The following is a 72,089-nucleotide window of genomic DNA, read 5'->3' as shown; positions in this document are numbered from 1 at the left end:
GAAAATGAAAAATCTAAATAGTGTTCTGAAAATGCTGAAAAGAAATATTTTGTGATTATTGAAATGCTTCATTGATTTTATTTTTGAAACAAAATTGTATTGACATTGACATTCCTGCAGAAAGTTTTGACTTTTGACAAAATGGTGTTTGCTGACAAGGGGAAAAATGTTTTGTCTGAAAACTTTTGACCAGCTCTCGGGGATTTTCTTTTTTTATTATTATTTGTTTGTCTTTTGCTTTTGTCTTTTGCTTTTGGTGGTGCGCACACAACAGAATGAACCTCCATAATTAAGGTGTATTTGAAGTATATATGTTCATACCATTATCCAAAGCAAGAACCTACCTGATCATTTCCCCAAAATGAAAGCCAACTGTTTTAAACCACAAAGATTTTGGGGGATGGGTTTGTTACTGCTTCACTCCATAGTTCCTGCTGCAACCACATCCAGAGATATGACAATTGTACTGGGAGCAGTTATCCTCACAATATTGGCTACCTGTCCAGAAATGGGAAGTGCTAGTTATCTCATACAAAGACCTGTGCTTGTGTGACTTCCAGCCCAGCTTTGCAGACTCAAGTAGTTTGTTTAACCAGCCATCCTCTTGAATGCTCTCTATACTGAGCCAACTTTTTGAGGTTCACCCTCAATATCTTCATTTTATTCATCTTCACTTTAGATTATTCACTTGATTCCTGATGAGTTACTAAATGCAGAGGTTACTCTTGCACTGTAGAAAGGAGAGAAATGGTCACTTCTGGACAGCTGTTTTGGTCACAAAGAAATGGCCACATAAGCAAAAAATTGGCCTTTTCATTCCATAATGTTACTGCTTTGGTTCTTCTGTTGGAGGTGGTTTGCCCCAGGGTAAGTGGGAGATGACTGACAAAAAGCGCCATACTAACCGCTGAATGTGATTCAGCTACATGTGCTAGAAATGGGCCTGAGCCACAAAGTTCTGATCCAGATCCCAGTTTCCCCATAATTCAGAGGTTCTGGTGTTCCAGTTTAATCTCAGTATTTTTAATAGAATATAGCCATATCAAATTTGCTATATGAAGAAGTATCATTTCTAATTTCTTGACTTGCTTGTGGCTGAAACATAATTATTAACGTTCATTAACATTGTGGGTTTTTTGACTTCCAATAATGGCTTGATTTTTGTTTTAAATCAGTAATGTCTCAGATTAATTAATCACACTTTCATAGCAAACATAATTGAAATTGCCCTTCAATTGAAAGAGTAATAGAAGTTACTGTCACTTTTAAAAGTTGAATAAAGAGTTGGCTGCTTTTTTTTTTTTTTAAAGTACCAATCTCTTAAAATATAAAAAGCTCCCCTAAGTGTACATTTATTTTAAATGTAATCCCAGTCAAGCGTGTATTTTACATAACTAGTCCAAGATTCGGAATTCTGAAAGTTACTGGGTTAAAGTTTGCTCTCGCTTAAAATTTAAACCTGAACTAATTCTATTGAAATTGATGGAGTTACCCCACTATAAATTTAGAGTAATTGAAAGTAGAAATTGGCCCACTAAAGATATAAATTTAAAGAAGGATGTGCTGAGTATGTTCATGATACCTGTGTTGCTGTTCTCCTTCCAGCAGGTAGCAAGACTTCAAGAGAATTATAACCATCCACGGACAGATACCCTCTTATTTCAGCACGGTGGCCCTGGTGGAAGATAAAGTGTAGGTTTTCTGGAATGTTTTATGTTTTCATGTATCCTTTGGTGAACATTGGTTCTAATGGTTGCATGGCTGGCTTGAGCAGGACTGCATTACTCACATTCTTTAATACAGGACTGCTTTCTAACCAGAGGGCCTGCTGGCCAAATAGTCAGTGAGAGTCCAGGACCATTGTGCCAAATAAAGCAAGATGTATTTTTTTTGAAATGATACCAGTGTAACCCAGACTGTTTAGTCTTAGGCTTTGTCTACCCTGGCACTTTAATCGTTAAAACGTTTGTTGCTCAGCGGTGTGAAAAAACACCCCCGAATGACAAAAGTTTTAAGGACGAAAAGCGCCGGTGTGGACAGCGCTTTGTTGGTTGAAGCCATGCTCCTGGCAATGAAGCTACCTCCCCTCGTTGGAGGTGGTTTTATTTTGTTGCTGGGAGAGCTCTCTCCTGATGATAAAGAGCGGCTACATAACACACCTTACAATAGTGCAGCTGCAGTGGCATAGCCGTGCCATTGTAAGGTGTGCAGTGTAGACATAGCCTCATATCTCAAAACCCTATGTGCTATATGTATTGGTACACTTGTGCGCATACTAGGAGTTCCACTCTGCTTTTCTGAATCCTACAGATAACACAAAATAGGAATCAATAACTCCAGATAAAACTGCACACATATCAGCAGTACGGTATTGTTCAAACAAGGCCCCAGTTGGCTAGATGGCTAAATTATGTAAGTAAAATAAGAACATATATTTACATAGTGTCTGTCTAGCACTGTTAATTATATCTCACTGGATATAAGCATTAGAAAAATCTGCTGTGTACATATGTTAAATCTTTAAATGTTACATGAGAATGAATGTCTCCCTCACACTCTAAGCTAGAACCCACCTTCTACTGCATGGATGCGTTAGAGGGAGAAGAGGGAATAGGAAACTTCTAATACTTGCATGCATCACAAAAGTGGGCTCTCTCGCTCTCTCATGTTGAGCATTGGATTGGCTCTTCTGCTGCTCTGTACACTATGGCCCAGATCCATAAAAGTTGGACTTAGGCACTTAAGTCCTTTTAGACACCACTAAGATCCTCAAAAGCCCTGCTCAGCTGCCAGCTAACCCTGGAGGCACCCTAGGTGCCTGAGTTACTGTCCGTGAACATGCACACAGCCTTGTGAGATAGACACATATCTCACACCTAACCCCAATGGGATCTTCAAACTAGGCATTGTCCTGCCTCTTGCCTGCAGGGTTCAAGGTGGAAGATGTTCTCAGAGCATGTCTAATTCCACACCCAATGGCCAGAGTGGGGAGGAGGAAGGGGTGGCTTCCCTTATGACCTTTAGACCAGTGGTTAGGAGATATTCAGCCTGGCTGGGGGAAACCTGGGTTCAATTCCCCCTTCTGCTTGATGTAGAGAAGGAATTTGACCTTGGGTCTCTTACCTCTTAAGTGAGTGCCCTAACCACTGGACTATAGAGACATTCTCTCTAGCCCACTGTAAGTTTAATTATAATTATTTATACCGAGTGGAACAACTTCAACAGGAAAGACTGAGAGAGACCTATAAGAGAACATCCCATAGTCCAGTGATGAGGGCACTCTCCTAAGAGGTGAGAAACTCAAATTCAAATCCCTTCTCTACATCAGGCAGCGGCAGTCAAAAAAACAAACAGAATGTCAGGAACCATTAGGAAAAGGATAGATAATAAGACAGTAAATATCATAATGCTACTATATAAATTCATGGTACACCCACACCTTGAATACTGTGTGCAGTTCTGGTTACCGCATCTCAAAAAAGATATTTTAGAATTGGAAACGGTACAGAGAAGGGCAACAAAAATGATTAAGGGTATGGAACAGCTTCTGTATGAGAAGAGATTACAAAGACTGGGACTGTTCAGCTTGGAAAAGAGATGACTAAGGGGGGATATGATAGAGGTCTATAAAATCATGAATGGTGTGGAGAAAGTGAATAAGGAAGTGTTATTTACTCCTTTACATAACACAAGACCCAGGAGTCAACCAATGAAATTAATAGCAGCAGGTTTAAAACAAGCAAAAGGAAGTACTTCTGCACATAATGCACAGCCAACATGTGGAACTCATTGCCAGAGGATGTTGTGAAGGCCAAGACTATAACTGCGTTCAAAAAAGAATTAGATAAGTTCATGGAGGTTAGGTCCATCAAAAGCTGTTAGCCAAGATCGTCAGGCTTCCTATGCTCTGACTGTCCCCAGCCTCTGACTGCCAGAAGCTGGGAGTGAATGAGAGGGGATGGATCACTCAATGATTAGCCTGTTCTGTTCATTCCCTCTGAAGCATCGGGCCTTGGCTGCTGCCATAAGACAGGATACTGGGCTAGATGGACCATTGGTCTGACCCAGTAGAGCTATTCTTAGGTTCTTGGGAGGGAATTGAACCCCAGTCTCAGTACCCTAACCACTAGGCTACAGGGTATAAGGTAGGTCACTGTTGCCTCCATGGCATTTCTTGCCAAAAAAAACCCCAAGAACTTAAGTGCCTAACTCCTGGACAGGGTTCACAACTGAGAATATCAAGCAGAGACAGATTCTTCCCCCAGGACTGGACTATTGGCTAGTTTAGGTGGCTCCCCACCAGTGTGCTGACTTCTGTGTATCCCATTCTTAGATACCTAAGTCTTCCATGCGTTGTATACAGGAGCCTAGGCGCCAAACCTGGGGCTGCAGAGTCCACTGGGTGCCTAAAAGTTAGGCATTGCAACGCGTGGAGTTGCGACGCCTAAGTCCCTTTGTGGAGCCTCATGTTGCCATTATCTGCCAGTTAGGGCATATGTCCACTAACTGACTAATGCTATATGCACCATGTTGTGTGCTGGTTTACAAAGGAGTAATTTGTACTGCCCCACATAGTGCCCTTGCCCAACATGTGGAATTGTATCTTGGTGAGCGGGGTTCCTGGAGCTGGAGGGCACACTGAGCAGCTTCTTTGTTCCTATAGCAGCTCTGGCCAGGGAGGAATTTAACCCACTGCAACGGATCCTCACAGTTTTCTTCCCTACCTGAGCCCACTCCTTCAGGTTTTACAATGGGAAGGGGTGATATGTTTCATTGTTATACTGAATATCTGTATTTTCTGCAGGAAAGACAATTACACTAAGCTACTGTAACTGATACTACAAAAAATATTGGACTGAAAGAATAAAAACAAAACAAAATAAAAAAAAACATCATTTTCAGAGACTCTGCATGCAGTAGCCATCATAGGGCTTAGTCTTTGCTATTTAATGTGCTCTGTTGCAGTGATTATTTTTTTCCCAATGAGTGTAGGAAAGACTATTCAGGTCAACATGACTTGAGTACAGACAACCATCAGACCAATCTACAACCATGAGCGTATTTTCAAAACAATGAGCATTTTTAAAATTGAGAAATGGTCTTTTATTGCATGGTGTTTTGGATGTTTTTCTTTTTCTTTTTAATACAAGAGGAACATGAATGTATATTTTAGCAATAGCAGAGTTTACCTTCAATTCTTCCTCAGTTTAATCTACCTCTGTAATATTTATAGCAACAGTTGACTTGTTCCATTAGTAAAATATGAAGACCAAATCCTGTAGTCCCTCCTCAATTATTAATCAAATAAAATTCCCATTAAATTCAAGTAAAGATTGAGGAGAGACTGCTGGATTTGGCACCAGATCTGGCACAAGTCTGCACAGCCCTGCAATAAATAAACCTGCCATTAATTGTCCAGTTTTATATAGTAATACTCCAAGAGGGTCTGATCCTGCATTTACAGGGGAAAATTCCCTTTTGAGTCACCAGAAGTTTTACCATATGTAAAGAGGCCACGGTTTGGCTTATAACTAGGATTTTGTATGTTCCTACTAATAGTATTTCAGAAGAATGCAATGGTGAGGAATGCACTGTTCATTCATCTTTTAGAACTTAAGTTGCCAAGGGCTATATCTGTGCAGTTGTACATAAAGCAGTGTTTAAGGGGCTACATGGTTGCACAGCGACATGAGGGAGCATCCAGACAGATTGTTTCAAGACAGACACCATCTCCCAGAGCTGCACAGTAAGCATAGACTGTGCACACTCTGCACCATTCATGAGGAAGGAGCAGATTGCTCTTTTGGTGCCCGAGGCCCATTCTGGCTGGTGTGGTGGGGCCTTGGGCCTGCCTCTTCCCCGTGCCCTCTTGGACCATTTGCTGACTGTGGCGGGAGGAGGAGCTTCCTGGGATTGCTACTGGACTTTTGCTGGTGCTGCACAGGAGCAGAGCATTCTTGCACTTCCTTCATTCATACAAGGACATGTCTCAGTCTGGCCCAAGGAATTTATTGCATCACAGAAGATCCTCCTTAGTAAGTGTTAATTATTAAGACCAAATAAATGATGGGACCAGCCTTTCGGAATGCTGTTCTCCATTTTCGGGGATGTTGGTTTTTCTTTTTCATAATGGCAATATAACTGTTCATTTCCATCCAGTTTAAAGTACAGGGCCGTTGATAATTTTGCAGCTCATGTTTTATTCAATCAGCAGTTTCTATACACTACAAAGGAAAGGTGTCATACTAACAGCTCTCACAGCAGAGAAGCTCAAGGACATCACTGTTCATTTTATGATTGCTAATAACTTGACCCATCTTTACATGTGTCTCTATTTTAGTAGCAGACTGCTCAGCTTTGAAAACTTGGAGAGCCCAAAGGCTTTAATATTCACAGTTATCATCTCTAATATATAAGGTACTGTGACTTTGTGGTAAATTTCAGGAGATACAAGCAGAAAATCTTCTAGCCTTCTCCCACTACATAGAGTAGCTACAGATTGTCCTGGACATTCCAAATTTTTTGTCAATGAAGATTAGGCACGGTGAAGGCGTGTACTACCCCTTTAATGGTCAGCCAGGAGTTCACAACCTGAATATAATCAAGGAGATTGCCTGCTTTGATAAGAAGAGGAAGCTGACTGGGGTGGAGATTGGAAGTTGTGTAATTGGCAATGAGACCATGACCACCATCACCACCACTACCAACAACCATCTTCTCAGGCCAGCTCCTGATGACTGGCCTGATCGGATAGAGACTTAAGTTTTGGAGTTCTGAATGTGGTCCATGTGGTAAGGGCTTTTGAACTGCCATTCCAGTGCTCCTTTCATGGGGCTTCATTAAAGGGAGACATGTACATGTTAATTGGTGTGTTTGGCTTCTCCTTGCCCTGATCTGAACAAGCATACTTGTTGACACCCCGCTGGGGTAAAGCAAGGTGAGGTTTCAGAGTAGCAGCCGTGTTAGTATGTATCCGCAAAAAGAACAGGAGTACTTGTGGCACCTTAGAGACTAACACATTTATTTGAACATAAGTTTTCGTGAGGTGTAACCCCAGTGCCACCCCTGGCCTTGAGAGGGTCATAGAGGTGGCCCATCTCCTTTAGTCACCATCTCCTTTAGTCACCCATCTCCTTTAGTCACTGGCTGGATAACCGTACTCAGAGAGTTGTTATTAATGGTTCCCAATCCTGCTGGAAAGGCATAACGAGTGGGGTTCCGCAGGGGTCTGTTTTGGGACCGGCTCTGTTCAATATCTTCATTAACGACTTAGATATTGGCATAGAAAGTACGCTTATTAAGTTTGTGGATGATACCAAACTGGGAGGGATTGCAACTGCTTTGGAGGACAGGGTCATAATTCAAAATGATCTGGACAAATTGGAGAAATGGTCTGAGTTAAACAGGATGAAGTTTAACAAAGACAAATGCAAAGTGCTCCACTTAGGAAGAAAAAATCAGTTTCACACATACAGAATGGGAAGAGACTGTCTAGGAAGGAGTACGGCAGAAAGGGATCTAGGGGTTATAGTGGACCACAAGCTAAATATGAGTCAACAGTGTGATGCTGTTGCAAAAAAAGCAAACATGATTCTGGGATGTATTAACAGGCGTGTTGTGAGCAAGACACGAGAAGTCATTCTTCCGCTCTACTCTGCTCTGGTTAGGCCTCAGCTGGAGTATTGTGTCCAGTTCTGGGCACCGCATTTCAAGAAAGATGTGGAGAAATTGGAAAGGGTCCAGAGAAGAGCAACAAGAATGATTAAAGGTCTTGAGAACATGACCTATGAAGGAAGGCTGAAAGAATTGGGTTTGTTTAGTTTGGAAAAGAGAAGACTGAGAGGGGACATGATAGCAGTTTTCAGGTATCTAAAAGGGTGTCATAAGGAGGAGGGAGAAAACTTGTTCACCTTAGCCTCTGAGGATAGAACAAGAAGCAATGGGCTTAAACTGCAGCAAGGGAGGTCTAGGTTGGACATTAGGAAAAAGTTCCTAACTGTCAGGGTGGTTAAACGCTGGAATAAATTGCCTAGGGAGGTTGTGGAATCTCCATCTCTGGAGATATTTAAGAGTAGGTTAGATAAATGTCTATCAGGGATGGTCTAGACAGTATTTGGTCCTGCCATGCGGGCAGGGGACTGGACTCGATGACCTCTCGAGGTCCCTTCCAGTCCTAGAATCTATGAATCTATAAATATCTTTGAGGATCTGGGTCAAAATGACTTGCTGAAGATCATCAACAGGCCAATACCACATCTGGGAAGAGAACTCAGCTTTCCTGAGTGCCAGGCAGATGCACTATCAACTAGACCATTTTGCCTCCCTTAGTGTAACATTGACTGTGAACTATTTTAACATGTAATAATGCCAAATTCAATAATCCTCACTTAGCTCTTAGGCAGAATTCCCATTGATATCGAAGGAGTGTTTTGCCTGAGTCAGGCTTGCAGGATTTATCCTACTCTTTATTATTATTATTAAAATTTTGTCAGTTAGCCCATATCTGTTCTTGAAATATACAAATCCCAGCACTTAAGAAAATGAGACACTGGTTCTGGAGAGTGGCATGAACAACTTGAAAGGTTTATATTATGTCACCATGCATATTCCTAAAAGGCAATAATGCCAGTTTTAAATCTGCTTGCAGTGTTGTATCCATGTAGGTCCCAGGATATGAGAGAGACAAGGTAGGTAAGGAAAGATTTTTTTATTGGATCAACTTCTACCTTTACCTACCTTTTCTCTCTATGTTTTAAATCTTGCATGTACATACCTTCTACCCCAAGTAAAAGTTTGTGCAGAAAGCTGTAATGGGACAAAACCTAGATACCATGGTGACTAGCACTTGAGCTAAGTTAGATCTAATGATATTCCACAGTAAAATATATTAGAAGCGCTTGTGCTATCACAACCCTATGAGGACAGGTTTCAGAGGGGTAGCCGTGTTAGTCTGTATCAGCAAAAACAACGAGGAGTCCTTGTAGCACCTTAGAGACTAACACATTTATTTGGGCATAAGCTTTCGTGGGCTAGAACCCACTTGATCAGATGCATGGAGTGAAAAATACAGAGGCAGGTATAAATATACAGCACATGAAAAGATGGGAGTTGCCTTACCAAGTGGGGGGTCAGTGCTAATGAGGCCAATTCAATCAGGGTGGATGTGACCCATTCCCAACAGTTGACAAGAAGGGGTGAATATCAACAGAGGGAAAATTACTTTTTGTAGTGACCCAGCCACTCCCAACAAATCTTGCTCAAAATCATTTCAAACACATGTCAAACATCACTAAATGTGGAAAAAATAGTATGTGATCATGTAATTAAAGACACTCGTCATGCATACGCACAAGGGGGCTGAATTAAACTTGCACAAGCTACCTTCATGCTAATATTTTCTAATTTTTGAGCACTTGACTTTGCAACCTTTAATGCAACTTTATATATTTATAACCTCCCCCCACAAAAATTAGTATAGTCTTGAGAGTTCTAATAACGCTTCATGCTAGAGGTTCATTCATAGAACTATCGTAATAGAAGAACTTTCCCTGGTTTTTTTTTTATAGTGCTCATAACGTTCTCCCTGTCTGAATCCCTGGCCACGGTTCCATGGCTTATTTTTACAGTTGAGCCCCAATCATGGTAGACACCTGGATCTCTCAGGTGCAATCAATGAGAGGGGCAACAATCAGCTTCCTTAGGGAACTGATAGTTACTTCACATAAGTCTGGTAAAAATAATTGAACAAGCAATCTAAAGCTAACAATCTTTGTATCTTATCAATCCCCTAAACCATTTATTTTCTCTTCTAACTTTCCCCCACCTTCAGCCCTTTTGTATTAAGTAATTTCTCCTATGCTGCTTTTTCCAAACTGCAGCTGCTGTGATGTATATATGTATAGCTAGATCATAGCTAGCTATGTGTGTATAACATAAAAATAAAGTAAATGAATGCTAGAAGCAGAAGTTGTATGAGTACTTGGTTTAAGAGTAGCTTGCTGCTTTTCATATGTAAATTTGGTGTTTTAGCACCCTCTGTTGGAAGAAGATGGTACTGTATATATTTTAATTTTAGATACTGCAACAAATGCATGATAAGTGATGGAGCAATACAGGTCTGTCTCAGCTTACGCGGGGGTTCCATTCCGCAGTTAGCGCGTAAAGCGAAAACCGCGTATAGCCAAAACCCCATTGAGTTCAATGGCGGGCGAAATCGGCCGCACTACAGGTATAGTATTAAAACTGTTGTTTTTCTCCCTTTTTTTGGTTTTTTGTTTGTTTGTTTGTTTGTTTTTGCCGACCACGTAAAGTTGAAATTGCGCATGTTAAATGTGCGTAAGATGCGACAGACCTGTATCTAGGAAAAGTCCGTGGCTCAGATTGCAGATAACTGAACCGTTTGATACTAGGTATATTAAAACAAATGATGTTTTTCTTCTCACTTTTGTCTTTTTACTGTAGGTTTTTTTACCTTGTTGGTCTAAGCCAGCCAAGAACTTGTTCTGTTTCCAAAAAACTAAAGCTGATCTCATATAAAAGATTGCATTTTCTACTCGTTAGGCTTTGCACACTTTTTGTGATGTGTTGAGCATTGTCAACCCACCTTGGCTTGCGGGTGGAGACAGATAATGTCTTACACATCTTAGTGACATAAATCTGGGTGCAAAATGGAACCCTCAGGTTTCAAAAACTGGCTGTGGGTTGAAGGTGGATTTTTTTACCTGCCCAACTCATCAACACTTCACTTGTATAAGAAGTCAGTTACTCTGGCTCTGTGCAGATAAAGTTAATGTCATCAGCTCTTTGCAGCAGTGGTATTACAGTAAAAGCTTTGTTATCCGGCATGATGGCGGAATGGGGGGTGCCGGTGAGTCAAAAATTCCGGTTAACTAAGAGGGAAGGAGTATGGGTGTGGGAGGGGGCTCGGGGCAGGGGGTTGGGGTGCAGGAGGGGTTTTGGGATGCCGGATCCGAGTGGCACTTACCTCAGGCAGCTTCCCAAAAGCAGCGAGATGTCCCTGCTGCTCCTAGGCGGAGGCGCAGCCAGGCGTCTCTTCACGCTGCCTCCGCCCACCGGCACCGCCCCCACAGCTTCCATTGGCCACGGTTCCTGGCCAATGGGAGTTGTGGAGTCAGTGCTCGGGACGGGGCAAGGTGGGGTGGGGGCAGCGCACGGAGCCCCCATGACCGTTCCTCTGCCTAGGAGCAGCAGGGACATGTCACTGCTTCTGGGGAGCCATGCGCAACCAGGTAGGGAGCCTGCCGGCCCCACGCCAACTGGACTTTTAATGGATATCAGAAATGCCATTTTCTAGAGCTTTCTGGTTGGTAAAGTGCCAGATAACACAGCTTTTACTGTATTAATTATTATGGTAGCACACAGAGGCCCCAGTTAGGATCAGGGTCTTCTGTGTTAAGTTCTGTACAAAACATACAGTGAAGGACAGTCCCAAAGAGCTTACAGGCTAAAAGATAATATTTAAAAGATAAGTGTAGCACACAATGAAAGGGGAATGGAATGGAAGTATGGGAGGGAAAGTGTCTAAAGTCTATTTCTTAGGTAAAAGGTGATATAGTAGTATCAATCAAAGACGGGGAAGGAAACAAAAGAATAGACAAAAGGAAATATAAGTACTGCCATACTGAATTAGACCAATGGCCCATCTCCTTGTATCCTGTCTCTGACAGTGGCCAGTACAAAGGTGTGTGTACAGAACAGGGCAGTTGGAGTGATCCACCCCATCTTCCCCTCCCGGGTTTTGCAGTGAGATGTTTAGGGTTGCTCAGAGCATGGGATTGCATCCCTGACCTTCTTGGCAAATAGCCATTGATGGACCTATTCTCCATAAATTTATCTAGTTCTTTTTTTAACCTGATTATACTTTTGGCCATCACAACATCCCATGGCAGTAAGTTCCACAGGTTAATTATGTGTTGTGTGAAAAAGTACTTCCTCTTGTTTGTATTAATCCTGTTGCCTATTAATTTCATTGGGTGACCCCTGGTTTGTGTTGAAGGGTATGCTTGTGTTCATTTTGGATAAAATGTGGTTTGCAGGGTGCTTATGCATAGGGAAGCATGCTGTGGCTCACCACCCTAGGAACATTCTAGAGAAGGCCAAGGGGAGGGGGGGTGAGCTCAGCATGTGGAGTGGAGATCTATGAGCATGTGATGAACAAATCCATATATGGAAAGGTTAAATTTGATTGGTTAGAGGTTTGTGTTATGTAACTTGTTATGTAATTTGTTATGCAAGTGCCATGTGCTATAAAATAACAATGGGAGGGGCTCCTTGCTGGAGGGACTCTGCCTGATTTTTGTACCGGGGCTCTCCCTTTGTGCACATTGAATAAAGCCTTGTTGAATTGTATTGAATCGAATCGCATGGCATTGAATTGAATCGCATCGCATCGCATCAAATCGAAGTCCCTTGATTCTGCCCAGCATCTGACTCATTGGGAACCACAAAATCCCAACAGTTTCTTGGCGCAGCGAGCAGGGTGAGAAATATCCTTCAGGATCAGGACCTACAATCAAATTAGAGGGTGAGTTTGTTCATTTTTTATTTGGTTGTGTGTCTCTGACCTGGCTGGTGACTCTCATACCTTTTGTAGTAAGCAAGTCTTGGTGTTGGGGAATTCAGGGGGTTTGTTGCAGTCTTAAGACATTGTACTTAGTGTGGGGGCTGGTTAAGCTGTAAGTTCCTCTGACTAAGTGTTGTTGAAGTGGGAAATCAAAGAGGCTATAAGGACCAACAGTTAGTGTAGGAGCAGGTATAGCCATAAGTACCTCTAGCTAATGTGTTGGCTGGCCCAGATCTCCTAATTGGAAATTGTAATTGTGCAGATCAAATAAATTGGAAAAAGGATTAATCTGCTGATTGGGCATTTCAGTCTGGGGTGTTTGATTTGAATAAATTGTTATTAGTCTGTAAACAGAATTGTATTTAAAAATTTGAAGATTGGAGGATATTTAGGTTAAAGAAAAAAAAGGGGAAAGATGAAGGGATATAGTGATCCACAATATGAAGCGTGTATAATTAGTGCTTTTATAACTATTGTAGCAGTAAGTTTATTAGTTTTCTTGTGGAGATATTTTGGCTGTATGACTGGAATAAAGAAGGAGAAAATGACTGGTATGTGTTTAATTGTTGATTATGAACAGCTGGTTAGCAAGTGTGATATGCTAAAAGCAAGCATGGGAGAGTTAGAAGTAGAGGTAGAAAAACTGCAAGCAGAAGCAAAAGAGTATAAAGAAGCAGACTTGCAGGGAAAGAAATCTTGTCCCTCAGCACCTTTGGACCCTACATGTGGAACATGGGGATATCAGTCTAGTTTCATGGCTCCAGTGAGAGTGCACACTGTCCCTAATCCTAATCAAGGGGAAGGGGACCCTGCTACTGTTAGTCGCCTAGAGCACACTCCTATGAGTCCATCTGACTTGTGGAGCATGTTAAAAGAATTGCCATCTTTGCAGCTTAATAACCCAAACCTACCCTTCTGGGAAAAGGTACAGGAGTGGATGGTAGTGGGAGGCTTACATGCTTTTGATGATCATGTAGTGTTTTCAGCTTTGGACATTAGCAATGGCTTTAGGTCTGTTCCTGTGCACCCTGAGAGTCAATTTTGGTTTGCATTTACTGTTAAAGGGAAGCAATATACCTTTACTCGCCTAAGCCAGGGTTTTTATAACTCACCTACTTTGTTTCATAGAGTGTTAGCTGATGTGCTGGCAAAGCTGCCAGACATGGCTTCTTGTGTTGTACAGTATGTTGATGATCTTCTTATCTCCTCACCAGATTGCCAAACGCACATGAAAGACTTAGAAGTGATCCTGCAGCACTTGGCAGACAGTGGGGTAAAATGTAATGCTAGAAAGGCTCAGATCGCAAAGGAGGAAGTATCATATCTGGGGTATCTAATATCCAAGGGGTACAAGTGTTTAACTGTTGACCGCACTGAGGCTATTAATGCATGCCCATGACCAATTACGGTCAGGGGAGTTAGGAAAGTGTTGGGGCTATTTAATTTCTGCCAAACTCAAACCCCAAATTATTCAAGGATTGTCCAGTCCCTTAATAATCTCCTGAAGGGTGCTGGTGGACCACATGATGCAATTGAATGGACACTTGAATGTGAACAGGCATTTACCACATTGAAGCAGAGGCTAAGTACTGCCCCAGGGTTGGGACTTCCTAATCCATTAATGCCTTTTACATTGTACACGCATGTCAGTGAGGGACATATGACAGCAGTGTTAATGCAAAAACATGGGGACAAACAGCGCCCAGTAGCATACTACTCTTCTAAACTAGATGCTGTCACTCAAGCAATGCCACCATGCCTCCAGGCGGTGGAAGGAGCTTCTATGGCCCTAAGTCAGGCCTCACCACTTATTGGTGCGCAGGATGTAAATATTGTCGTGCCTCACGCTGTCCTTGCTATTTTATCAGGAAAAAAATCTTCAGCAGTCCATGTGGCAAGATGGACTCGATGGGAAACGAGCTTGCTAATGTCTTCGGTACATCTGCAACGAGTGTCATCGCTAAACCCTGCCACCCTCATGCCTACCCCAGATGAGGGACACCCGCATCATTGTGGCCTTAAGGAAGAGCCCATGGACTTTCCATTGGTAAAAGAAACTGAAATACCTGGTGCCCCTTGCCTATATGTGGATGGTTCTTCCTTCTATGTGGACGACAAGCGACACACAAAATGGGCCGTTTGTACTGAAGATGGGCAGCTGGTGGCGCATGGCAGTTTACCTGGAGTATTGGCACAAGTAGCAGAACTACAGGCGTTAGTTGCAGCATGTGAAGCTGCAGAAGGTCATGCTGTAAACATATATACTGATTCTAGAGATGCGTTTGGGGTTGTACATGATTATATTAACTTGTGGGTAAATCGGGGATTCCTGACAAGTACAGGATCCCCAATACAAAATGGGGGGATAGTGGAGAAACTTCATGCAGCCATGCAGAAACCTACCAAAGTAGCAGTGATAAAAGTGAAGGCCCACACAAAAGGGACAGACCCTCATAGCAAGGGGAACCGAAGGGCAGACGAGCTAGCTAAACAAGCAGCAGTGGAAGGTAAAGAGACGCAATTGATTGCTGCAACACAGCCTCTCATAAAAACCCCAAACTTTTTTGAATTACAGGACATTCAACATGTTGCACCAAGCGCAGAGAAATGGTTATGGATGGATAATGGGGACAAACTGTGTGATGATAACACTTGGAGAGGTCCAGGGAACACATTAGTGTTACCAAATGTACTAATGGGAACTATGATACAAGTGTATCACAAGTTGGGACATGATGGAGCATGGAGGGTGATCCACCAGATGTTGGACACCTGGTAGCATCCTAAGCTTAATGCAAATATGCATAATTATGTGAGAAGGTGTGTAACGTGTGCTCAATATAATTCTGCTCCCACAGTAAAAGTGAGAATGCGACATCAGCCAAGACCAACACAGCCCTTCACGCAGTTACAAATAGATTTCATTGGGCCCCTGCCAAGGTGCAGAGGAAAAGAATATGTTCTGGTGATCATGGATCACTTTACTAAGTGGGAAGAAGCTTTCCCAGTGGCCAGGCCACTGCATCTGATGTAGCTGAAATACTGATTACTGAAATAATTCCCTGATGGGGACTTCCATGCTTCATTGATAGTGACCAAGGTACCCATTTTAAAGGGAAAGATTGGGTCACCAACCTACAAGTGGTTCTCATGTCTATGAGAGCCAGTCCAACTAATCCACATCCCTTAACTCCTTTTGAAATGCTGACAGGGCGGGCAATGAGGACGCCAGGAAATCTGTGCATTGGATTGCGGGGATTGTATGTCATGGGTGACCAGCTTGTTGAATATTGCAAATTGTTATCTCAGTGGGTCTCACAGGACCCCCGAACTGAACAAGACCCAAAGGCCGGTGAAGAGGACATGTGTGAGGTGCAGCCCGGTGATCTGGTGGTGGTGAAAGCCTATAGAAAACGAATCTTTGAACCAGCCTGGACTGGGCCTCACACGGTTCTCTTGGTAACTCCTTCAGCAGCCCGGGTCACTAGAATTCCAGTTTGGGTGCACCTCTCATGTGTAAAAGTATACAAGGGTGAGACTCAACATGGGACATAATAATCCCTGTTTACTCTATGGACTTCTGGAAAGCCATTCTTAATATTGTTAAGTGTTTTCATTTGATATCCCCAGTTTAAAACTGATGTAGGAATTTTTGTGGTCTATTAATTGTTTTAAGTGGTTTCTGAGACTTAAGAGTTTTTTAAAGGTCTCACCTTAATGTTGCAGTGGCTTTCAGTGTTGTATTGATGTAATCACCTGGGGAGGAGCCACTGGATCAGTTGTAAATGCTATTACTCAAGCTATCAAATCTAATAATAGGGACTGGGTTGAAAATTTGTTAGTAGCAGGGATGACAGTTTATTATGCTGAGGTAGGGGCGGGATCATGTCTAATCAAGTTAGATATTACCTTAACTCAGCAACACAGTTGGTCAGGTCCTCACTGTTGTACTCAGCCATCTATTAAAAACTACTCAAATGTATGAGTAAACATTGGTCTAGGCATGTGGAAAAATTGTGTTATCATCCTGGCATGGTATCATCCTGGTGTTCAACATGAAAGTTGCAGCCCTGATAGGAGACTCACTCGTGTCACCGGTGCCCTGTTGGGTGAGAGCTGCAGTTCTCAAAGACTGAATGTCTTCACCTTGGATGATGGCAGGGGAGTGGTCCCTATTGATAATAGGGGTATGTTGGGATGGTCATTCCATCCTTGGAGGGGTGTTAATTCCTGTGGGTTGGGCTCCTGAATTGGAGGCTCAGCCTGTCCACCCACTCCCATTCTCATGTCACAGACACCTGTGAAGAATAAGGGCCGGAGATAACTATATAGCTTTCCCATGGGTCCACCCTGGAAGGATGGGTTTTGTGTATGGGAAACCTGAAGTCAGGACAAACCTTACCTTAAATGTTGGGACCTGACTTAATGGTACATGTAATGTTTGATTTAATGGGTGATATAGCAGTGAGGAAGGACTCCACTACCTGGTGTGAATTTGGGTGATTAACTTTGGCAGGCAAGCCTTGCTTAAACATCTCATTCTTCCTATTGTGTTAAGCCTTTTAAAAAATATTGAAAGAAGTGGTAGGGCAATTACAGTGATTCAGTGGATAGAAGGGTTTGCTATTGTGGAAACAAAGATTCCATGGGGATGGATTTGGGTTGTGTTCTCGCAATGGGTATGGGGACTTTTTATTATTATTTTTATTGTAGATATCATTATGCATTATTTAATTTTGATACTAAAATTGTAATTAAGTGTTGATAAAGTTAATTATTGCTCCTAATAAATATAAGAAAGTGGTGTTAGTGGGGTCTAAGAATTGTTCTTAGCCCCAAAACCAAATGGGGGAGCTGAGGGGTATGCTTGTGTTCATTTTGGATAAAATGTGGTTTGCAGGGTGCTTATGCATAGGGAAGCATGCTGTGGCTCACCACCCTAGGAACATTCTAGAGAAGGCCAAGGGGAGGGGGGGTGAGCTAAGCATGTGGAGTGGAGAACTATGAGCATGTGATGAACAAATCCATATATGGAAAGGTTAAATTTGATTGGTTAGAGGTTTGTGTTATGTAACTTGTTATGTAATTTGTTATGTAAGTGCCATGTGCTATAAAATAACAATGGGAGGGGCTCCTTGCTGGAGGGACTCTGCCTGATTTTTGTACCAGGGGCTCTCCCTTTGTGCACATTGAATAAAGCCTTGTTGAATTGTATTGAATCGCATCGCATCGCATCGAATCGAAGTCCCTTGATTCTGCCCAGCATCTGACTCATTGGGAACCACAAAATCCCAACAGTGTATTGTGGGAAAGGGTAAATAACACTTCTCTATTCACTTTTTCCATACCATTCATGATTTTATAGACCTCTATCATAAGTCCTTAGCTGTCTCTTTTCTAAGATGAACGGCCCTAAGCCTTTTAGCCTCTCCTTGTGTGTAAGCCATTCCATCCCCTTGATAAATGGTCCCCAACCTTTTTGTGGCCAGTAGCACATTCATGTTTTCAGAAGAGTGTGGCAGGCACCAACAATTTTTCAAGGCTTATTTTGTATTTGTACATTAAATAATACGAAAAACATCATATTTAATATTACATAATATATGAATCCATAAGATAAAAAGGGTAATTTTACAAGTAAAAGGTATTAATTAAATTATTCGGCAATTACTCTTTCACCTTACCATGTGAATTTGCTCTTTTTTATCTACCTGTAAGAAAAACTAAGTTTTTACAAAATAAATATCATAAACAGTTTTCATCTTATTTATTTAAAAAAAGTAAAACATTGTTGAACTGCTGGTCCAAATATATTTATTATTCTTACTTTAACATAGATAGCCAGTTATGGTTAATTAAAAATATTCTTTGTATTGTTACTTGTATCTGGATTTCAATAAACAAACAAACAAATATGAAAAAAGGTTAAACACAAGTTAGTCATACGCACTCATCAGCACTTAATGGAAAATAGGTATCATTAATTCACGTGGTTTTTCTAATAAAGTCAGTGTGATTTTTGGCACTGCATTTCTTCAGCCAATTTTTCGTAGTTGGGAGAGTAGGATGATATTCCCATTCATAAGCAATCGTCAGGATGGGTATCTGTAAGCCGAGATCTGTATTTTGATTTTATGATGTTCATTGTTGAAAACAGAACTTTGCATAGATAAGTGGAACCGAAATAAGATTTTATTTTGTATGCTACATTTTTTTAGGCAGGAAACTTTTTTCGGTCAACCAGATTCCAAAAGTTTTCATCTGTTGCGCAGGATTTTAGAACAATATCATTTTGAAGGTCCAAAATCTACAGTTCCACGTCTTCTGTTCTTACTTGAATGAGACTCGCAATTGATGTAGCCATTTCTGTTACCTCTATTTGGCAAGTAAAAGGATTCACAAGAAAGGCAACTACAGGCTCAATGATGGTGAACTGTTGAAATCTCTTTTCAAATTGTTCCAGAAGTGTTTGAATGTGGATAACAAATGGTGATGGGTTAAAATCACAGTCACATACCATTTTCTTCATCCTTGGGAAATGTACGAGAGACTTCGTCTTCATATGTGACATCCACAAGATCAGTTTTGCTTTGAATGATTTTACAGAACCTATCATTTGAGCCACATGTTTGTCTTTTCCCTGGAGCTCAAGATTTAAAATGTTCAATTTGTCAGTGATGTCGGCAAGAAAAGCCAAGTCCATTAACCAGCTGGAGTCTTCTAGTTGCTCGAAGTTCTGATTTGTGGACTTCAGAAATTCTTTGATCTCTTCAATTAGGCTTAAAAAACGTGCAAGAACTTTACCTTTGCTCAGCCATCGTACTTCTGTGTGCAAGATAAGATCAGATTGTTTATCATCAACATCTTCCAACAGGGCCTTAAAAAGTCGATGTTGCAAAGGTTTAGCTCAAATAGAGTTAATTATTTTAATAACGACATTCATAACGTGTTGAAAAGAAAGAACTTAGCTGCACAAAGCTTCTTGGTGGATAATGCAATGATAAGACATAAAGTTCGGAAAGGATTCATTCTTCTTACAGAGTGCAATGAATCCATTGGCGCTGCCCATCATTGCTGGTGCCCCATCAGTGGTGATCGCAGACAGCTTGTGTAGTGGCATTACTAATTGACATTGCGTATGATCTGAATAAATTATAGATGTCCTCACCCTTTGTTTGCCCTTTCATAGGCAATACTTTTAGTAACTCTTCTTTTAATGGTGAAGTCACTAAATACCATCCTCACCATAACTGCCAACTGCGCTGTATCCGATATATCTGTCGACTCATCGAATCGCAGTGAAAACCAGTCACATATTTCCAAGTCATCCTTTAGCTGAGTTTGCATGTCGCTTGAAATTGCATGTATCCTCCTCGTAACTGTGTTGTCTGATAACTGCAAGTCTTGTATTGCCGACAAAAACTCACTCTTGTTAGGAAATCCTTGAAACAGGCAATCGGCACCAGTCAAAAATGCTTCCTTCAACAATTCACCGTCTTGAAAGGGTTTTTTCTTCTTTGCGAGCAGATGAGCAATTTTAAAGGAAGCAATAGTAGCACTTTTAGGCTTTACCACTTGTCTAGTGAAAACAGATTGCTGGGCAGATAGGTTTGATTTGAGTTGATTAATTTTCTTCTTTCTCAGCTCAGATTTAAGTGGCTGGCTAATGTCAAAAGAGCCGTGATTAGTTTGGAAATGGCATTCGACATTATGTTTTTTTGGCACTGCAACAGCACCCCCGCACAATAAGCAAACACATTTCCCTTTATTTTCAATAAAACAATAGGATTCTTCCCACTCTGCGTTGAAATAACATGTACGTTGTCTTTTATTTGAACCACTCATTTTGGGGCAAAATGTTAAAAAATTAATAAATTGCAAAGCACAAGAAAACAGCAGTATCAGTGCAGGAAGAATACTCACATACAGGGCCGGCTCCAGGCACCAGTGGAGAAAGCACATGCCTGGGGCGGCACATGCAACAGGGCAGCATTCCGTCCATTCTGCAGAGTCGGAGCGTTGTTTTTTTTTTTTTTTTGGCGGCCGTGCAGAGAGAAGCCGGAGAGAAGCCGCGAGGACCGAGAACACCGGCGCCCGCAGCCTGCAGCCCCGGACAGGGCCGGCTTTAGCAGGTGCGGGGCCCCACGCCGGGATGCGAATTGTCTCGCGCCCCCCCCGCCCCAACTCCGCCCCGGCCCCGCCCTGACTCCGCCCCTGCCCTGCCCCATTGGATCCCTCCCCAAATCCCTGCCCTGGCCCCGTCCCAGCCCCGCCCCCTCCCTGCCCCATTGGATCCCTCCCCAAATCCCTGCTCTGGCCCCGTCCCAGCCCCGCCCCCTCCCTGCCCCATTGGATCCCTCCCCAAATCCCCGCCCTGGCCCCGCCTCTTCCCCAAGCACACAACATTCCTCTTCCCTCCCAGGCTTGCGCTGATCAGCTGTATGGCGGCGCAAGCGCTGGAGGGAGGAGGGAGAAGCAGGACGCAGCCTTTTTTTTTTTTTTTTTTCGCTCCGCCTGCAGCCCTGGACATTGCGGGGCCCTCTTAGGCGCGGGGCCCCATTCCAGGGAATCAGCAGAATCGGTTTAAAGCCGGCCCTGGCCCCAGAGTACTCTGTCCCCAGCAAGCAAGGGGCCCTGGATTCTCTCCCCTGCTGGGCACTAGGCGGGCCCCGCGCCTGCTGGGGACAGAGAACACTGGTGCCCGCAGCCTGCAGCCCCGGAGTTCTCTGTCCCCGGCAGGCACAGGGCTGCGGCTTCTCCCCCCTGCTGGGCACTAGGCGGGCGCACATAAATGCCCCGGCAGGCGCCATGGTGCCCGCGGGCACCGCGTTGGGGACCACTGCCCTTGATCATCTTTGTGGACCTTCCCTGAACCTTTTCCAGTTCCACTATATCATCTTTGAGATGGAGAGATCAGAACTAGACATAATATTCAAGGTGTGGGCTCACCATGGATTTTATATAGTGGCATTATGACATTTTCTGTCTTATTTTCTATCCCTTTCCTAATGATTACCATTTTTGACTGCTGCTGCACATTGAACTGAAGTTCAGAGAACTATCCACCGTGACTGCAAGATCTTTCTTGAGAGGTAACAGCTAATTTAGCATCCATCATTGCATATATGTAGTTGGGATTATGTTTTCCAATTTGCACTATTTTGCACTTATCAATGTTGAATTTCATTTGCTATTTTGTTGCCCAGTTACCCAGTTTTGTCAGATCTCCTTAGAACTCTTCACATAATTTTGTATCATCTGCAAACTTTGCCTCTTCACTATTCACTCCCTTCCCCAGATCATTTATGACTATGCTGAACAGCACTTGTCCCAGTACAGATCCTTGGGGGGACCCCACTGTTTACTATTCTCTACTGTGGAAACTGATAATTTATTCCTATCTTTTGTTTCCTATCTTTTAACCAGTTACTGATCCATGAGAGGACCTTCCCTCACGGGGGCCTTATTAGGGGGCTTACAAAGGCAGCAAAGCAGTGAGGCCACAACACAGGAACAGTAGCACACGGGTATGGGCTGTTTCCTTTGTGTTTATTTTCATGTTTACTATGTTTATTAATGTTGTTGATGCTGTTGTGCTTATGGAACATTTAAAGGACTTGGAACTTACCAGAAGGGACTGGCTCTGACTGACACTGTGGAACTTTCGTGACACAGAGCCTTTATAAGGGCTGCGCGCCTGTCAGCAATTGCTGTCTGTTAGACAGCCGGTAACAGTCTGTTTGCGCGGGCTTCCTTCACCACAGATCATCGTCATCACCGATCCTCACCATCGATCTGAGTCATCTTACGCCTGAGACTTACCTGTCATGTGTGACTCAGGGAACTTACCATTTGTTCCTGTGCTCCTGATCTGCTGAAGGTCCTATGCTCCACCTGGCCCTGGCAACCGCTGGAGGCAGTGGTAGGTCCAGGATCCACCTAGCCCAGCTACAGATGACTGCTTTCGTCCATCAGCTGCTGTGTGTGTCCATCATTATCCAGTGGGTCCGTTGGGACCTTGGTTCATTGGGGACCTGCAAGTACAAACTTTTGGTTATTGCCAAGGGTCGTTTGGAGACCAGGCTTCAGGCCCACTGTTGGGGCAAACCACTGAGTTATTTACTGTTTTTGTTTTCCTTTCCCCCTTGCATTCCCTGGTATTGTTGAGTTCCCTAAATAAACCCTGTTTGTTTTGAAAGATATTTCCTTGTTAAGTCTTGTGTTTACCTACTTACCTGGTGGGCTGAGGGAGGCTATTCCCCAGACGATAGATGCTGGTAGCCAGTTAAAGAACCTGACCCTGTTACAAAACATCGGGGTAACACAGGAGCCAGCAAACAGAGCTGAACACAGGGGACTTTGAGTTGGAGTTTTGTTGGAGGAGAAGGGAGGAGGGCATGTGTGGTGTCCTGTTTTTGTTTTGGTGCAGTTTTTGTTTGTTTTGGAGAGTTGTTTTTTGTTTCCTTGACAGGAGCTTAGGCGGAAAGGCTATGACAGATACAGAGACAGCAGTGTAGTGACCCAAGGAATGGAAGAGTCAATGAAGATGACTGGATGTGGAAGCTGCAGGATGTACACTATCCTGGAGTGGGTACCTGAAAAGAGCTTCATTTGTATGAAGTGCCACCTGATAGATCTGATGGAAGAGAAGATCTGAGGTTTGGTGATGCAGATGGAAATTATGGTTGGGTTTCAACGGGAATTCAAGCAGATGATCGAGGGAAGATAACAGGAGGCTAACGGGAAAACTCAAGAGTTGCAGATACAAGCTGTACTGCAGAACTGTGAGGGTAGACTGCTGGATGAAGAAGGTGGCCAGTGGAAGCATGTGATTACAAGAACTAGGCAGAGGAAAAGACTGGTTAGTGAAGGAAAAATAGAGCTCAGGATCAGGTTTACATAAGAACAGCCATACTGGGTCAGACCAAAGGTCCACCAAGCCCAGTATCCTGTCCTCTGACAGTGGCCAATGGCAGGTGCCCCAAAGGGAATGAACAGACAGGCTTTCATCAAGTGATCCATGCCCTGTTACCCAGGTTTGCTGCATTGGAAAATGAAGAATGGACACAGCAGGCTGTAACAGAAGATGGGAGCAAGGAAGAAGGGAAGAGCGGCTAGTCCTACAAGAAGAAGGGAAGAGTCAATGGAGACAGCCAGAGTTCAGAGCCCCAGGAGGATAAAGGATGACACTCAGAACACTGCAAGGGAAAACAAAAAACAAAATGACTTGCAGCCAGAAAGAACAGTTGGAAGGCCAGAGAATCACAGCAACACCAGGAAGAAGCAGGTCTATGTGACTCCCTACTAAGAAAAACAGACAGGCCTGTCACCAGAGCTGATCTGCAGAACAGAAGGTTGAACTGTGCTGGGAACTAAGATATGGGATGTGGACCTGAGGCTGAAGAGGATCCTAATGGAAGCAGGAAATAATCCTCTGATTGTTGTTCACATGGGAATGATCCTGCTAGATTCTCACTGGAACACATCAAGGGAGACTACGCCAGGCTGGAGAAGACAGGTGACCTTCAGTGGCAAGGCAAGATTATGATGATTAACTGATGGCTCAGGCAACGGTGCTATATAAGGAGGGCTTTGGGATGTTCAATCACTGGGAGGCATTCAAGGGCAGAGGACAGTTCTCATGGGAGGGACTCCCCCTGAGTAGGGAGGGAAATAGACTTCTAGCATGGAGGTTGGCACAACTGATTAATAGAGCTTTAAACTTGAAACTCAGGGGAGACAGCTGGGAGATGCTAATGTATTCTCCATGCCTGATTCTAATATTGACCTAGAGGAAAATCAAGAAAAGAACAGCAGTGGGTAGGAGAATGGACATTAAGAGGAAAGGTAATGCCAATACCAATTACACTAAAAGTCAGGCGATACTGACAGTAAAATGGCTGTACCCAATTGGGTGAGGAATCTGGGCGAAGCCAAGCAGAAACAACTAAGATGTTTGTACACCAATGCAAGGAGCCTGGGTAATAAACTGGAGAAACTAGAACTACTGGTGCAGGAAGTGAAAGCAGATATTATAGGGATAACAGAAACATGGTGGAATAGTAGTCATGACTGGAGTACAGGTATTGAAGGGCATGTACCATTCAGGAAAGCCAGAAATAAAGGTAAAGATGATGGAGTAGCATTGTATATTAATGATGAGATAAACTGTAAAGAAATTAGAAGTGGTGGAATGGATAAAACAGTCTGTTTGGGTCAAAATCACTTTGGGGAAGAAAGCTTCCCCTGGGATAGTGTTTGGGGTATGCAGAATCCAATTTGGATATGAATAGAGACCCCTTAAATGTTTTAATGAAATAAATACTACTGGCAATTGTGTGATTATGAGAGACTTTAATTTCCCAGATATAGAATGGAGGACAAGTGCTACTAATAATGGTAGGGCACAGGTTTTCCTGGATGTGATAGTTGACAGACTTCTTCACCAAATGGTTACCGAACCAACAAGAGGCGATGCCTGTGATGAGGTGACTATCCCACACTCATCCTGCAGGATTTAATGCAGGCCACATGGGCCAATTAACCAATAGGCAGCTGATTAAGGAGGCTCAGCTGGGCAGGAATAGGCGGGGCCTTTAAAGCCCAGGAGCTGAAAGCAGAAGAGGTGGCTGGGAAAAGGCAGAAAATCCCAGGAGAAAGGGATGAGTGAGTGGGGACTGCAGGCTGCAGTCAGTCTCTGGGAAGAGGGAGGAGGCTTTGGGAACTGGTAGGCCTAGGGTGACCAGACGTCCCGATAAAATTGGGACTGTCCCGATATTTCGGGGTGTGTCCCGCGTCCCGACCAATATCTGATATCCACCGGCAGCGCTTTTTTGTTGTTGTTGTTGCTCCGCCGGCAGGGACTGACTCGGCTTTTGGGGTTTTTTTGCTTCCCCCGCCCCCCATGTGTCTCGATTTTTTTATTTCTCTCATCTAGTCACCCTAGGTAGACCCAGGAAGACAAGGGGAACCAGTAGTAGGAAACAGCCATGTGATAGAGCAGTGAGGCCAGAAAGAGAAGGCCCAGACTGCTAAGCTAAGGGTCCCTGAGCCAGAACCTGAAAAAGAGGGCAGGTCTGGGCTCCCCTACCAGCCACTGGGCATGTGGTACCGAGGCAGTGAGCGGGAAGACTGCCTAGGACCGTTGAGGAGCTAACTCTCCCCCACAGGTGGGGAACATGGACAGTGACATGGCCGGAGGGCCGAGCCACAAAGAGGATGCTGCGGTTCTTGAGGCTGTGACAGGAGCTGCTGGCAGACAGCAGAGACAAAGTGATTGGGAGGGGGGGGGCGTCAGCCTCGAGCTAATCCCCAGAGTACCAGGAGGAGGTGTCAGTCTGGCAGTGAGTGGTGCGCCCCATGACAATACCATTTTAAATTTGGTATTGGTGAGTAGTGAGGACCTCATAGAAGAGTTGGTTCTGGACAACCTTGGTTTGAGTGATCATGAGCTAGTTCCATTTAAACTAAATGGAAGGATAAACAAAAATATGTCTGCAGCTGGGGTCCTTGATTTCAAAAGGGCAACTTTAAAAAAAAAAGGGGGGGGGGGATTAGTTAGGGAAGTGGACTGGGCTGAAGAACTGAAGTATCTGAATGTGGAGGGGGCTTGGAATTATTTTAAGTCAAAGTTGCAGAACCTATCTGAAGCCTTCATCCCAAGCAAGGGGGGGAGAAGTTATAGGGAAGGTTTGCAGATCAATCTGGATGAGCAAGCATCTCAAACAGGTTCTTAAGCGATAGCAGAAAGCCTACAAGGAATGGAAGATGGGATGGATCAGCAAGGAAAGCTACCTCTTGGAGGTCAGAAAGTGTAGGGGAAAAGTGAGAACTGCCAAAAGCCCAGAAGAGTTGGACCTTGCAAAGGGAATTAAAACCAATAGTAAAAGGTTCTACACCCATATAAATAAAAAGAAAACAAGGAAAGAAGAAGTGGGACCACTAAACACTGAGAATGGGGAGGAGATTAAAGATAATTTAGGTCTAGCCCAATACCTAAACAAATACTTTTGCCTCTGATTTTAATGAGGGTATTGAGGATCTTAGGGGTAGTGGCAGGGTGGCTAATGGAAATGAGGATATGGAAGTAGAAATTACCACATCTGAGGTGGAAGTCAAACTCAAACAGATTAATGGGACCAAATCAGGGGGCTTGGATAATCGCCATCCAAGATTATTAAAGAAACTGTCACATGAAATTGCAAGCCCAATAGCAAGGATTTTTAATGAATCTATTAACTCGGGAGTTGTACCCTATGACTGGAGAATTGCTAATATAGAATCTGTTTTTAAGTAAGGAAGAAAAAGTGATCTGGCAAACCAAAGGCCCATTAGTTTGACCTCAATTGTATGCAAGGTCTTGGAACAAATTCTGAAAAAGAAAGTAAAGGACACAGAGGTTACATGGTAATTGGGATATACTACAACATGTTTTTTCTAAAGGTAGATTGTACCAGATCAACCTGATCTCTTTCTTTGAGATGATAACTGATTTTGTTAGACAAAGGAAATGCAGTAGATCTAATCTATCTGGATTTCAGTAAGGCATTTGATACTGTTCCACATGGGAAATTATTAGTTAAATTGGAGAAGATGGGGATTAATATGAGAATTGAAAGGTGAATAGAGAACTGGTTAAAGGGGAGACTACACTGGGTCATACTGAATGGTGAACTGTCAGGCTGGAGGGAGGTTACTAGTGGAGTTCGTCAGGGATCAGTCTTGGCACCAATCTTATTTAACATTTTTATTTATGACCTTGGCACAAAAAGTAGGCATATGCTAATAAAATTTGCAGATGGCACAAAGTTGGGAGGAATTGCCAATACAGACACTCCCCAGGTTACGCAAGACCCAACTTACGCAAATCCTCACTTACGGAAAAAGTTCCATAAGCTAGAAATAGGAGGTGTGGTTTGTTTGTTTTTTGCATAATGGTCGGAGATACGTTTCTGACTTATGCAAAATTTGAGTTATGCAAGGCATTCCAGAATGGAACGCTTGTGTAAGTCGGGGAGCGTCTGTACAGAGAAGGACCGGCATATCATACAAAAAGATCTGGATGACCTTGAAAACTGGAGTAATAGAAATGGGATGAAATTTAATAGTGCAAAGTCATGCACTTAGGGACTAACAACAAGAATTTTTGCTATAAGCTGGGGACTTATCACTTGGAAGAGACAGAGGAGGCAAAAGACTTGGGTGTATTGGTTGATCACAGGGTGACTATAAACCGCCAATGTGATGCGGCCATGAAAAAAGGCTAATGCAGTCCTAGGATGCATCAGATGATGTGTTTCCAGTAGAGATAGGGAAGTGTTAATACATTATACAAGGCACTGGTGAGATTTCATCTGGAATACTGTGTGCAATTCTGGTCTCACAAATTTAAGAAAGATTAATTCAGACTGGAACAGGTGCAGAGAAGGGCTACTAGGATGATTAGAGGAATGGAAAACCTACCTTATGAGAATAGACTCAAAGAGTTTGCCTTGTTTAGCCTAACCAAATGAAGGCTGAGGGGAGATATGATTGCTCTCTATAAATATATCAGAGGGATAAATACCAGAGAGGGAGAAGAGTTATTTAAATTAAGCACCAATGTTGACACAAGAACAAATGGATATAAACTGACCATCAACAAGTTAGGCTTGAAATTGGACAAAGATTTCTAACCATAAAAGGAGTGAAGTTCTGGAACAGTCTTCCAAGGGAAGCAGTGGGGGCAAAAAACCTAACTAGGTTCAAGACTGAGGTTGATAAGTTTATGAAGGATATGGTATGATGAGACTGCCTACAATGGCATGTGGCTGATCTGTGACTCCTAGTAGCAAATATCCACAACAGCTGGTGATGGGGCACTAGATGGGGAAGGCTCTGAGTTACTACAGAAAATTCTTTCCCAGGTGTCCAGCTGGTGGGTCTTGCCAAAATGCTCAGGGTCCAACTGACCGCCGTATTTGGGGTCAGGAATTAATTTTCTCCCAGGTCAGATTGGCAGAGACCCTGGGAGTTTTTTTGCCTTTCTCTGCAGCATGGGGCACGGGTCACTTGCTGGTTTAAACTAGTGTAAATGGTGGATTCTCTATAATATGAAGCAGGGGTGGCAGAAGCTTCCTAACAGTGTGGGGACCACTGGTGCCCCACGGGCGCAGTCCTTTCCCCACCACCCCAGACCCTTCTCCCCAAACCCCCAATCACGTACCACCCCTTCCCCTGAGGCCTCGCTCCCACACTGCCTCTTCCCCCCAATACCCCGCCCCCTCTCCCCCGTCGCTCATCCTTATGGACGGTAAAAAGTGGGAGGGCATAGTAAATATGAGGGTTAGTGTGACCAGGTGTCCAGTTTTCGACCGGAACACCCACTCAAAAAGGGATCCTGGCAGCTCTGGTCAGCACTGCTGACCGGGCTGTTGACTGTCTGGTTGGCGACGCCGCGCAGTGGGGCTGGCAGGCTCCCTGCTAGCCTCCGCACCGTGCGGCTCCTGGGAAGCAACCGGCAGGTCCCCCCTCCACCTGGCTGCCCCTCCGCATAGGAGCTGGAGAGGGGGATATGCCCCTGCTTCCGGGAGCTGCTTGAGGTAAGTGCTGCCCGGAGCCTGCATCCTTCACCCCCTCCCAGGCCCCAGCCCTGATCCCCCCTCCAGTCCTCCAAACCCATTGATCCCAGCACGGAGCACCCTCCTGCACCCCAAATCCCTCATCCCCAGCCCCACCCCAGAGCCCGCAGCCGTAGCCCTCGCCTCCCCATGCCCCAACCCCCTGCCCCAGCCCTGATCCCCCTCCGAACTCCTCAGTCCCAGCCCAGAGCACCCTCCTGCACCCTAAATCCCTCAGCCCCACCCCAGAGCCCACACCCTCAGCTGGAGCCTTCGCTCCCCCCCCGTGCCCCAACCTCCTGCCCCAGCCTTGATCCCCCTCCTGCCCTCCGAACCCCTCTGTCCCAGCCTGGAGCCCCCTCCTGCATCCCAAATCCGTCATCCCAGCCCCACATCAGAGCCCGCAACCCGAGCCAGAGCCCTCCCCCTCCCCACACACTCCAACCCCCTGCTCTAGCCCAGAGCCCCCTCCCACACCCCAGCCCCCTGAGCCAGGCCAGTGAAAATGAGTGAGTGAGGGTGGGGAGAGCAAGCTACAGAGGGAGGGGGGATGGAGTGAGTGGAGTGGGGCCTTGGTGAAGGGGTGGGGCAGGGCCAGGGCCAGGGTGTTCAGTTTTGTGCAAGTAGAAAGTTGGCAACCCTAGTAGGGGGGTCTTGGCTCCCTCCCCACCCCCAATTCCGGCACTCCTGATTTGAAGTCTTTAAATCATAATTTGAGGATTTCAGTAACTCAACCAGAGGTGATGGGTCTATTACAGGAGTGGGTGGGTGAGGTTCTGCAACCTGTGATGTGCAGGAGATCAGACAAGAATGATGATCATAATGGTCCCTTCTGGCCTTAAAGTCTATGAGTCTATGAATCCCATGACTACTTAGTATCCTTAAAAGTCTGGTGAGGGACTTTACAATTAATAGACTGCTATAGGGAAGCCTTTCCCCCTGATATTCAGGCTAAATTTTCTTTTCAGTTCAGTTCCTGTAGCAGTGTTACTCTCATGTTGCTTGCATTGTAGCCTGGCAGAGATGTTAACTACCAAAAGGCTTAGACCATCCGTGTTTGAGAACTGTTGATTGTTGGTAGACATTCCTGCTGCAATGGCTCACAAGCTAAGCTAGTCTTTCCCGACTTTCTTTTAAGAGCAATTACCTTTGCAGTTGCTATAGATTCCAGTTTGATGTCTGTGCACTTTATATTCTTATCTCTAGCATGGAGGGTGCTTTAAGGAAATGCAGTTCATTTTTCAAGTTGAACAGATGTTAATTACAAACTTATCCATCTGTGTGGTGCAACCTGAGGAGGCATGCTATGAACTGCTTTGGTCTTTCATTTTATTTCCTGGAACTGCGTTCTTGCTGCCACAGTTACTGAGTATATATATCACTCCAAAATGTAGAACATTGTTCCAAACAAATTGGCCCTTAAATAACACCTCCGCAGGAGGGTGTATGGATTAATTAAACTCATGTTAGTAAAGCACTTTGAGATTGTTTGAAAAATACTATTCAAGTGCAAAATATTTTAATAGCCCCAGGAGTGTGCCAGGTACTCTACAGTACAAACAGAAAGACAGTATGATGGTGGAAGGACAAAGTTTATATCAGTAAGGTCATGTGGCATGTATGCATCTTAAAGGTTCAGGTGGATTTTTGATATATAAATGGTAGCTGTTATTGCCTTTTTTTTTTTTAGCATTGGGGAAGAAGAGATGCTTAAGGAAGAATCATGAATGAAGTGTGAGGAGTGGCTAGGTGGGCTAGAATTGGGAATTTGAGGACTAGGAGTTGGCATGGGGCAAGTACAAAGGACACAAAGAAGCTTTAGCTGTTGTGAAAGAGAGGAAAGGATGGTTTTCACCCTGAGATTGTAAAGGTGGCATCTTCCTGGATAATAATTCTATCATAGTGTATTTCAGACATGCAAATGTTCAGTCATTTAATAATACTTTAAGTATATGCATTCATAGATTTCAACTTGATCTACACAGGAGGGCCTTGGCGTATTCTATGGTTGAAGAAAATGAGGCAAAGATGGTCCAAGGTCACGTAGCAGGTCAGAGGCAGAGCCAGTACTATAATCCAGGTTTCCTAACTCCTAGTTCAGTGCTTCAGTTAATGGAACACATCACCTCCTCCCTTACCCTTGTTTATAACTACAGTTTTCTTCTAGAGTTTCTCTGCAGGGAAAGAGCTGCCTGATATTTCACTATAGTGGCAACAGTGGAAGGAGCCAAAAACCCTGGTTCTGTGGAATTTGAATTCACCTATATCCTGCTGGCACAGAAATAAAAGTGCTGCCACAGCTGAACCAAACTGACTTTGCTGTCACATTATAGAGAAGATACGGGAGGCCAGAGGGAGAGAGACAAGTGGAAGAACATTAATCAGAGATCAGATAACCTCTGTCCTTAACTAACCCTGGTCGAAATTACTGCAGAAGCAAAACAGTAATGAGGCAACTGAAGGAAGCGACCCAACCTGTGTTCAGAGGTGGGCACCAACAATGGCTTTGCTGTCCGTTTGTGAAGTGCTTCTGGGGCTATATTTGAACACCCTCAGCTGTCCCTTGTGTTCTGCAAAACACTAACCATTCACCCCTCTGTCCCTCAGCTCACTCCACATTCCATTCTATGGCTATGGTGTGCTTAATGCAACCCCCTCCCCACCCATTTTTTCCTCCTTCCTCCAGTGAATAACTTTCCAGCCCTCAGCCTTAGTGTTACACAGGGACAGTGTGTATGTGAGTTAGGGATGCTTATGGATTGCAATGTGTGTGAGGGGTGTGTGTACGTGAGTGAGAAGTGTGTGTACATTGGTGTGTGTGGATTGCAGTGTGTGTGTGTGCGGGGGGTATGTGGAGTGGAGTGTGTGTATCTGAGGGGTGAGAGTGGTTTGCCTCGTGTATGTCAGGAGTGGGGGTGGATTGCAGTGGGAGTGAGGGGGTGGATTGTAGTGTGAGCAGGAGTGTGGGGTGCATTGCCGTGTGACTCACTGAGGGGTGAGGAGTGGATTCAGTGTGAGTGAGAGTGGGGGTAAGGTTGCCAATTTTCTAATTCCAGAAAACCGAACACCCTTACCCCCCGCTGCCTGAGCCCCTCCCATCTCCACTCACTCCATCCCCCCTCCCTCCATTGCTTGCTCTCCCCCACCCTCTCTCACATGCTCATTTTCACTGCAAGGCCCAAACAGGCACATTTATTGTTTTGATAGATGTATTAGCTAAGTTCAGGTTTTATTTGTTATAGGATGCTAGAGCTGGCAGCAAAATAGTCAAAAAGGGTAATTTTAAAAAAAATGAAATTTCACAAAGATTTTCATGATTCTTTCCCTCCCCTCTTCCCATTTTTCATAACCAGCTCCATGTTTTTTGTTCACTAAAGTTATTGTAATTTTATGTGTGGAATTAGGACCACACATTATCACAGCTGTAATAGGTCCATTAAAGGCCCACTCCCGAAGCCCAAATACAAATCCATAGAGCACAAGCACAGAAATGCACACCTGTCCAGATACCTATATAAATAAATCTGTAGAAACTGACTCCCACACCTACATGCAATACCACGTGTATTCATGTGTACACAGCTAGCATGCACTAACACACATACTTCCACATTATTTATTATTACAATTGTTGTTTAGTGCCTGGAGACCCCAACTAAGATCAGGGCTCCAGGGTGGTAGGTGCTGGACATACACATAAAAAGAGAGAGTCTGCAACAAAGAGTTGATAATGTAGTTACACAAAGGTGGGGAGAAATGTCTGATACATTGGCTCTTCTGCAATTACTAGTCAACAACATTCACTTTTAAGAAATAATACATTTCCTTTAGAGTTCCCTTCTCTTTTAAAAACTTGTTATGAAATGAATATACACATTTTATGTCATCAGTTTTTTGTGTGTGCAAGCTAGCAAAAGGAATAAAAGTCAAAGAGTTAGGCTGCAAATTTTATTCACACAGGTATACACACATGCGGCAATGCACGCACCCCTCTGCACAAAGACACACAGTTTCTTACACACATACAATGCATGCATGCACATACTTGCCTACACAGAGACACTTTTTCATACACTTTTCCAGGGGCTGCCTAAATTACCCACCCAGGAAGGCAGGAGGGCGGGCTGGAGGGGAAAAGATGGTGTGGTGGAGGAAAGAGGATGGGGAGGGAAAGAGGCCAAGGATGAGAGCAGGGTGGGGGTGAGAAGGGGCAGTGAAGGAGAGAGGAGGTGGTGTTGGGGGGTATGTGGAGTGGATGAGGATGCAGCGGGAGGCAGAAGGCTACATGAGGATGTAGGGGGCACAGGGGTGTGTAAGGACATAATGGGAGTGTAGCAGTGTATGGAGGTGAATGAGGTGTAGGGGTGAGAGACATGGGGGTGGCGGCTCTGGGAGGTGGAGAGGATGGGTGGGAGAGTGCTGTAAAGGGTACAGAGCTGGGATGGGTAGGTGTGGGGGGCAGGATGGATGCGACAGGGGAGGGATGCAATGACAAGAGGGTGGGGGTGCAGGGGGTTGGGATGGGGAGGGATGTAGTGAGGGGGAGGGGGGTGCAGCCCCATTCCCAGCACTTGGAGACGGGGATACGCATACCTCCAACTCCTGGGTGACGGGATGACAGACCGCGGTTCGCAGCAGGGCACATGCAGCAGCTCGAGCCCAGCCACATGAGAAGCGTGAGGAGAAGAGGGCCGGGAACCAGTGGGAGAGGTGCATGCCACGCGACCCCTCAACAGCCACCTGTTGAGCACTCGCGAGTGGCACTAGTTCCTCCCTGCTCTGCCCCAGCCAATGGGAGCTGCGCCTGCGGGTGGGGCAGCACAAGGACCCTGGCAGTTCACATGGACATGCTGGCTGTTTCCTGACCCAGGAGCCTGCCCAGGGGCTGCAGGTTTGTATAATTTTTGATGGTGCCCAGAACGGATCCAAGTCCCGCCCTCCCCCACACCTGCCTAAGGCTATGGGAGGGATTTTGGGTATGGGAGGGGTGCAGGCTCCGGGAGGGAGTTTGGGTGCAGGGTGCGGGCTCTGGGCTGGGGCAGGAGTGTGGGAGAGGGTGAGGGGTTCAGCGCTTACCTCAGGCAACTCCCCGAAAGCAACCTGCACACCCCTCTGGCAGCGGCTCTTAGGCGGGGGGATCAGGGGGTCTTAGGGTGACCAGATGTCCCGATTTTATAGGGACAGTCCCGATTTTTGGGTCTTTTTCTTATATAGGCTCCTAGTACCCCCCCACCCCCTGTCCCGATTTTTCACACTTGCTGTCTGGATGACCTAGGGGGTCTCCATGCGCCGCTGCCCGCATGCACCATCCCCGCAGCTATTGGCCGTAGTTCTTGGCCAATGGGAGCTGCGGAGTCGGCGCTGAGGGCGGGATTAGCGTGTGGAGACACACACCCCTCTCTCCAGGGCAGTAGGGCCGTTCCAGATGCTTCCAGGAGCAGCACGGCGCAAGGCCAGCCACGAAGCCGCCTTAGGCCCGCTGCACTGCCGGTGGTGGTGGTGGCAGCTGGGGGCCCCCGGGCTCTTTTAAATTGCTCAGGGGCGGCAGGCGGGGCCAGGAAATGCTCCGGGGGAGGCGCGTGGGGGTGGCAGGTGGGGCCGGGGGAGAGACCCAGCCCTGAACATTGGTGGAGCCGGGCCCCCAGGCCCTCAATATTCCTGGAGCACAGGCACCACGGGCCCATATAACTCGCCACCTCTGAGCCTGCCAGCCCTGCTGCGGCACCGCAAACCAAACATTCAATGGCCCAGTCAGCGGTGCTGACCGGACCGGAGCTGTCAGGATTCCTTTTTGACTGGGTGTTCCGCTCCAAAACCGGACACCTGGTTACCCTAGGTGGGGGTGCATTGCAGTGTGAGGGATGGGGTGGGGTGGGGTGCATTTCAGTGTGGGTGTGAGGGGTGGGTGGGGATGCATTGCAGTGTGAGTGTGAGGGGTGAGGTGCATTGCAGTGTAAGTGTGAGGGATGGGGTGGGCTGCATTGCAGTGTAAGTGTGAGGGGTGGGGTGAGATGCATTGTAGTGTGAGTGTGAGGGATGGGGTGGGGGTTCATTGCAGTGTGACTGCGAGGGGTGGGGTGCATTGCAGTGTGAGGGGTGGGGCGGGCTGCATTGCAATGTGAGTGTGAATGAGGGTAGGGGTGCATTGCATTACCAGGAGAGCGAAGGTGGGGTCGCTGTGGGGTATGACTGTGCAGGGCTGGAGCAGCGCTTGGTGCAGCATTGATGCTTGGCACACTGCAAGGGGAAGGCTGAGCCAGAGCGAGTTGCCAGCACTAGGACACCAGAGACACAACAAGAAGGAACAAGAAGAAGGTCAGGGAAAGTGTGGGACCCTTACTGAATGGGGGAGGCAACATAGTGACAGATGATGTGGAAAAAGCTGAAGTACTCAACGCTTTTTTTGCCTCGGTCTTCACAGACAAGGTCAACTCCCAGACTGCTGCACTGGGCAACACAGTATGGGGAGGAGGTGAGCAGCCCTCAGTGGTGAAAGAACAGGTTAAGGACTATTTAGAAAAGCTGGACATGCACAAGTCCATGGGGCCGGATGCAATGCATCCAAGGCTGCTGAGGGAGCTGGCTGATGTGATTGCAAAGCCATTGGCCATTATCTTTGAAAATTCGTGGTGATCTGGGGAGGTCCCAGACGATTGGAAAAAGGCAAATATAGTGCCCATAATTTAAAAAGGCAAGAAAGAGAACCCGGGGAACTACAGACCGGTCAGCCTCACTTCAGTCCCCGGCAAAATCATGGAGCAGGTCCTTAAGGAATCCATTTTGAAGCACTTGGAGGAGAGAAAGGTGATCAGGAACAGTCAACATGGATTCACCAAGGGCAAGTCATGCCTGACCAACCTGATTGCCTTCTATGATGAGATAACTGGCTCTGTGGATATGGGGAAAGTGGTAGATGTGATATATCTTGACTTTAGCATAGCTTTTTATATGGTCTCTAACAGTATTCTTGCCAGCAAGTTAAAGAAGTATGGATTATAAAGTGGATAGAAAGCTGGCTAGATTATCGGGCTCAACAGGTAGTGATCAACGGCTAGATGTTTAGTTGGCAGCTGGTATCAAGCGGAGTGCACCAGGGGTCAGTCCTGGGGCTGGTTTTGTTCAACATCTTTATTAATTAACTGGATGATTGGATTAATTGCACCCTCAGCAAGTTCGCAGATGACACTATGCTGGGGGGAGAGGTAGATAGGCTGGAGGGTAGGGATAGGGTCCAGAGTGACATAGACAAATTGGAGGATTGGGCCAAGAGAAATCTGATGAGGTTCAACAAGGAGAAGTGCAGAGTCCTGCACTTAGGAAGGAACAATCCCATGCAGCGCTACAGGCTGTGGACCGACTGGCTAGGCAGCAGTTCTGCAGAAAAGGACCTGGGGATTACAGTGGACGAGAAGCTGGATATGAGTCAGCAGTGTGCCCTCGTTGGCAAGGCCAATGGCATATTGGGCTGCATTAGTAGGAGTGTTGCCAGCAGATCGAGGGAAGTGATTATTCCCCTTTATTCGGCACTGGTGAGGCCTCATCTGGAGTATTGTGTCCAGTTTTGGTCCCCCCACTACCGAAGGGATGTGGACAAGTTGGAGAGAGTCCAGTGAAGGGCAACAAAAATGATTTGGGGGCTGGGGCACATGACTTATGAGGAGAGGCTGAGGGAACTGAGGTTATTTAGTCTGCAGAAGAGAAGAGTGGGGGGGGATTTGATAGCAGCCTTCAACTACCCGAAAGGGGATTCCAAAAAGGATGGAGCTAGGCTGTTCTCAGTGGTACCAGATGACAGAACAAGGAGCAATGGTCTCAAGTTGCAGTGGGGGAGGTTTAGGTTGGATATTAAGGAACACTATTTCACTAGGAGGGTGGTGAAGCACTGGAATGGGTTACCTAGGGAGATGGTGGAATCTCCTTCCTTAGAGGTGTTTAAGGTAGGGTGACCAGCCAGCAAGTGTGAAAAATCGGGACGGGGGTGGGGGGTAATAGGAGCCTATATAAGAAAAAGCCCCAAATATTGGGACTGTCCCTATAAAATCGGGACATCTGGTCTCCCTAGTTTAAGATCAGGCTTGACAAAGCCCTGGCTGGGATGAGTTAGTTGGGGACTGGTCCTGCATTGAGCAGGGGGTTGGACTAGAACCTCCTGAGGTCCCTTGCAGCTAGGGTGACCAGCCAGCAAGTGTGAAACACTGGGGCAGGGGGTGGGGGGTAACAGGAGCCTATATAAGAAAAAGACCCCCAAACCGGGGCTGTCCCTATACAATTGGGACATCTGGTCTCCCTACGCCCGGCCAGGGGGTAAAGATAACCGCAACCGCGGTGGGCCATGCTGGGAACCGTAGTTTGCAACAACGGCAACCGCGGCAGCCGTTACACTCCAACTCCCAGCGTGCCCTGCGCTGCTGGTTGGCTGGCGTCACCGTGATGCGTTTCGACGCAGCCTCCCGCGCGCCGCCCATGAACTGGGGGCCTCTCGCGCCGGGTTGTCAGGGAGAAAAGCTGCCGCCGCTGGGCCTCTGCCATTGGGGGTTCGCAGCCCCTCCTCCGGCGCGGCGGCCGGCAGCGGAGCCACGCGGGGCGCCACCTCCTCCTAGCCGGCGGGTCTCAGGCGGCGGCCGGGCGCGTCCCCCCCGCTGTGCCCCCTGGGGTCCCAGTGCCGCCATCCCTCCCTCCCCGCTGGCCCCAAATCTGTGCCTGCCCCTCCCGCACCGCCGGCCTGGCCCCGCCGCCCAGGAGCCCTGGGGTGGCTCATAACCAGACTCAGCCCCCGCACCCCCCACCGAGCCCTTCTCCGGTGCAGCGAGTGCGGCCAGCCTCGTCCCTCCATGCGCCGTGGTGATGCTGCTGCGCCCTCCCTGCGGGTAACAGCGCCCAGCGCCTTCCGCTCCGGCCGGCCAAGATGTGGCAGAGCGTCGGGCTGACGCTGCTGGTGATCGTGGCCACCCTGGCCTGTGTGCTCTTGTTCATGCTGTGCGGTGAGTACGCACCCTAGCTCTGTTTGTGTGTGTGTCCCCCTGCTAGGGTGACCAGATAGCAAGTGTGAAAAATCGGGATGGGGTGGGGGGTAATAGGAGCCTATATAAGAAAAAGACCCCAAAATCAGGACTGTCCCTATAAAATCAGGACATCTGGTCACCCTACCCCCTGCTGCCCTGTCCCTCTCCGCGGAGTCCTCTTCGGCGTTGCCGGGGAAGGGAGGGGGGAGGAACATGGTGCCCGGTCAAGGGTCTCGCTCACAGCGCCCTCTTTGCTTGTTTTCAAATATTTGAGCCTTGAAATGTTTCCCGAGCTGAATTCACTACACCGATCGGAAGTTGACATCTTTTTGGGAAATGTGCTGCTGAACAGTTATTATCTGCTGATAGGACAGTATTGAGGGCAATAGAAATACTAATGAATGACTAAAATTTGAGACTAAAGGAAGGACCTTTATGGAGTCCCATAAAGATAGGCACTTAAGGACACTCTATAGGTGTCTCTTGTATTTTAAAAAAATCAAAGAGAGAAAGAGCAGAATTTTGGATGTTCTGTAAGATGCAATCTGATCAGCTTCCTCATTTTCTTTACACTGCCATGGTAAACGTTGATTGGAATGCAGACCTTACGAAAAAAGCATGTAACAGGAGTGATGTTGAAAGACTAGGATTGTTCTGTAATATTCAGGCAGGAGGCTACACCAGCATCCTCCTCTCTCTCCCCCCATATATAACAGGTAGTAAGAACTTAACTGAAGAGTCTTATTAAATTCTTTGCATAAATGCTTTTTACCTTAGTCAGAAAATAAAATGATGATGTATTAAATTGATTAAAAATGCTTAAAGGACAGGAGCTTCCTCATCCTAAGTAAAATTTTGACTGAATTTAATGGACGTTTTAATAATTTGGAAACAGGTTATAGACAGAGAATTAGAGCCGCCAATGACTTTGTTGTTGTTTATCTACATTGAAAGTGTACCCAGAGCAGGAAGCTGTTGTTTTCATTGACTTAGGAATCAGGCATATCTTTATCCTATCTCTCACTATATGTACAGTCAATGCAGGTTACACAGGCTATTTACATATTTAGATGACAATTTTCCATCAGGACAGACCATTTGTTAGTAAGGATAATAAAATAACTTCTCTGAGTTGTTTGTTTTATTAGTCTTGAACTTGACAGGTGTTGAAAATCCCACAATCAACTTAACTGTGTTGAACTTATAGTACAGTAAGTTTTAGAGCAGTGGTTTTCAAACTTTTTTTTCTGGTGACCCAGTTGAAGAAAATTGTTGATGTCTGTGACCCAGCAGAGCTAGGGATGAGGGGTTTGTGGTGTGGGAGGAGGCTCAGGGTTGGGGAAGAGGGTTAGAGTGCTGGGGTGAGGGCTGCAGGATGGGGCCGGGAATGAGGGGTTCAGGGTGTGGGAGGGGGTTCTGGGCTGGGGCAGGGGGTTGGGTTGCAGGAGGGGGGTCAGGGCTCTGGGCTCTGGGCTGGGGGTGCAGGCTCCGGGGTGGGGTTGGGGATGAGAGGTTTGGGGTGGAGAAGGGGGCTCTGGGTTTGGGGGGGCTCAGGGCTGGTGTAGGGGATTGGAGTGTGGGGTTGGGGCGCAGGCTTACCTCCAGTGGCTCCCAGTCAGCAGCGCAGCAGGGGTGCTAAGGCAGGCTTCCCGCCTGTCCTGGCACCACAGACTGCGCTGCGCCCCGGAAGCGGCCAGCAGCAGGTCCGGCTCCTAGGCGGAAGCGCGCAAGTGGCTCTGCATGGCTCTCATCTGCAGGCCCCACCTCCCACAGCAGAGCCAGTGCCCCGTGGCCCCCCTGCCGGACCTGCTGCTGGCTGCTTCCAGGGCACAACGCTGTGTCTGAACAGGAGGGACTACTAGATTTTAATGGCCGGGTGCTGAGCAATATGACCTAGTGCCTTGCATTCCACGACCCAGTACTGGGTTGTGACCCGAAGTTTGAAAACCACTGTTTTAGAACCCTATCCTTCCAAGACTTCACACACGAGTAAGGGTACTTGTGTTTGAATGTTGGCAGGATTGGGCCCTGAGTTTTCTAGTAACATAAGTACAGTAACTCCTCACTTAACGTAGTTATGTTCCTGAAAAATGCAACTTTAAGTGAAACGATGTTAAGCGAATCCAATTTCCCCATAAGAATGAATGTAAGTGGGGGGTGGGGTTAAGTTCCAGGGAAATTTTTTTTTTGCCATACAGTACAGTACTATAGTTGGGAGGTGCCCCCCGCCTTACCCCACACAGGCACAGCCCACTGACATTGGAGACAATGAGGCAGGCAAGGAGGCGGAAGGTGCTGTAAGCTAGGAGAAGCACGTTGCGCAGCGGCAGCTTCCCCTACTCTGCAAGCAGGGGGCTCAACCCTCAGTCTGCCCACGCCCCCTCTTCTCCCAAGCCCCCACCCTTAACCCGCCTCTTCTTCCCCCCCCTCCCCCTTTACTCAGCACGCCGCATCCTTGCTCCTCCCTCTCCTGCCTGCGGCAATCAGCTGGCTTGCAGCGTGCAGGAGGCAGGCGGGAGGAGCGAGGACACGGCGCGCAGGCTCTCCCCTGCCTCCTGAACCAGAGGCGGGGAGGGAAGGGGTAGGTGCGCCGCGTCCTCGCTCCTCCCCCCTCCTGCCCGTGGCAATCAGCTGGCTTGCGATGTTCAGGGGGCAGGAGAGTGGGGGAGGAGCGAGGACTCAGTGCACAGACTCCCCCTGCCTCCTGTCTGTGGCAGTCAGCTGGTTTGCGGCATTGGGGAGGGAGGGGGAGCCTGTGCGCCGAGTCTTCGCTCCTCCCCCCTCCCTCAACACTGCAAGCCAGCTGATTGCCGCGGGCAGGAGGAGGGGGGGAAGGCGCTGATCCGTGGGGTATGCTGGCAGGCGGGAGGTGCGCGGGGGGGGGGCATAGGGGAGCTGATGGGGGGGCTGCCAGTGTGTACAAAGCAGGCAATCAAACGACGTTATAGCAAAGCATTGCACAACTTTAAATGGAGCATGTTCTGTAATTGAGCAGGGACGTAAGATCAAAACAACGTTAAGCGAGAGGACGTTAAGTGGGAAGTTACTGTAGAAGAGTCTCTAGTAATAACTGTGGTTTCTTGGGTGAAAAATGATTTACTGGGCACTCTCTCCAAGTTCATTGTTTTGGCAAATAGTCTAAATATTTGTATTGCCTCTTGCTATAATTCTTTCTGTGTGAGTGTTAGAAGTCTTCAGTGGTAGATTAATTCTTCCCAGAAAGGACCTAACCCTAGTGCCACTGAAGTTAATGTTAAAACTCCAATTGATTTCAGTTGTACTGGTTTGGGCCCAATTTTCCTACATGCCACAATGCTAGTCGCCATATAAATTGTTGTAATAGCAGTAATAAAGCTAACTTATTTCCATTTCACTTGAGTCAGGTAGTGACTAGATGCCATTAGTAAGGGAGAGCCCCTTTTCTATCAAACCAAACTTGGTGGGGAAGCTGGGGTGTTAAAACTATTCTAGGCCCTTTTTCAATACTTTTAATTCACATACAAAATCATAGCATGCATGGCCTAGGGAAGAGAGAATACATGGAGATTCAAATTGCAGAGTTAGCTATATATGCAAAACTTCAGAAAACGTTTGCTGATCTTTTTGTCTGTTACAAACACTTCAGAATTTTTCAGTCATCTCTAGAAGTTGTTAAAAAATACAGTATCAATTATATTTATCATAATAAATGATGGAATAGCAGAGTGAAAAATGATATTTAGCATTCATTGCTAAGATAATGTGTCTAAAATTGTGGGGTTTGTTTTGGTTTTGGGCTGTGGGGTTTGGTGTGGGGATTTTTTTTAGGTTTTGTTCAGGAAATCTTGATTTAAATCAATTTTAATCTTGTTTTGCTTTTGTAATTTTTAGTTATTTTCCTAAAGAAAGGTTGATTCTCATTAGTTGGTAACTATTAAAACTTGCTGATTTGCAAATAAACATAGCCTTTACACTGACTTGGTACACTGATATGAGACAACAGACGACCCTTCAAATTCAAACCGCATAGGTCCAAATGAGCAGTCTTGGGTGGAGCTTCAATCCAGGAATCCAAGACTTTGTGTCTCTTTGCAAATGTTCTTTGTGCCATAAGGTACCCCATCATACAGTTTCGTTTAACACTTACCCTATAACAGCAACTCGTGTCAAACAGTTTCAACTTGACATGGTCCCTTCTCCACACCATCAAACTGCTGAATACTTCCTGTGATTTAAGGTAGCTTTGCATGCTTGGGCTACTAAGGAAGACTCAATACCGAGTTTAAATCGGTTAGTGTAGTAGTCTCAAAAAGCAGTTTAATATCACATCACTTAATACATTACAATGCTTTAGCTGAAACTGTTATTTACTACTAAGCATTTAACAAATATTTAAACAAATCTGCTTCAAGAAGGCAACTTACATTTTCTATTAATGTTTGCATGCATATAGATATATACAGTAGACACCATTAAAAAGTTCACTACTTCATGAACACAGTTAAATTTATTTTTGCCTCCCCCTCCCCCCCCCAGTGCCCACAATGTGCTTTGCACTTAGGCCTGGTCTACACTACGACTTTAATTCGGATTTAGCTGCTTTAATTCGAATTAACGCTTGACCCGTCCACACAACAAAGCCATTTAATTCGAATTAAAGAGCCCTTTAATTCGATTTCTGTACTCCTCCTCGACAAGAGGAGTAGCGTCAAAATCGGTATTGTTAATCCGAATTAAGGGTAGTGTGGCCGCAATTTGATGTTATTGGCAATTAGATGTTATTGGCTACCCACAATGCAACGCTCTGGAAATCGATGCTACTACGGTAGCTTGGACGCACACCACCGAATTAATGGTGCCTAGTGTGGCCGAATACATTCGAATTTATAAAATCGGTTTCCTAAATTCGAATTATATAAATTCGTATTAATCCCGTAGTGTAGACATACCCTTAGACACAGGAAAGAAGTCATGTCCCTGCCCATGAATTCACCACAGCTCCATTAATTTCACCTTACTTCCCTGCCCCGACCCGCTACCAGTAGTAAAGTTAAGCATGTGCTTAAATGTTTTCAGGATTGGGGCATGAGTTTTGTAGGGGGACTACTGCTAGTGCCATAATGAAATCAACTGTTGTGGCCTGTTACAGTGTTGTTTTTAGTGGTATATACTTTGAACTCTGTAGCCAATATATTTCATTTTTTGCTTATTGTCTATTCCTAACATATTAATGGAATAATACTGGCACTACATATTCTTTTATCTAATTACAGAAAGATTTTTATAAAGGTTTAACCAAACGGGAAAAAATGTCTGATTCCTGTTTCAAAGGTGATGTGTACAACTCCTATTTGTAGTTACAAATTTATATTTAACACTTGGATCTGGTGGACATGTGTAGTGCTATTTGAATTTCCACTCTTTAACACAAATATGGTTAGTGTGTGCCATGCTGAATTAGTTCCCCTTTTTTATCATGCAACTTAAATTAGTTTTTACCACTCTTCTAAAGAGAAAAGAGAAAAATCTAAAACATTAAATGTCTACAGGAATTAATCACATTAGAAAAATTAAGTGTTCAGCCATGTAAAGACAATAAGCCAAAATATTCAAACATATATGCCTAAAGTTAGGCACCTACATTCTTATTTAAATAAAAATCCCTGAATAGGTGCCCTGCTCTTGAATTGCTTGGTTTCCACAATTCCCATTATCATCAGTGGGAATTGATGCCTTTCAGAGTCTTGGTTAAACCTGGGGGCGGGGGGGAAACGGGGGGCTCTTGCAGTTAAAAAAAATCTATTTGTAAACTGAGCACATTTGTTATAGAAATGATTGAGAAACTGTAAACATGGCTGTTTGTCAGTCACTCTTTAAAGTTGAACTTCACTTCTAGCAACTTTGCTTCTGTTTCTTTTCCTTTCATTTCTTCTCAACTATTTAGGATTTTGTTATTGTTTTCTGCTTTTTTCTCCCTGCCACTTGTGTGCTATCCTGTGTTCATCGTGTGCCCATTTGAGTTATTAGGACTGGTGGTAGCGAGCAAGATAAGACTTTCAAGTTTGTCCCACTTACATCCTCATTGCTGGTTTCTGACCAAATTGTTGGTCAAGGCAGAGTGAGCCTTGCTCAGTAGTCTGGATGCCTCCACCTTACACTGCAGCAAAGGAGAAAAGTGAGATCTGAAGCAGCTCCTTTCCCACGGGAGCTCAGGGTCCTTCAGCAGATGTGACTTTTCTATTCCTATCAGGATCTGCTGTAGGAGGAGTCTGCCACTCCTCATTTGCTAGAGCTCCAACAGGTCAGTAGAAGAACTGAGATGACTCTAGTGAGTAAGGGGCTCCAGCAGCAAGGCATAGGACTCTTCTGCCTAGAGAAAAGCACTATTCCTGGTGCCGTGAAACGAGCACATACTCCCAGTGATCACACAGCTAATTTAAGGATCAGCCTGGGTCTCAAATAGCAGTCATTTAAATCTGTATAATTTCCCCCCTCTCTTTGTCTTACTGCTGCCTATTTCAGGACTTTCCTTTTTCTTCCTCACTCCCTTCCATCAGGTCAGATTTTGACCTCCCCAGTCATTCCCTCCCTCCCTCCCGTTTTCCCTTTTGGCTTAATATCCTTCCTTTCCTCCTCAATCTTTTTTAGCCTACCTTCTTTCACTTCGCTGCTTTAGCCTTGGTTGTCTCCTGCCTCTTGTCATTGGTAGTAAAAAGCTTTAACATGTCAAGAGCTATGGTCATCATACTTGTGTGCCACAACAGACCTAGGTTTCATGGTCATGCAGACCTGAATAAACACAATGGTATACATATAACATCACACACTCTTGTGCAAATGGTGGGATCTTGACAATATTGAAGCACAGTCCAGGAAGTGAGGTTAGGATGAAGTGTCAGGCAAGCTGAACTCTGATATTACTAACTTGGGCATTTGTTGTCTGTACTTGATTTATTTTCTCACAATAGGCACACATTGAGCTACACTGTGACTGCAAAGAGGTACATTTTGCTATGTGCTGAAAATTTCTAGTGAACTTTTGACTAGCAGGATGTGGTTTGACTTACATCTTGCCTAAAAAGAAAAAACCCCAAAACAGATTTAACAAACATTGAGATAGGGGACTTCTGTGTACTATTTCAGAAGGCTGAATTCACTTGTAGACAGGAACGCTCTTAAGACACAAGCTGTTCTTTAATGCTACATTCAGTTGTTTCATAACTCTTTAATTTCACAGACCTTCAAAGTGTAAGGCCATGTCTACACTACCACTTATGTTGGCAAAACGTATGTCACTCAGGGGTGTGGAAACACCCCCCGAGTGACATACGTTTTGCCAGCATAAATTCCATCTGTGCACAGCGCTAGATCAGCAGAAGAAGCTACCACCACTCATTGGGGGTGGTTGAATTATATTGATGGGAGAGCTCCCTCCCATTGCCATAGAAAGGCTACACAAGATATCTTACAGCAGCGCCGCTCCATGGGTACAGAGGTGCCACTGTAAGGTCTTTAATGTAGACATTGCCTAAGAGACCTAAACCAACATTGTCTTTCTAAGGACAGTTAAAAAGAAAATGCCCTTTCCTTTGAAGTTGTCTTTAAAACGTGCTTGTAAAGAGGAGCTAGCAAGGCGATAAATTCTTTTCCTATTGGGAATGAAATAGGCCTGGACTGTATTTGAAAAGTTGCACTGAGGGAGAATCAAGCTCAAAGAGCCCTGTGGAGCCAAGCCTCACATACTATGTCTATTGCATGTACATGGCCTATGTTACCATAGTATTTGAGCCCTTCACAATTCTTTAACATTTATTCTCACAACACTGCTGTGAGGGAGGGCGCTGCTCTTGGTCTTTCTGTGTCTACTCCCCATCTGTAAAATTGGGATCAGGCACAGAGACTATGTCTACACTGCACTTTTGTCATCAAAACGTTTGTTCAGGGGTGTGACACACGCCCCTCCCCCCGAACGACAAAAGTTTTAACAGCAAAAAGCACTGGTGTGGACAGCGCTTCGTCGGCAGCAGACGCTTTCCCAGCAATGAAGCTACCGCCCCTTGTTGGCTAGTCCCAGATGGTGGCTAGTCCTCGCCCTTTCCCCCGCCCTCCAACATTAGTCCAGCCGCAAAATTCAGCTAGGCCGCATTCCATCTCCGGGCAGTCCCCCCTCTTATGTCCTGGCCCCCACACTGCCAGTACGCAAGCTGTCCGGGGCAACTGGGGACTCGCCTGGACTCCTTCTTCCTTTCCAGGCCCTTCCCAGGGGTGGGGGGATGTTCTGAGGGTCTTTTCCCCCACTCCAGCTCCCGGCATGTCTGACCCTCCTTTTGGGGGAAGTCCGCCTCCGCATACTCCTCAGTTAACTTAACTGCAGCCTCCATGGTGCCCGACTGGTGTCACCTGACCTAGACTCACACGTTCTCAGGGAGGCCCTGTAAAAACTGTTCGAGGATCACTTGGTCCATGATTTTCCCCACCGTTTGGGTATCCGGCCGCAACCAACAAGTGGCCCAGTGGGTCAGCTTTTGGGCGAAGGCTCGGTGCCGCAAACCCCCCGTCCACCAGGGCAACTGAAACTTCTGCCAGTATTTCTCCGCTGACAGCCCTACGCGGTCTAGGACGGCCACCTTCACTGCCTCATAGTCTTTGGCCTGGTCGTTGCTCAGCACCATATAAGCTGCTTGAGCCTCACTGGTCAGATAGGGAGCCAGCCGTAGGGCCAAGGTTACCCAATCCCATCCGGTGTCCAGGGTTACCCTCTCAAAGGTACAGAAGAAAGCGTCCGGGTCATCAGCAGGGCCCGTCTTACACAGGTCCAATCCCGTCGCGTAGATGTCATCACACCCTGTGGGACTCACCAGTCTCTGGAGGAGCTGCTGCTGCACATTGGCCTCCTCCCTTATAAAGTCTTGCAGGGTTTTCTTCAGGGTGGATTTGATTTAAATCAAATTGATTTAAATCACTAGTCAGGAAGACTTGATTTAATCATGGATTTCTACATAAAAGTGCGTTCTTGTTGGTTGTTATAACCTTAATACATATAATTCACAGGTAGAGGAACTTCATTAATATATTCCCAAACTGGGTCTCTTTTATGGCCTGCTGCCATTATAGGTTTTCCCTTCTAGTGAGAGAATGGTATGGTAGATCTCAAATCAATGAAGGCTACACTCAGAAAGACCTCTGGAATATGCTGCTCAAACAGTTTCACTTTTGTTTCTACTGCCTATTCCTCCCTTCTCACATTTATCTCCAGACTTCTCGTTGTCCAGATCTATTCCGCCCCCAACAATCTTCTATTCGTTGAACTTTTTGAAACTTTGCACTTTTAGAGAGCGGAAAGGGATTGATTCTGTGTACATAAATTTGCAGAGGGACAATAGGCTTGAGATCTGTTATTTCTCACCTCTATTATTTATTTAAAAATATTTTTGCTGTTAACACGCATGTTACCTCTGGAGACACAAATCCACAGTTTGAGAACTGCAAAACTAAGCATCTCTGATGGTATCTTCTAGACTTAGCACTGAGTCCCATTGGGTAGATAGAAAGATTAACCTAAATAATCTATACAGAAGCCCCTGGAACCCCATAAGATTGGGTCCCTAATCCATGAACTATTGGAACTCATTTACAAAACTTTTCTTAAACATTACATGAATATACTGTCTCATACTATAGAATTAATAATCCCTATTCCATGATGTGATATCTTTGAGCTATAATGTATCTGAATTAAAACTATCTTTAGAAAGATTTTTTTCCTCAAAAAGCATTTTATAAAAAAAATCTGATTGTAATTTAAAAAATCCGATTTGAAAAATTTTTTTTTGTTTGTTTGTTTAAATCATTGATTTTTATCTACCCTGGTTTTCTGTTGCTCCGCTTGCCAGGTGAGTAAGGCCTGCCTCTCTAGCTGGTGGGATTGCTGGAAGGCTTGCAGTATATTCCAGGGAGGGATAGCTCAGTGGTTTGAGCATTGGCCTGCTAAACCCAGGGTTGTGAGTTCAGTCCTTGAGGGGGTCACTTAGGGATCTGGGGCAAAAATCAGTACTTGGTCCTGCTAGTGAAGGCAGGGAGCTGGACTCGATGACCTTTCAGGGTCCCTTCCAGCTCTATGAGATAGGTGTATATCTCCATATATTTTTTGCATCTCCTCCTGCTGCTTCACTAGCCACTGCAGGGTCCCCTCCATCTCCAGGTCGCCAAACTCTTTCACTGTCTTGAGATCCCAGACAAGCGCCCATGTGTAGCGAGTCGTAGTGGGCCCCTCTGGTTTCTGCCCCTGCTTCCCTCAGGTTGGTGCAAACACCAGTGCTCTTTATTTATAGCTTTTTCCCACCACCACCTTACTATCTATGTACAGGTTTTTCACAGTCAAACTTTGCCAGCAGCAGACTAGAGGGCCCCACCCCTCTCTGTGCCTGGCCTTTCTTTTCCCTCCCTCCTTTCTCTCTGGCTTCTTGCCTGCCAGCCTTTGTAGACCCTGGCTAATTCGGCTGGCAGCTGTTTCTCATTGCCAGATAGGAATAGGGCTCTTCAACCAGCCCTAATTCATTCCCCTTGATTGGGGCTGGAGTTGCGGGCTGCAGGGACGTGCTGGCCGCTGCTTCTCGCAGCTCCCGTTGGCTGGGAACAGCGAACTGTAGCCACTGGGAGCTGCGGGGGGCTGTACCTGTGGACTGTCAACGTCAGCAAAACGTCTCGTGGCCCACAATGAGATTACCCTGATGGGCCATATGCGGCCTGTGGGCCACAGGTTGCCCACCACTGATGTATGGTGATTATCATTTGATAATGCTCTTAATATTCCCAAGTATCAGTAGTCTGGGTATACATGTTGTTTGAATTATAAAGGATGAAATACCTTAAATCTGTCACTAGACTATCTTTGTACCATCAACATAGTATTGCCAGATTGAGACCATTCTCAGTGAGATACTTGAAAATGCTGACAGGCCTCTCTTTCCCCCCCCCCCCCCCCCATAATCTGTTTTGACTGTCAATTTTCTTCCTGACCACGTTATATCTAAGGAGCAGTTTGTGTCCTTACAAGCATTCAGCAATTCCAGTATAACACCTATGTTTTTAAAGAGACCCAATTTAAAAATCACTCTTCTTTGAATCTTTTTATTTAGTATTGCTTCAGATAACACTTTCTTAAATCAGAGATTACACTGTGACTGAAAGCAATTAGACAAAAAGGCTTTATCCACTTTGATTACATTATGTGGGGACACTTCCAGGGTTTCCCCTGTATAGTCAGTCAGTTTTACATGTTTATGTGGGCCTTTTACACAGCAAGGGGAGAGAACCTGTTGGAGAAGAAAATAAGAAAATGGCTGTAAAACCTCCACAATTGGCAGTGGCAGTTTGGAGCAGGTGTTGTACCTCAAAGTATTTCTAACTTTTTTAATATAAATGTCTAGATTTCAAATTCACCATCTCTTTAGCATCATGACATTGGCTTTCTGTAAAATCCTGCGCTGCTTTTTAAATCTGTATAGTGATTCAGTGTACTTAGCTGACCGTAAATTCTTAGTTGCCCAGTGAGGTCTGAATTGGTTGGTTATCAAATATGTCCAAATTCTTGTCTTAAACTTAAAAGTTTTGTAGATATACAAATGATCATTTATATAATGAATGGCCCAATTCGCAAAGATAAAAGGAACACTTATTGTGTAATACCAAGTGATGTGCTCGGTGCCCCACTTACGCTGGTAATCTAGGGTATTAAATACATTTCAGTATTTTTCGTTCATCTTTTAAATGAGCTATTCTAAAGCACCCTGTGACAGGTTGGATCACAGAAACCCCCTTGGGAGCTGCCACCCGATGTGCAAAGACTACCTCTGCTCCTGTTTTCCCTGCCAGCTCAGGACTCCAGCACCCTGTCTTGCTGAGCCAGACACTCCCATCTGCTCCAACACAGACCCAGGGTCTGAATCACTTGCCCCAAAGCTGCAAGTTTACCTGAAAACAGCTCACAGAAGTGTGCTTGTCTCTAGCACTCAGATGCTCAACTCCCAATGGGGTCTAAACCCAGATAAATCCATTTTACCCTGCATAAAGCTTATGCAGGGCAAACTCTTAAATTGTTCGCCCTCTGTAACACTGATAGAGAGATATGCACAGTTGTTTGCTCCCCCAGGTATTAATACATACTCTGAGTAAATTACTAAATAAAAAGTGATTTTATTAAATACAGACAGTAGGATTTAAGTGGTTCCAAGTAGTAACAGACAGAACAAAGTAAGTCACCAAGCAAAATAAAATAAAATGCGCAAATCTATGCCTAATCAAACTGAATACAGATAATCTCACCCTCAGAGATGCTTCAGTAAGTTTTTTCTCAGACTGGACACCTTCCAGGCCTGGGCACAATTCTTTCCCCGGTACAGCTCTTGTTCCAGCTCAGGTGATAGCTAGGGGATTCTTCATGATGGCTCCTCTCCACCTTTGTTCTCTTCCACCTCTTTATATATCTTTTGCATAAGGCGGGAACCCTTTGTCCCTCTGGGTTTTCACACCCCCCTCCCCCCGGAAAAGCACCAGGTTAAAGATGGATTCCAGTTCAGGTGACATGATCACATGTCACTGCAAAACTTCATTGCCCACTTGCCAGCACACACATATACAGGAAGACTAACAGGTAAACACAGCCATCTGCAGACAATGGTCCTGGTTAATGGGAGTCATCAAGATTCCAAACCATCATTAATGGCCCACACTTTACATAATTACAATAGGCCCTCAGAGTTATGTTTTATATTTCTAGTTTTAGATACAAGAGTGGTACATTTCTACAAATAGGATGATCACACTCAGTAGATTATGAGCTTTGTAATGATACCTTACAAGAGACCTTTTGCACGAAGCATATCCCAGTTACATTATATTCACTTATTATCATGTTTTTATAAAACCATATAGACTGCACAACGTCACACACTCTATACTATTTTGTGGAAGATGCTAAATATTTTGATGTCTTGTTTTGTGCTGTCCCTAGAATTAAAACTGTACACTTTATGATGTGAATTGGCTTTCTTTGAAGGGCTTCTAGGAAAAAAATTAGATAATTTGTGGTCTGTTTTTTCTTCATATATGCTTTTGTAAGGTCTAATAAAGTATATTACATCTTTTTAAAAAAATTAAATCGAGTGTCTGATTTAGTGGCAAGAATGAGGACTATTAGAACTGGAGATTCATAGCTGCTTCATAGGTTTTCTTTAATTGTAATATTCTGAGTATCATTCATATATATTAAATGTATATGAAAATAGAAAACTAGTAGCAATGAGTACAGTTTTAATCCTAGCAATATGTATATTGCTGTTAGTTTTCTGTTTTCATTTGACACACTTAGTGTTGTTTTTTTTTCTCTCTCTCTCCTGTGAGTAGAAACTAACGTGCCTTTGCAGTGTTTGATTGCTTTTCTATAAGAACTGGGCCAGTGAGGGAAAGAGGATTTAACTACAGATTCTGTAGAGACAGTTGATCGTAGGGCATAAAAAATAATCTTTTTGAGACTGAGACTGACTGCCTAGATGTCTCTGTATTGTTGTCATCTTCCTTGATGACTCTTGCGTTCTTGTCCACATTTAAAGGATGTCTATTATCATTCTCTGGTGACACCTAAAATAAATAATCAAGACTGGTTCTGCTAGTTCTGGGCAAACAAGTTTTTTAAAGGTAATTTAAAATTCATATAGGCCAGTGATTTAAATTTGGAATTGACAGGATTTTCCCAGTTTATGACATGAGTCAAAGTATTAATGATTAACTCTAAGCAGGATAAACTTAACATTTCTAATATAACAAATAACACTTTTGTATAGCATAATTTTTCAAATCATTGTCCGTAACGTTTACTAAAAATACCTCTGACTAAAACTTGGGGGTGGGTGGGACTGGGGGAGGGCGGCCCGGGTGCTGGGGGTGGGGGCGAGTTGGCGGGGCCAGCAGGCTCCCTACCTGGCTCCGCGCCTCCCCTGCAGCAGCAGAATTTGGGTGTGGGAGGAGGCAGGAGATTGGGGCACAGGACGGGGTGAGGCGGGCTTTGGGTGGCTCTTACCTGGGGGGGCTCCCCAGAAGCAGCAACCTCCCCCTTGCTCAGCTGCTAGGCAGAGGCGTGGCCCGGCAGCTCTGCGTGCTGCCTCTGCCCAGAGTGCTGGCCTCGCAGCTCCCATTGGCCGGGAACCGCAGCCAATGGGAGCTGCGAGGGTGGTGCCTGCAGGCAGAGGCAGTGCACACGGCAGAGCTGCCTGGCCACGCTTCTGCCTAGCAGCTGAGCCAGGGGGACGTTGCTGCTTCCGGGAAGCCCTCCAGGTAAGGGCCACCCATAGCCCTCCTCACCCCGTCCCGTGCCCCAGCCCCCTCCCACACCCAAACTCCTCTGCTGCTGGTGGGGTGAGGGGTGGGGCGGTAGCCCAAGACTGCCCCAGCAGCTGCCGGTACGACTGCCACAAGGGCTGCCTGAGCTACCCCGGAGCCAGGTGCACCGGCTGCTGCAGAAGTCACGGAGGTCATGGAAAGTCATGGAATCCATGACTTCCGTGACCTCTGTGACAAACTCGCAGCCTTAATTATGATGGTAGCATTTAAGAGTCCCAGTCATCGGGGCCTCATTGTGCTAGACACTTTGCAAATGCATAACAAAGAGGCAGTCACTTCCTCAGAGAGCTTACAATTGAAGTATATGATTAGAGACAACAGTGGATGCAACAAGCAGAAAGAGGGAGCGCAAGGAAATAGCCAACAAAACCAGTAATCACAGTTCAACAGCTTCCCTAAACATAGTCAAGTTTTTTTTTTGTAGGCATCACGGTAGAGGAGAGTTTTAAGGAAGGATATGGGAGACAGTAAGATGGCTTTTCAGATATTTAGCGGAGATCCTTCCATGCTTGAGGAGAGGCATGGAAGACAACATAAAGATGTTGGTTTGGAAAATGTAACAATTGGGCTTAAAGACTGGAAACATTGACAGAGCAGAATTTACTCCTGGGGGAATTCTGCATGTGCGCAGAATTCCTCTTTCCCGCAGATTTCTTTGCTTTCTCACAGAAAAATGACTTTCTGACAGGGAAGCAAAGGGAAGATGCAAGAGCAGTCTTGCACCACTCGCTAGCAGTGCAGGTACATTTTCAGGCACCCGGAGCACCTGGCAGAGAGGTAAATCACCATGGGGCTGGGAACACCCCAGCCAGTGGCTCTTACGCTGAGCCAGGATCAGCTGCTAGTCCTGTCTGGGCTGGAGGCTGGAGAGGATGGGACGACTTCTTCCCCTGCGAGGAGTGTCTGGGACGGTGTTGGACCCACCCCCAAGAAACCTCCCCCAGCTGCAGGAAGTGCAGCATCCTCCCCTGCTTCATGCCCCCATTGCTCCTCAACTGTGGGGGGAGGGCTCGCTGTACAGGGAACTGCTCCCCCATCCACCCAACCCCCATGCATCCGGACCTCCCATACCCAGACACCCCTGCCAAGCCTCAGTGAGCACATTTAGCCCTCCATACCTGCACCTCAACCCCACTGAACCTCAACCCCTGCACCTGGAGCCCCTCTGCACCCAGACCTCCTGCCTCCGAACCCCCACCCCTGCACCCAGACCACCCCCCACTGAGCTCCCTGCACTCAAACCCCCACCCTGATGCCTCACCCTGAGCCCCCACTGACCCCCAACTAGCTGCACCCAGACCCCCACACCCAGAACCCCCGACCCCCCATGCTCAGACCGTTCCACTGAGCCCCAACCACCTTCACCTGGAAGCCTCTGAAGAGTCGCATTGCCCCTGCATCTGGAAACTCTCTCCCTTCCCCCCTCTCCCCCCCACGAACCTCTGTGCATCCAGATCTCCCCCCCCCCCCCCCCGGGCTGCCTGCACCCAGATTGTCCCACACAGAATCCTCTCACCCACACCTGAATCCCCCCACACTGAGCCTGCCTGCCCCACACCTGGTGTGGAGGGGCAGGGCCCCAGGGTGTTTCTGGGGCAGGCCCAGGCCTTGTGCTTTGTCAGGGTTGGGTGGTGCCTCACCGCTGAGTCCTTGTCCTGGGGGTGGGGGGCTGCAGGGTGATCTCCTACCTTCAGCAAGCCAGTGGCCTGTGCTCCCCACTGCCATGCTGGAGCCTCTGCATTTATTTATTGACAAATAAAACTTGCAGAATTTTAAAATATTGTGCACGGAATTTTTGATTTTTTGGTGCAGAATGCCCTCAGTAGTAAGAATTGAAAGATGACATCTTGATGTCCTATTCAAGATAATGGGTAGATTGGGGGTAGGCTGTGCAGGGAATTAAAAATGAAGACTTACTACTGTAATTTGCTGTTCTGATAAAACAGCACATGTTTTAAATTGCCTTTTATAGTCCCTTCCCTGTATATGGAGGTGGGGGTGGGAGGAGCTGTGCAATGCTAAATTGTGTTCCCTGATCATTTTAACTTTTCTGTAATGGAATCTTGGAAGGGTAAATGAGGTAGTACTTTGTTTAAGCAAGATTTTTGAACTGAAGGGATCACCTCTTCCAGTTGAAGTATCACTTGAGAATATTTTGAGGGCTAGAAGAATGAGAACCTTGTCAGTCTGATTCTAGAATAGAGCTGTGCTTTATACTAAATCTAAATTCTAGTCTATTTATTGAGTGAGCAAGTTTAGGCTGGAAATGCTGGGCTTATCTTTTTACAACGAAAAAGCATCATGGTCAGTCAAGAAACAAGAAGGAACCTCATTTTAACACTCAAAGGATGATACCCATAATTGTGCAATATTCATTACCCCCTGTTGCTATGCTGACATATTAACATTCATAGGGAGCTCAAGTCCTAATCTGGAATTTGAATTTGGCCTCTTCTGGTCCAGAGACAAGAGTTCTACCAGTTGAATCAAATTGAGAACTGTAGATCACTTTAAAAAATCTTTGGAAAGGGGTAATCCTTTTCTCCGTGCTGGTAAGCAGTTGATGAATGCGCTTTTTGTAGCCTGAGTTTTTCTATGTTGGAAAAATTATTGTATAACATAAATGAGTAACTCTTTGGGTTTTGTCTCCCATAGGTTGGTATGTGGTGTGGCAACTGTTTTTATCTAAATTCAAGTTCCTGAGAGAGTTGATAGGAGACACAGGATCCCAGCAGGGGGATAATGAGCCTTCAGAGTCTGAAGCTGAACAGGAGACTCCACCCACTCCACAGAGAGGTAGACCGAAATCAGCACGGCAAAGAAGGGCACCAGCAGAAGAAGCAACTTAAAAAGAGTCCTCTGGGCATTCATTAGTGACCTATGAACAGATTAAACACTTCTGCTGCACTGTGTGATTCAGCAGTTTGGTTTTACTGAAAACAATGGACTGCAAAAAAAACAAATATCTGTGAACCTTTACTTTTGGATTTCAGATATACACTACTTGAGTAGCGGTTCAGGAAGGGCTTTAATGGTAAGCCATATAGAACTAGAAAAAAGAAGGTAGGGGGAGAATCTCTCTGCCTGAAAAAGGCTGAGCTGCTGTAGCTCCCACCCCTGCAAATGGATGCTGTTTCCTGGTCCATAGGCCTAGCCTTTCCATTAGTCTGAACATGGTAAGCATCTCAGACTTGAAATGGTTGCTAACTTATTTTTATTTCACAGCACTGCAACTAGTTGCAGTAAAATTTAATTTTATTTCTGTATTTCATTCAGCTATATAAATATATATATATTCTTCAATTTGTCAATGCATGTAAACTTCAAAGATGTTCAAAGGATATCCTGCTTGCACGGTATTCTAAAATGAGGTTTAGTAACCTTTTCTATTCGAGAGAATTAGTACTAGAGACACATGATGTGGCGGTTGTAACTAGCTCCTTAAAGAAAAACATAATCAGGTGACCATACCCGGTTTCTTGGTTTTGACACAAGAAGGGTTACAGGTAAAACTATTCTGCTAGACTTCTGTTTTTTGTCATCTGAACCTCTGACTCCATTTTTACTGGAGATAGGGAGATGCAGCATGGGTTAAGTATCTTCACTGTTCAGTATCCTAAAGTGGCAAGCACAGTTCTAACTCACTTTAAAATGTAAACATTTTTACATCAGGTATTTGGTACCAGATTTTTTTTCTGGCGCCATTTATTATGAAGAAATTGTGACCAATTTGGTGGACACCACTTTAATAGTGTTGTAGCAATGTGTTTAGTACCTCATGTTTGGTGGTGGTTACTGGTTTTATCAGCAGTTTAGCAGATTCTCCCAGTTCTTCAGTACCTGAATTGTACTCCAGGTGAACATCCTTTTAATTTAATTTTATTTTTTTGCATTGTACTTCAAGCAAAATTAAATCCCACATTGCAGCAATCTAGCAACTTTAAACTAGTGTTTGATGTCTATCAAACAAGGAAGAATAAGGAGGTGCTGCCTCTGAAGAGGGATGTTGGGGGATGAAGCTACAAAAAGAACAGTCTGTGTTTTGGGACAAGCTCATCTGACGTCCTTTCATAAACTTTGGATGCATTTGTTGATTTGTTTAGTTTCTCCTTAGTGGTTTTCCCTGCATTCAGATTCTGCTCTACAGGAAAATGTCTTAAAACTACAAACTATGAAACCTACATTGGTGGACAAACTCTCTTGAACCTCTAGTGACAATAGCAATGCTTAGCTCTTTGATAGAATAGACTCTTATGTCTGGGAGAAGAGCACATTTTTACTGCCTTTATATTCTAATTTATCTGTGGATATTGTTTGAAAGCTAATGTTAGGATTTGAAGATGACAGTATTCACTGAAATATACCACAAACAGCTGACATAAACATTCTTCCTGATGTGTCAGTGTTAAAATATGTAATGGATGTCCTGACCCTTCCCTGCAAGTTCTATATTCTTTCTTTGTTTACCAGCATGTGTGTACAAGCATGCTTTATTACGGGATTATACTTTCAAGCATGGTTACACATCAGTTTGCACATATCCTCTAAACACATGTAAAACCTATTAATAGTTTTTCCTATTCCATACTTCCTGCTGGTAAGAATGGGAACTGGAAATGGCTATTGATTAAGGTAATAAAATCCCCATTGTATTCAAATTGATCAACAACATTGTTTCCTTTTCCTGCTTGTTTCAAGTGTTTGCCTTTAGGACATACTCAACAGTATAGTCCATTTGATGCACAGTATACCTTCAACCTAACCGTTCTAAGCAGATTTTGGAGCATTTTTCTTAATCTTTTCATTAAGAACATACATTTTGTACACTCTCATTAATTTTAGTCTGCAAAAGGACTATAATCTTGATATAAAGCATTCATACTATATGTACATTTCAGTTCTAACTGAAATATAAGTACACATAGGAAATACACATACAGCAAAAAGCTGACATTTCTAATCTCTCCTGCTGAAAGAGGTAATGGAAACCCACAGGCAGTCTCTAATTTTAACAGCTGTGAAGAAATGTGAAATTACAGCAGTACAGATACCCAGCAAGGTAGCACTCAAAAGTCCTTGTGCCTTATGCCTTGAGTAAGTTGATGAGGGAAACCCAAGTAAGTTTCAGTGCTGACACTTTTATCTGGAAGTATGCAATAAAATGGAAATTAAAACTAATGAATATAGAACTCTGGGAAGCAAGTTTGTCCTGCCTTTCTGACCAACCTTTTTTTCCCTCACCAAGTGTACATTTCCCCCACATGGAGTTCATCTATTCTGTCATTTTGTGAAAAATAGCCAACACTATTGTATTAATAATGCTGATGTGACCTACTTGCCAGTAACACTAAATCCACCTATAACATTACATTCATGCTCCTAGTAGCAGCATGACAACAAGGTTTATATTATAAAGATAGTATGAGTTGTGTAGCTTTGGTAATGAAGATGTCAATGTATAATATGAATAGGAGAAAATAAAAAAGGTTTTCTGCACATGTCCCATGTGGAAACTTCTGCATATTGAGGTTTTACACACACCTACAAGGGTGTATTTATGTGAAAGTGTGCATGTGACCAGGTCCAAGGTATTAAGTTTTACCAGTCCAATAGAACTCATGTTCTTCTCTTCAAAATATTTTGTTTTGGACTTTTTTTTTTTTAACAGTATACATCTAAAGTATTTTAGCTGTAGCTGAGCACTTAGTTTTTAATTAAGTAATACAATTCTAAAAAACCTTTTTGTAAGGCAAAAATATAAATGACTTCATCTTTGTTTTAATTAGATTTATTTTTTAATATATATGCCTTATTACAACCATTCTACTGAATATACTTGTTGGTTTGGGTCTATTAATTTAAAACATATTCATATCACTTTTGTGGCAATGGTTGAGTGAGCAGCAGTTATCTGCTTTGTTTATGAAACACTTTATTTGAAAAGGTACTGCCAGGGATTGTAGAACAAGCACATAATATAGGCTGGTTGAAAAGAGTAGGTAAATAATGGCTACAAATTCAGGAGAAAACTGAGGACAGTTGCATTCTTGTAGGATTTTTTTTTATGAATATTGCATAATTCAGACCTGTTAGGAAGCCATTATGATTTTTATCATGGTTATTTAACACCTGCCCACAAGGCTAATTCTATGCAGTTCATTCATTAAGCACTGCTGCTGTAGCTATTTGCAGTAAATGCTATATACTGTGCTGCAATCAGTGAGCAATTTGCTGCTTAACGTTAGGTTTACACTGACCTAGACCTGTGTATGTTTCAACTTCAGTTTGTTTGGAAACAACCAGAATAAAGAATGTGTTTAATGTAGTCATTTGCGTTCTCAGTGTTAACTGTTAAAAGATACTGTACCTAATGCTTATGTGGTTTGTCTGTATTCATCATGTTAACTGTTCTTTTAAACTGACTGCACAGATAACTTAACAAAAACAAAATAAAATAGACTTGATATGAGAACTCTTGTGGTATATGAGTTAATATTTTTGGAGGAGTGTTGGTATCTCATTTGCAAAGTATTATGGTGGCTCTTTAGTTTGAGTGCAGAACAGTATGTAATCAAACCCAACGGTCAGATTTCAACTGTTATCATGGATGCAAATAGTTTGAATCTATAAAAATAGCCAACTGCTTAATTAAAAAAAATCAATATCTCTAACTTTTAAAACAATGAATATTCCCTCAAATTAGAAATTGACACCTGTTCCTTTAGCACTTTTCCCCCCTCTACATTGTTACTACACTTTAGTGTGGCTCTATATAAGGTTGTTTACCAGTACTGACCTACTAGCTTCAGTTAAAACAAAAAACGAACACAGTATAGTATGGGGGGTGGTTTTTTAGATTGAAAGTGGAAGCACATTTGGGGGTGGGGTGAGGGAGAGAGTGTAGTCTTGTGACTAGAACACACAAGTTGGGAGAGTCCTGCTCTCTGACCTAAGGCAAGCTACAATTTCATTCCACCTCACTTTTCTCATCTGCAAAAATGGACTAATGCAATGCAGTGACATTGCACTTTTGAGGAAAGATGGTTGTGCCAGAGCAACTCTGATACTTGGATTTCCTTGCCCCCAGTCACATATTTTCAAGTCTAGGTGTGAGGAGAAACTCCACTGGTGCTGCTGATCTGTGACCTACTCCCAGCAGTGGAAGAGTGAAAAATATCCGTGCTGATTCCTTTGGATTTGTTAGCAGTCTTTGACACCAACCATGAAAGATACGGTGACTTTTCTTCAGTCTCTAGCAGGATGCATAGAAAGACTCTTGAGTTAACTCCACTCCTTTTATCTGAGCAGCCCCACGAAGGGGTTTGACAGTTTTTCTTCCCTACAGGCACTCTTGTGTGGGGTGCACTGCATTACAACTTGTCTTCTGTGCTGTCCAGTGTGTGTGGAGGATCCAGTTAAAGTACTGTGGGGTTTTGGGGGGAGGTTTCTTTTGGCTTTGTTTTGCTCAGTATACAAATTCATTTGTCAACTTTGTCTTACTCTACATTGGTGTGGAGAGTTGTGTGTGTTAATATAAAGAACAGATAATATTAAGTCTAAAAGTTTGAAAATATTTTTTAAAATTGCTTAGTGTGTGTATAGGCCAAGACATTTGTGTATTTTGCAACTTCTGAATTGGTTGCACAATTCATTCCTTCTCATGGAATTGTTGCATCAGAATCTAAACTGTCATTTTAAAAAACTTGTTTTGCTGTAATGATTGTGAATTAAAACTTTCCAATTGAAAACAGAGTGTAAATTGATACTATATTGTCTTCCTGAGTCTGCAGGCAGCCTGAAACAATTACGAGAAAGGAGGTGTGAAGTGACCTTTTTTCATTCCCAGTGGGTTGTTAACTCTGAAACCTGGGTCTTGAAAGCTAAGCATAATTGGTGGTTTTCAGGTGCTGGGTATGTGGATACACTGACTTCCAAGCATAAGAGGTGGCAATACTTGACTTGGGCTTGGTCTACATTTAGTTTAGGTTGACATAGCTATGGCACTCAGGAGTGTGGATTTTTTTACACCCCTGAGTGCTATAGCTATGTCAACCTAACCCCGGGTGTAGACACAACTAGGTTGACAGAAGCATTCTTCTGTCAACCTACCTGTTATCTCTCTCACTTACATCTTTGTAGGCTGTATCTATGTTATTCAGTTAGGCAGCCATAGCTGTGCCATGATAGCTGTGTGGCTATATTCCCCATGTGTAGACGCAGTCTGGGCTTCAAACAAAAGGGAATTGACAGGATAGAGGTTTAGATAGACCTGAGGGAGGAGAAGAAATGGCCAAGATGTAGTCAGGTGAGGTGCCTTGAAAATGAAGAAAACTCTGTGGGGAAATAGAGAAGCTAACGCAGGAATCCTAGATTGTGGGATGTAGATTTGATTCTTCTGCAGAGAGCTGAACCCACAGGAGTGAATAAGGTTACCAAAAGGGAGCTGGCTGATGTGTGTGTCCTGAAAGTTCTAGATGGGGATGAGGGGTTAAAGTGACCTGAGGAGCTACTGGAGAGCTTAAAAAGCAAAATAAGAAACCATAGTCTTGGATGCCCAGGAATTAGAGAACACAGATGAGTAGGAAGTGGGCCAAGGCACTAAAGGCAGCAGATTAAGGAGACATAAGCCTGTTGAATCTGCAGGAGTAGTAATTTGTGACCTGAGTGAGAGCAGTTTTAATACAGTAAGAGTACACATCCAGAAGTTAGGCCTTTTGAAATTTCAGACTTCTGGCATGACCAACTAACACCCAGCTCTTACATAGTGCTTTTCATCAGTGGATCTCCTTATAAAGGAGGTTAAGCATCATTATCCCTGTTTTCCAGATAGGGAAACGGAGGCAGAGGTGAAGCAATTTGCCTAAGGTTACCCAGCAGGCCATTGGCAAATCCAAGAAGAGAAACTGTTTCCTGAGTCCCAGTCCAGTGATCTATCAAGTGGGCTACACTGCCTCCAACATGCAAAATGGATGCTGTGTAAACACTAGCCTTACGGGGAAACTCAGCTCAATAAAGATGGCCTATCTAAAATGTATGGTCTGTGTTTTGTAGCACACAGGTCATATCCTTAATAAAAAAAAAAAAAAATTCACACTTGCTGTTTGGCTGTTATATGCTCCCTAGGCTGTAGGCATCTGTGGTATGTCTATCATTTCTAGTAGGCATGCACACTGCAACCAGGACTGCTTGCTTTAGGTTATTTGAGTGTTGTCAGCTGTCTCAACTTTCCAAAACAGAGAAGAGACATGGGTCCTACACCATAGTCCTATCTGAACTGTGTATCTGTGAACCCTTCCCACAGTCAGTTTTGCATATCAAGATTTATTGCTGCACTCAGAACAAGACAGAGTGTATTTATTTTATTTGTATGCATAGACCTACACCTAGAAGTCCATGACTGTAGAAGCTACTTAGCTATGTTAATGGAATAATTTATTGAACTAGAAATTATATACAGTATGTACTATTTATGTATTGCATTCTTGGTGTGGCTAATCAGAACAGATAGAAGTTGTCAGGGCACAGTCTGTAGGGATCAATTTCCTCTTGGCTACACTAGAGGATTCTGGCATGGCAAGAGGCTGCTGTGCTTTCTGTTACACACCTCACAAGAGTTTGCAAGTATTGCTAGCATTAGTTTGGAGCAAGGCTCACTTCCTCTGTTCTCGATTTGTTTCATTGTTTGCTTTTTCAGTGCTAAATAACGTTGCAGCTGTGCAGTTGCAATAGGTCTTTGTCCTCCTAACACAGTGCTCCTCAGTGATCGCTGTGGGCAATGTCTTCTGTACTCTTGATTGCTTTCTTATTTTTAGTTATTGCAGCTTCTGTAACTATATGTACGCAGTTTTTTATATGGGACAATGTATTCAGTCTTCAGGCTTTTTCATGTTGAAAATAAATTAAATGGTGTAGCCATTGCATAATACTGCTGACACACATGCTGTTTCATACATTGTCATGCCATAATTTGGGTGGCTTCCATTTTTTAAAAGGTATTGCACCTCTCGACTGGTACTCCCACAAACCTCCACTTTGAAGATGATATATGGAGATATACCTATCCTATCTCATAGAGCTGGAAGGGACCTTGAAAGGTCATAGAGTCCAGCCCCCTGCCTTCACTAGCAGGACCAAGTACTGATTTTGCCCCAGATCCCTAAGTGGCTCCCTCAAGGATTGAACTCACAACCCTGGGTTTAGCAGACCAATGCTCAAACTACTGAGCTATCGCTTCCCCCCGTATGATAGGAACACTAAAATGTGTACCCACAATGCTCTGGTACTGCAGTGATTGCAGGCAATGTTGTGTATGGTGTAGCGCAGTGGTGTATCAGAAACAAAATGGCTAACATGGATATACTGCACCATGACAAATAACCATGGTTCAAATGTCCCAAGGATGCTACAACAGGGTGAAATTCTCTGGCATTGACAAAACTTCTAAGACTCATTCTCTTACCTAGCACAGTGTCACTGAGTTTAGCCTGCCACAACTGGGTCTTGAGATTCTTTCAGAAAAGAAATGGCATCAGATTTGTATCTAAGGCCTGGTCTACACTAGGAGTTTATATCAAATTTAGCGCCGTTACATCGAATTAACCCTGCACCCGTCCACACCACGAAGCTATTTAGTTCGACATAGAGCTCTTTTAAATTCGACTTCTGTACTCCTCGAAAACGAGAGGAGTAGCGCTAAATTTGAAATGGCAATATCGAATTAGGCTAGGTGTGGATGGAAATCGACGGTAATAGCTCCGGGAGCTATCCCACAGTGCACCACTCTGTTGACGCTCTGGACAGCACTTCGAGCTCGGATGCTCTGACCAGCCACACAGGAAAAGCCCCGGGAAAATTTGAATTCCTTTTCCTGTCTGGGCAGTTTGAATCTCATTTTCTGTTTGGACAGCGTGGAGAGCTCAGCAGCACTGGCAACGATGCAGAGCTCTCCAGCAGAGATGGCCGTGCAATCTAATAGAAAGAGGGCCCCAGCATGGACTGATCGGGAAGTCTTGGATCTCATCGCTGTGTGGGGCGATGAGTCCGTGCTTTCAGAGCTGCGCTCCAAAAGAAGGAATGCAAAGATCTACGAGAAGATCTCTAAAGCCATGGCAGAGAGAGGATACAGCCGGGATGCAACGCAGTGCCGCGTGAAAATCAAGGAGCTGAGACAAGGCTACCAAAAAACCAAAGAGGCAAACCGACGCTCCGGATCCCATCCCCACACATCACGTTTCTACGAGGCACTGCATTCCATCCTAGGTGCGGCCGCCACCACTACCCCACCACTGACCGTGGACTCCGAGGATGGGATATTGTCCACGGCCGGTTCCTCGTCGGAAATGTTAGCTGACGGGGAAGATGAGGAAGGAGATGAGGAGGACGAGGCAGTCGACAGCGCTTGCACCGCTGATTTCCCCGACAGCCAGGAGCTCTTCATCACCCTTACCGAGATCCCCTACCAACCGTCCACAGCCGTTACCCCGGACACCGAATCAGGGGAAGGATCAAGCAGTGAGTGCTTTAAACATCTAAACATTTAATTTTAACATAACTGGAATATTTATATTGTTAAGAATGGGCTTTTCATTCACTCATTTAAACATAGAAACTTTTATTTATAACAAAACAGGAATATTAACTATATTAGCAATTTGGTGTTCATGATTTAGTTGGCTTAGTCAACTATTTAGTCCTAACTATGTATAAAAAATCAAATAATGTCCGGATATTCATGATTAGGCCACCACAGGACGCCTCACTCTGTAGTCCCTTATGCTGCACTTAAAGGAAAAGACGGTCAATGTGCCCGGGAATGGACAGAGAGTCCTCCTGGGATAGCTCGGCATAGCTCTCCTGGAGGTACCGCTCAAGCATGCGCATCAGGTTCCGCGGCAGGGCGATCTTGTTCGGTCCACCGTGGTAACACACGTTCCCACGCCATGAGTCCATTAGGTAGTCCGGGATCATGGCACGGCACAGCATGGCGGCATACGGCCCTGGCCTCTGCATGGTCTCCCGAAGCATCCTTCCCCTCTCGGTCTCCGAGATCCTCATCAGAGTAATATCACACATGACGCCCTGCTTTAAATTAGGGAGGGGAATGTTAGTATTGGGACTGCTTTGCAGCCACGCGGTGGAGGCGGCAGAGGGGCAGCATACAGGGAGCTTTCCCGGGGACAGCCGCGAGGTGGTGGGACAGGGGCAGAGCTCATGCTTCCCTGATTGCTGCCAGCAGAGAGTGGCCTTGCATTCAGTGCGAAAGGAGCCCAGTGCTACTATTACATTTTTAAGCTGCCACAAGTCTACGGCTTACCATGTTTTCCTGCAACAGAAGTAGAGGTGTCCTGCCACGCTTCTCTGATCGCAACTGCAGGACCCCAGGCACTGAAGGCGAGGGCCGAAAATTTGACCTTGTCCTGAGTGCGCATGTGAAATGTGCAGTGCATGGTGTTGTTCACAGAGAAAGAATATGTTCTTTGTTAGCAACTTCATTTATCTGTCTCAGGAATTCACTCCCTTTTTCCCATTCCCACAGACACATCTGCGACTGTCTCCCAACCCAGCCTGGCATCACACTCCCAGAGGCTAGCGCAGATTAGGAGAAGGAAGAGGAAGACGCGTGAAGACATGTTTTATGAACTTATGGACTGCTCACGAGAGCAGGCAGCCCAGACGACACAGTGGAGGGAGAACTTGTCACAAATGCACAGAGCAGTCATGGAACGGGAGGAGAGGTGGCGCCAGGAGGACCAGCAGGCTACTCAAACCCTGCTTGGACTAATGAGGGAGCAAACGGAGATGCTCCGGCGCCTAGTGGATGTTCTGCAAGACCGGAGGCAGGAGGACAGAGCCCTGCTGCTGTCTATCTCTAACCGCCCTCCCCCGCCACCAAGTCCCACACCCCCCTCACCAAAAGTCCAAAGAAGGAGGGGCGGCAAGGGCCGTTAAAACTTTCAGTCGGCCCCTGCACACTGCTGCAGCACTGGAAGGCTCTCGTTCCACAAAGTTTGAAAAGTCCTTTCCTACCCATCTCACACTAGCCCACGTCCAAGTTTCCTCCCCCCCCTTTTCATGTGCGGTTCATAATAAAACATCTGTTTCTGTTAAGTACTGTTTCCGAGAGTGTCTTTTAGAGGGGATTCTGTCTGAAGGGGGGGAAGGGGTTTGTTACTTGGACAGGACAGTCACCTGTAGCAGGCTACAGAGGCGGGGGCAGGTCCAGCATCAGGACACATACACAGTGTAGTCACCAGTTACCCTGGTCAGTCTGGGAGGCGGTTTTCATGTTCTGGGGTGCGAGGGGGTTGATCTGTGACTTTGTGGCGGGGGAGGGCAGTTAGAGATCTTATGCCGCGGTCCTTATCCTGGATCACAGAGCCACGCAGCAGGGGGTCTGTTACCCTCCGCCCCCTGCCAGAAAGTCACTTGGCCGACACATACACGCAGTCCCGCCCAGGACTGCTGGCAGGCTGCGTTGAAACAACCAATCCAGCACTGCGGAGCCTGTCATTCCCGGAGTTTAGAAGCATCATTTGCATCAGAACACTAAACCCGCCCCCCGCCACAGTCTGCGTCCCCGGTTTAAAACATTCCCGCGAAAACAGTAAGAAAGAGAACTTTGTTCATTAACAAAACGGAACAGATTTTATTTGTTGGGAAGGTGGGGAAGGGGGTATGTAACTTGGAAGGATAGTCAACAGTAACTGGGTAAAGAAACGGGGGCAGGTTCAGCATCTGTGTCCACAAACTAAACAGTCACTGGAGACCCTGCTCAGTCAGGAACCTGGCTTTCAAAGCCTCCCTGATGCACAGCGCGTCCCGCTGGGATCTTCTAATCGCCCGGCTGTCTGGCTGGGCGTAATCAGAAGCCAGGCTATTTGCCTCAACCTCCCACCCCGCCATAAAGGTCTCCCCCTTGCTCTCACACAAATTGTGGAGCACACAGCAAGCAGCTATCACAATGGGGATATTGGTCTCGCTGAGATCACAGCGAGTGAGTAGGCTTCTCCATCTCCCCTTGAGATGGCCAAAAGCACACTCCACCACCATTCTGCACTTGCTGAGCCGGTAGTTGAATAGTTCTTTCCCTGAGTCCAGTGCGCCAGTGTAGGGCTTCATGAGCCAGGGCATTAGCGGGTATGCAGGGTCCCCGAGGATGACTGTAGGCATCTCCACATCCCCAACAGTTACTTTGTGGTCCGGGAAGTAAAGACCTTCCTGCAGCCGTCTAAACAGACCAGAGTTCCTGAAAACCCGAGCGTCATGAACCTTGCCAGGCCATCCAACGTTGATATTAGTAAAACGTCCCCGATGGTCCACCAGTGCTTGCAGCACCATGGAAAAGTAGCCCTTTCGGTTGATGTACTGGCTGGCCTGGTGGTCCGGTCCCAGGATAGGGATGTGAGTCCCATCTATAGCCCCACCGCAGTTTGGGAATCCCATCTCGGCAAAGCCATCTATGATGAGCTCCACGTTTCCCAGGGTCACTACCTTAGATAGCAGTAGCTTGACGATTGCCTTGGCTACTTGCATGACAGCAACCCCCACGGTAGACTTGCCCACACCAAAGTGGTTAGCGACGGACCGGTAGCTGTCTGGCGTTGCGAGCTTCCAGAGGGCTATGGCCACTCGCTTCTGGACAGTCAGGGCTGCCCGCATCCGGGTGTCCTTTCGCTTCAGGGCAGGGGACAGCAACTCACACAGTTCAAGGAAAGTCCCCTTCCGCATGCGAAAGTTGCGCAGCCACTGGGATTCATCCCAGACCTGCAGCACTATGCGGTCCCACCAGTCCGTGCTTGTTTCACGGGCCCAGAATCGCCGTTCAACAGTATCCACAAGACCCAGTGACAGCGAGATGTCCTGGGCGCTGGGTCTCATGTTCTCTGAGAGGTCGGAGCTAGTGTCCGACTTCATGCCGTCACGGTGGTGCCGTAGCCTCCTCTCATGATTGATCTGCAGCTGCCTCTGGTACAGGTGGATGAGAAGCTGCGAGGCGTTGAGAACTGCCACAACTGCAGCGATGGTCGCAGCGGGATCCATGCTCGCACTGCTGTGGCGTCCGCGCTGTCAGTAATCAGAAAAGCGCACAAACTGATTTCCCGCCGGCGCTTTCAGGGAGGGAGGGCGGGAGTGACGGACGGATGACAACAGGCGCCCAAAAGCACCCTCGACACATTTTTTTACCCAGAAGGCATTTGGGGCTCGACCCAGAATTCCAATGGGCAGCGGGGACTGCGGGAACTGTGGGATAGCTGCCCACAGTGCACCGCTTCCAATGTCGACGCTTGCCCCGTTAGTGTGGACTCACAAAGTCGAATTACTGTCCTTAGTGTGGACACACACGTTCGACTTTGCAATATCGATTCCACAAATTCGATTTAAGAGAAATCGAACTACCCTCGTAGTGTAGACATACCCTAAGAATTAAAGTCTGAGTACAGATGCTGCACACACAAAATACTCAGTAATTAGACACTGAACAGTGAGGGAATTTGAATAGATAACTTCTGGTACCCTGTGCAAAGCAGCTGTGGGGAGGGCATTTTCAACATTACCCTTGAAATGGCTTCCTGGGATTGAGATGACCATCACTGATTTCTCTCTCTCTCCCTCCCCCCCCCCCCCCCCCCCCGTGTTAATGTAATACAAATAGGCCAAGGAGTATAGTCTAGTTCAGCGGTTCTCAAACTGTGGGTTGGGACCCCAGAGTGGGTCACCAGGGCTGGTGTTAGACTTGCTGGAGCTCAGGGCTGAAGCCCAAGCCCAGTGGGCTTCAGCCTCAGGCGGTGGAGCTCAGGTTACAGGCCCCCCTGCCCAGGGCTGAATCCCTTGGGCTTTGACTTTGGTCCTGGCCCCCCACCGAGGGGAGTGGGGCTCGGGTAGGCTCAGGCTTCAGTCCCTTCTCCTGGGGTCATGTAGTAATTTTTGTTGTCAGAAGGAGGTTGCGGTGCAATGAAGTTTGAGAACCCCTAGTCTAGTTATTAAACCACAAAAGTGAGAATTTGGACTCTTGGATTGTCTTCCCAGTTCCACAGTTGACTTTCTATGTCATCTTCTTTATAGCATTATTCGAACCATATTACAATACAGTCATGAACCTTGATTCCTATTTGTACAACATGTAGACACTGGAGAAGTATTAAACATATGGTGCAATATAGCTTCTACTTAGACTCTTCTATAGGATCCAATAATACTGAGGTGAGGTTGTTCTTGTTTTTCCAGTGGCCCTGACCCAAAAAATGATCAAAATTCTCCTAAGACCAAATAAATCATGTGGTCAAAATCCAAGGAAATCTGCTATACTCATTGAACTGACTCTGCTCAAGAAAACATGACTCTAGAAGAACCACAAACAGTGCTATACAGCTCACTTTTCCATCCATCGGGATCCTAGTTTTTCAGCTTGGAAGTCAGTTCAAAGAGCAATTTTGGGCCTGACTTTTTTCACCACAAGATGGCATCCGGCTTCAAGATTTAAATTTAGAGTGGCTGATACTTCAACACAATTGCAAAGTCCTCTGAGCACGGGGAGGCAGAACACATAGTTGGAGCACTTATTACTGTTTTTAATAATGGATGTGTGATAGTTTAGATTTGGGTGGACGTTCAAGGACAACACCATGCAGGGGATCAGTCTGAGTCTTGCCTTCTCCTTTATTCATGCACTCTCTGGGGACTAGAGAGTGCTGATGAAGCAATGTTCTGAGGATGAGCATATTGCTTCCCTGGTAGCCCAAGAGTAGCATCTGGCTGTCCTTGTAGTAGGGAAGGCCCTTGTACTGATGGTCTTCATCTGTCATGCACTTCCCCAAATTAAAAAAGTGCAGCAGAAAAGGGAGGATAAGGACACTAGATCTGATTTCCATACCTCTCACTATTCAAAACAAGTATCATTTCTTTATATCCTAGAGGCATATTCTGCAGTCACAACAATGTTTGTCAATTACTTCTAGAAATGCTTTTTCCCTTAGCCTGATCACAAGAGTAGGATACTGACAACTCTAGCACATTTAAAAGTTATGTGCTGTAATAACATCAGAATCTCCTCTCTTATGATGACCTCACTGTAGAGACATGTGAAAAACTGTCACAGAGTGGGATGGCCCTTTAAGGGTTTAGCTGTCCCCCAGTGACTATTCAGCTGGTGAAATAAAAGGTCAGCAAGCACCTCCTTTAAGGGTAAGAGTGCAGGGAGGCAGCTGCAGGGGATCTTGGGTCAGGTCCTGAGCCCCAACAGCTGGCTAATACCTGTTATCTAGGCAGCTGCAGCTGCCCTAGGAAGGGGCTAGGTGGCAGGACCTGGGTTAGCTGCCTTGCTTGAGGTGGTTGTTAATCAATACATTGACCTTTCAGAAAAGGGAATGAAATACTGACACCAGTGGAAGCCTCACTGATGCACTGACTGGTGAAGTGACCTGCTGGTTTACATGAGTGGGGAAACTCTTGTAAGGCAGGATCGGACAGGGGGTTTAGGGTTGCCAACTTTCTAACTGCACAAACCTGAACCCTCTTGCCCTGCCCCTTCTCCAAGGCCTCATCCCCTGCTCACTCCCTCCCCACTCCCTCCATGGCTTACTCTCCCCACCCCCCCTCACATTCCCTGGGCTGGGGCAGGGGGTTGGGGTGTGGGAGGGGGTGAGGGCTTGGGCTGGGAGTGCGGGCTCCAGGGTGGGGCCAGAAATGAGAGGTTCAGTGTGTTGGAGGGGGCTCCTGCCTGAGACAGGGAGTTGGGGTGTGGGAGGGGATGAGGGCTCTGTCTAGGCGTGTGGGCTCTGGGGTGGGGTCATGGATGAGGGGTTCAGTGTGTGGGAGGAGGCTCCAGACTGGGGCAGGAGGGTTCGGCTTGTGGGAGGGGGCTCCGGGCTGGGGAAGGGAGTTGGGGTGAGGGAGGGGTTTGGGGTACAGGCTTTGGGAGGGAGTTTGGGTGCAGGAGGGGGTTCTGACCTGGGGTAGGAGTTGCAGGCACCGCCCCTGCAGTTCTCATTGGCTGCAGCTTCCAGCCAATGGGAGCTCCAGAGTTGGCACTCAGGCTGGGAGCAGCACACAGAGACCCTCTGGCTTCCCCTGTGCCTAGGAGCTGGACATGCCAGCCACTTCTGGGAGCCATGCGGAGCCTTAGCCCCACTGTGCTGCCAACTGGGGACTTTGGCCTATTAAAATCTCCCCAATTGCCTTTAAGAGTCACCGGGACATTGAGGCCAATTATGGGAGACTCCCAGCCAATCTGGGAGGATTGGCAACCCTAAGGTTGAGGTTTGAGGAGACACTGTTACACAAACCTTTTAAGAAAGCTGCTTTTCTCCTTTAGTTTCAGCCATTTATTACCTGGAAAGGGTTAAGGTCAGCTCTGTAATAAAGGCTCACATTTGCACCTTATGAAAGAGAACTGCTGCTTTTTTTTCCTTTTAAGTTTCTTTGCTAAGATTAAACTAATTTATAGTTTAGGCTAACTCACTGGGATTAAAAAGATCATGTGGAGTGCTGAAGTGTTTGGGCTCCACTTCCTGTAGTAGGATCATGTATGAGAAGAAAAATAAGGCCCTAGAGATCTCACTTTCCAAACATGTAACTGAATCGTTTTATGGAGAAGGTATGTGTTTGGAATGCATCCCAAGGAGTCATTTCACTTACTCTTCCCAGAATCCTCAGGTAGGCCCTGAGCTTTGATCATGCTGGACAGTAATCAGGTTTTAGGAGGAGGGAAAAGCAGAGAGTTGTTTTGCAGGCCTGACCTAAAGCTGGGGCCAGCTCTGCTTATTAACACTTTCAGTTGCTGCTACAATGGGCAGGGAGCTGAATCAGATGGTGTTTGCTCATGGTCAGCTTGTGAGCCCATTACTCATATTGGTGAGCAGTCATTTCCATGAATAGTTGCATGGGATGTGCTTGTGGATGTAAAAGCTCACCCATACAATCTGGCTCTCAAGCAGCTGAGGTGCTGTAGGTGTGCTTACTGTTACAGGATGAGCTTCCTTCCTGCATGACTAGGACGGCACCACGGACACTGCAGATAGTCACCAGCTCTAGCACCTTTTGTGCCTCCCCACATCTAAAGGCCCTCACCAGCTCTAGCAGTAGAGCAGAAGCAAGCAAACTGTTTCTATTGGTGCTGCACTGAGTGTGAGTCTAGTAGCTGTAGCTTTCTCTCTCCTTGCTGACTTTTACCTAGAGTTTGAAGAACTGGAGTCTTTTTTCTGCCCTCTTGATTCCATCCACAACCCAGGGAAACCTGTTTTTCCTTCAAAATCCCTACACCAGTTGGTAGAGTTGCTCTCCTAAATAACCACCCACACCAAGTAGGTGAGACCACTAGTGGCTGAAGGGACCCACCCACCTCAAGAACCAATAAGAACCCATTCTCCAAATGACTAAACTGGATTTGTATGCTAACTTCTCCTCCACCCATGCTCCAGATGTTGGAGGAAACATGCTTGTTACCAGTGCTGCTACTAGAGGCTGCCGGCTGCCATCAAAGTAGCTGCTGTCGTGAGGGACAGCTGCTAGGTAGGGAAGCCCCTGTGAGGAGCA

The 72,089-nt window shown here is 45.5% G+C and overlaps 1 protein-coding gene across 1 annotated transcript; it reads left to right on the top strand.

The window, feature by feature from the left end:
- The first annotated feature begins 38,086 nt into the window (after positions 1-38,086).
- Positions 38,087-55,408, top strand: SMIM13 (small integral membrane protein 13). The gene is made up of 2 exons (XM_065397750.1): positions 38,087-38,162; positions 55,215-55,408. The coding sequence occupies exons 1-2, from the start codon at positions 38,087-38,089 to the stop codon at positions 55,406-55,408; spliced, it is 270 nt and encodes an 89-aa protein (XP_065253822.1).
- The last annotated feature ends 16,681 nt before the right edge of the window (positions 55,409-72,089 follow it).

Source organism: Emys orbicularis, chromosome 2 (genome assembly GCF_028017835.1).
Source record: "Emys orbicularis isolate rEmyOrb1 chromosome 2, rEmyOrb1.hap1, whole genome shotgun sequence".
Classification (NCBI taxonomy): Eukaryota; Metazoa; Chordata; order Testudines; family Emydidae; genus Emys; species Emys orbicularis.
Note: the sequence above shows the minus strand (reverse complement) of the source record. Positions and strands in the feature narration are given on the sequence as shown.

Excerpts from the sequence above, each read along its gene's own strand:
- SMIM13 (XM_065397750.1), top strand. The coding sequence starts at position 38,087 with ATGTGGCAGAGCGTCGGGCTGACGCTGCTGGTGATCGTGGCCACCCTG. Across the intron at positions 38,163-55,214 it reads GCTCTTGTTCATGCTGTGCG|GTTGGTATGTGGTGTGGCAA; the intron begins GTGAGTACGCAC and ends TGTCTCCCATAG.